This window comes from Colius striatus, chromosome W (assembly GCF_028858725.1).
Source record: "Colius striatus isolate bColStr4 chromosome W, bColStr4.1.hap1, whole genome shotgun sequence".
NCBI lineage: Eukaryota > Metazoa > Chordata > Aves > Coliiformes > Coliidae > Colius > Colius striatus.
In genome coordinates, this window is record NC_084789.1 from 36,499,259 (window position 1) to 36,571,347 (window position 72,089).

At 47.0% G+C, this 72,089-nt stretch overlaps 1 pseudogene; it reads left to right on the plus strand.

Annotated features, from left to right (window-relative positions):
- Nucleotides 1-5,822: 5,822 nt before the first annotated feature.
- LOC133628426 (tektin-3-like) lies at nt 5,823-38,370 on the plus strand (annotated as a pseudogene).
- Nucleotides 38,371-72,089: the final 33,719 nt, after the last annotated feature.

Consider the following 72,089-nt stretch of genomic DNA (forward strand, 5'->3'; position numbering starts at 1 on the left):
CCCCTGTTAAGCTCACTTCAGCCTCTAATACAGATAATTCTTCACATCCCCCTGTCACTCCAGAGATCCAGACAGAATCTGTGCCTCTATACCTTGATGGCATCAATGTACACTGTGCCCCTGTGTCTACTAAGGCTTTATACCTTTGTAGGTTTGATGTGCCAGGCCATCGAACCCACACAGTCCAGTAGATTCGGTCATGCCTTTTCTCCTCCTGGCTGGAGGCAGGGACCCTCTATTTCTGTTCTTCATCAGAGTATTCGCTATCTGATCCTTGCAATTTTAGACCTGAAGTCTCCTCATTGGCTTCGAAGGAAGTAGTTGCAGTTCTTCTATGTCTTGGAGATTGTTGATTGTCCTCTTTTGTTTTGGCAGTTACTATGCTGACAGCCCTCTTGGGTGGTCCTTTTCTAACAGCTGTCTTCCCCTTAGTTCACGTACACGCGCTTCCAGCTTAAAAGTGGGTTCACCATCCCACTTCCTCATATCCTCTCCTTGGCCACGCAAAAAGAGACAGAGTTCATTTCGAGGTGTACTCCTGCGTCTGGGGCTTCCTTTTCCCCTGGTCGGGACAGTGGATGACCGAATTCTTGAGGCAGTTCTGACAGTCAGACCATCATCCCACACTGATGAGGAGGTGCAGAGGCTCTCTTCATAGTTCTGTAACCAAGAAGATACCCTCTCCACTGTTGGTATATCCATGTCTGGATGATACACCATTGCCAAGATATTAGAATATGTAGCTGGGGCACTCTGAATCACTTTTCTCAACATGACCCGTGTACACTGGACATCGTCTGGATCTGTGGAGGCCTCGGCATTATCTAGATCACCATAGATGACTTCCAACACAGCTAATTCCCTTAGATATTGGATCCCTTCATTAGCTCTAGTCCACTTTCCTCGGGCATTTACAAGGTCTTCCTTGAATGGGTATCTTGCCCTTACACTTGAGAGGAGCCGTTTCCAGAGACTAAAAACTGAGGTCTTCTTTCCAATGCCTCTATCAATTCCCTGGTCCCTAGCAAGAGATCCTAGCTGTTGGGCTTCTCTGCCTTCCAATTGCTGACTGTCAGCCCCGTTATCCCAACATCGGAGCAGCCAGGCACCAATCCGCTCACCTGGCTGGCGACTGTAATCTTTTCGCATCTCTCTAAGTTCTGTTGAGGTGAGGGACCGAGTAGTTTCCATTTCCTTTTCGATTTCTTTCACTCCTTCTCCCGATCTCCTTACCGAAGGACCAGTTTCTTCTTCTAGCCTTTCCTCTTCCTCCTCTTCTGCCCTTACTAATCGATGATATGGACTTGACCTCCTTATCCACTGCTTCTTTTTCACTACTGGGGCAACCACTGTGGTGGTTGTTTGATTCCCTGACTCAACCATGGTAGTCTCAGGTATAGTTTGAATTTCCACGTCGACCATAGTTCTCTGAGAGGACTGGACTGCGACTGACAACCATGGTGGTCTCAGGTACCGTTTGAGTTTCCACTTCAATCATAGTTCTCTGAGAGGACTGGAATGCAACTCGGTAGGCAGAGGCTAGGCCCCAGTATAGTGCCTGAACCTGATGGGCCTCATTAGGGTAGGTAAGACACCCTTCTATCAGGTGGCGTGCCAGTAAAGCAGGGTTTTTTATCTGTTCAGGTGTAAAATCCCAGGTTACAGGAGGTGATAACCGTCCTAGGAATTTGCCCAAATTCATCCACACACCCTGCCACCCAGGGACTGGCCGCTTCAGGGGACATTTTAACATGTTTCCATCCCAAATTTGTCCTCTCTGATACCCAGATGAGTCCAGATTCCACAAAATATGTCATATACCAACCATGTTAATTAGTAATATTAAAACTCTCATATAAGGGTGACTAAGGACCTGGGAAGTCTGTATAACAAAATTGTCTAGATCGTCCGAGCTGAGGGGAAAGAGGTGCTTTGCCCCATGGCCTCCACAAGATAGCTCCCACAGCACAGTAAATCCATCAGTAACAGAATGAGACTTGCTATTATTATTTGGGCCATCATGTTCCCAGGCCCTTTCATCCTTTTCACAAAATCATATAGCCAGCTTAGCAAAGCTATTAAGGTTAAAGCACAGCACAGAGTCAATGTTAGTAGCATTGTGTTCCCAAACATTAGAAAGTGTAAGATAAGCTGCATAACAGTAAGGCTCTGTGACCAGCACAGGAACTTTGCACTCATTGGCTTACTGTAATTGCAATGCAGTTAATGTAAAACTGCTATTATCTCGCCCCACGTTGGGCGCCAAAAGGGCTATGGTAGTTTGAGCCTGGCTGGATGCCAGGTGCCCACCACACCACTTTATCCCCCACCTCCTCAGCAAGCCAGGGAAGGGGAGGAAATAAGATGGGAGTCTCGTGGGTTGAGATAAAAGCAGTTTAATAAAGAAGCAGTAAAGCCGCGAGCGCGGGAAGCAAAGCAAAAGCAGATAAAACTCTTACTCTCTGCTTCCCATCAGCAGTGATGTCCGGCCACCTACCGAGAAGCAGGGCTTCAGTACGCGTAGCGGTTGCTTTTGGAAGGCCAGAAATGAATATCGCCTCCCCTTCCTGCACCTCTCCCCCAGTTTATATTACTGAGGTGACGTCATATGGTATGGAATATCTCCTTGGTCAACCTGGGTCAGCTGTTCTGGCCATAGTCCCTCCCAAGATCATGGCCACCCACAGCTATTGGTGAAGGTGGGGGAAGGAATGCTGGAGGGACAGTCGTGATGCCGTGCGAGCGGTAGTCATAATATTGATATCAACGGTAAGCACAGCACTGCAGGAGCTGCTGTGGAAAATCACTACCATCCCAGACCCACTACAGGGAGCTATCCCCAATAATACTCACTTGTACTGCTCAGGTCCCCTTGAAAAAATACAGACTCGGTAGAGATTATACCACTGCGAATGGGAGCTAAAAAAAGCAGGAAGGGAGACCCCACCTACACTAGTAAGTAGGTCCTCATGTAGTCTATCAGCCAGCACTGTGTCACATTTGCACCTACTTTCTTGTGGGAACTACCTCTAATCCAACTCACTTTGGCTGCTCGTCTCCCATTTTAAAAATACATGCTGGTGGTAGAAGTTATATCACTGACGATGGGAGCTACTAGAAAGCAGGAAGGCAGACCCCACCTAAAGTAGTAAGTAGGTCTCCATGTAGTATATCAGCTAGCACTGTGTCACTTTTGCAGCTTCTTTCCTGTGGGAGCTATCTCCAATCCCACTCACTTGGACTGCTCAACTAACATTTAAAAAATATATGCTGTACGTTAAGTAATATCGCTGCATATGGGAGCTACAAGAAAGCAGGAAGGCAGACCTCACCTACAGTAGTCAGTAGGTCCCCATGTAATCTATCAGCCAGCACTCTGTGTCATTTGCATCTGCTTTCCTGTGGGCGGTATCTCCAAAAACACTCACTTGGACTACTCATAGCCCATTGAGAAAAGATATTGGCTGTTGGTTAAGTTCTACAACTGCGTATGGGAGCTACAAGAAAGGAGGAAGGCAGACCCCACATACAGTAGTAAGTAGATCCCCATGTAGTCTATCAGCCAACACTGTGTCACATTTGCAGCTGCTTTCCTGTGAGAGCTATCTCCGATCCCACTCACTTGGACTGCTCAACTCCCATTGAAAAAATACAGACTGTCGGTAGAAGTTATACCACTGCGTATGGGAGCTAGAAGAAAGCAGGAAGGCAGACCCCACCTACAGTAGTAAGTAGGTCCCCATGTAGTCGATCAGCCAGCACTGTGTCACAGTTGCAGCTGCTTTCCTGTGGGAGCTATTTCCAATAACACTCACTTGGTGTGCTCAGCTCCAATTGAAAAAATACATGATTTCCGTTAAGTTATACCACTGCGTATGGGAGGTACAAAAAAGCTGGAAGGCAGACCCCACCTACAGTAGTAAGTAGGTCCACATGTAGTCTGTCAGCCAGCACTGTGACACCTTTGAAGCTGCTTTCCTGTCAGAGCTATCTCTAATGCCACGCTCGTGGCGTCGGCAGCTCTCTTTAAAAATTCATTCTGTCTGCAGAAGTTATACTACTACGTATGGGAGGTACAAGAATACAGGAAGGCAGACTCCACCTACAGTAGTAAGCAGTTCCCCATGTACTCTATCATTCAGCACTGTGTCACATTTTCAGCTTCTTTTCTGTGGGAGTTTCCTGGTTTGAGTCAGGATAGAGTTAATTCCCGTGAGGAACCAGGAAAAGGGCACAGTCTTCACAGCTGACCCAGGCTGGCCAGCAGGTATTCGATACCATCCTAACCGTCATGCCCAGGGTATAGGTGGGGGCTGGCCGGAATAAGCTTTTCCCTGGAATAAGCTCTTCCGGGGGGGTGCGGACCCTCGGTCGCCGGTCCGGAGCGGTCGCTCACGTCGGGTCCCGGGTGGTGAGCAACTGTATCACTGACCAGTTTTCTTTGTAATATCCCCTTGTCTTTATTATAGTTGTTACTCTTCAATTTTCCCCAGTAAACTGTTCTTATTTCAACTTACGCGGGCTCTTTTACTTTTGTTTTTCTCACTCTCCCATCCCCTCCGAATTCCGTCGAGAGGGGGAGGGGGAGGAGTCGGGGTTTCCTTACCCTTTGCTCCGGCTGGGCAAAACCACGACAGGGAGCTCTTTCCACTCACACTCACTTGGACTGCTCAACTCCCATTGAAAAAATACAGACTGTCAGTAGAAGTTATAACAGTGCGTATGGGAGCTATAAGAAAGCAGGAAGGCAGATCGCAACTACAGTGTTAAGTAGGTCCCCATGTAGTCTATCAGGCAGCAGTGTCACATTTGGAGCTGCTTTCCTGTGGGAGCTATATTTAATCCCACTTACTTGGACTGCTCAACTTCCATTGAAAAAATATATACTTTCGATAGAAGTTATACCACTGCGCATGCGAGCTGCAAGAAAGCAGGAAGGCAGACCCCACCTACACTAGTAAGTAGGTTCTCATGTAGTATATCAGCCAGCACTGTGTCACATTTGCACCTGCTTTCCTGTGGGAGCTATCTCCAATCCCAGTCACTTGGACTGCTCACCTCCCATTAAAAAAATATATGCTGTCGGTTAAGTTATACCACTGCGTATGGGAGCTACAAGAAAGCAGGAAGGCAGACCCCACCTACAGTAGTAAGTGGGCCCTCATGTAGTCTATCAGCCAGCACTATGTCACATTTGCACCTGCTTTCCTACGGGAGCTATCTCCAATCCCAGTCACTTGGATTGCTCAACTCCCATTAAAAAAATATATGCTGTCGATTAAGTTATACCACTGCGTATGGGAGCTACAAGAAAGCAGGAAGGCAGACCCCACCTACAGTAGTAAGTAGCTTCCCATTTAGTCTATCAGCCAGCACTGTTTGACATTTTCAGCTGCTTTCCTGTGAGCGCTATCTCCAATCCTACTCACTTGGACTGCTCAGTTATCATTGAAAAAATACATGCTTTCGGATAAGTAATTGTACTGCGTATGGGAGCTACAAGAAAGCAGGAAGGCAGATCCCAACTACATTGTTAAGTAGGTCCCCTTGTAGTCTATCAGCTAGCACTGTGTCACATTTGCACCTGCTTTCCTGTGGGAGCTATCTCTAATAACACTCACTTTTAGTGCTCAGATCGCATTGAAAAAATATATGCTGTCGCTTAAGTTATAACACTGCGTATGGGATCTTCGAAAAAAGCTTGAAGGCAGACCCTATCTACAGTAGTAAATAGGTCCCCATGTAGTCTATCAGCCAGCATTGTGTCACATTTGCATCTGCTTTCTTTTTGGAGCCTGCAGAGGTTGCTTCATGCCAAGGCCATGCTGGAGCACGACCTCTCTGTCAAGGCCAACTCGCTCTTCCTGGACCAGGAGAAGTGCCTGGGGCTGCGCAAGGCCTTCCCCAGCACCGTGCGGCTGCTCGGCTACGTTTAGGCTGGGCCCAGCGGCCCTCACTGCATCTCCTGTTGGAGCTGTTCCCAGTTTGGCCCGAGCGCACTCCCACTTTTGCTTTGATCCTTTTTGTGGCATAGTTAGGTTCTGCTTCCTTCTGAATAGCCTGAGTGGGAATTAAATGATCGTTTGGTGTGTTACATGGTCTGCCCGGGTTTTCTTTTGCCTTTGGTTTTTTTCTTTCTGCCGCTGCTTTTTCACGGTGGGACAGAGAGCAGCCGAAAGGAGGTTGTAGCCAGGTGGGGGTCGATCTCTTCTCTCCAGTAAGGAATGACAGGGCAAGTTGCATCAAGTTGCAGCAGGGGAGGTTTAGATCGGAGATGAGGAAGAATTGTCAGGGACATGGGGACACAGTAAGAATTCACTGAAGTGGGTTTCACCCAGTATCTATTAGGAAGAAGCCCAGTGGTTTTGGGAGAGCCACTCTGGACACTTTGCATCACCACGGGCTTGCAGGAGGGCCTGTACGCTCATAGAATCGTAGAACTGTAGGGGTTGGAAGGGACCTCTCGAGACCATCTAGGCCAACCCCCCTGCCAAAACGCGTCCACCTAGATCAGGTCACAGGAACGCGTCCAGGCGGGTTTGGAAGTCCTCCCAGGGAAAGAGCCTCCACACCCTCCCTGGGCAGCCTGTGCCAGTGCTCCCTCACTTCAACTGTAACACAAGGTTTTTCTTGTGTTTAAATGGGATCTTTTGTGTTCCAGCTTCATCCCATTGCCCCTTGTCCTGTCACCAGGTACAACAGAAAAAAACTATGGACTATAGCACTTGGTTTTATTCCACCACTGCCCATAGAATTTGTCACCCTGGAGTCATAATTTTTGAAAGGTTCCTGTCTTGATGACTGAGCTGGGCTGTCTCCCAGAACACGTAAGTTAATTTGGAAATGGCCACCGCTGTTGGTACTTTGCAGAATTAATTGTTCCTTAGACTTTCAGGGAAATCGGAAACAGCATTGTTGGGAGCCTATGGGCAGAAGTCCCACCTGGCCATGAATTCAGCTTCTCACCTGTTGTTTCAGTGCATCCTGAATTCTGCAGAGGCTGTTCACGCTGTCTGCGGACACCCAGGTACTGATCACCTGGGCAGCCAGAGTTAAACTAGCAGTTCTAAGAAAGATCTTGAAATTTTGAAAGAAAGATGTTCAAAAGAAAGCCAAGTTGGCATGGAATTACCCGATTCCAGCAATTATTTACTGAAGCACAACTTCTCTGAGAGATCTAGGTACAGGGCACGTAACTCCCATTCTAGGACCAGCAACTTTCATAAATCGCCAACTCACAAAAATTTCTCTGCCCCTGATGCGCTTGCGGACTTTGATTTGTGAGATTTTTGAGATATCCTGAATTAGTTGCTGGGACTTATCTTTATTCATTATACAAAACCACTGGACTGGAACCTACTCAGAATTCTCCACCTGTCTGTAGGCAGTGTAAAAATCTATTTTGATGGCCTTGTTCATCGTGGTGAGAAATTCCAGTGCCCAATGCAGTCTAATTGCTCCCTCACAGAGAGAGCAACTCCATCTCCTTGAGAAGGGGAGGGTGAGGAGAGGCCGGGAGCAGGTTGCCCATTCCTGCATCCAATCGTCCTCTCAGCTGCCGGGACTGACCCACGCAGAATGAGGTCACAGAGCCCCCTGCGCCCCTGGCAACGCTCCCTGGGCCTGTGTCCCCGTGTCCCTGACAGGGCCACATTGGCCGTGGGGCCACTGAGCCAACAGCACACGGTGAGCAGCAGCTCCCGGGCACCGCCAGTCCCCCGGGCTGAGCCAGGCTGGGAGCAGCAGGGACGGGACGGGTTCAGGGAAGGACACGTCCCTGCAACACGGCAGCTGCCTGCAACTGCCGCAGGGACTTTCTGTGCCAGGGGTTGACACCTGTACCCACACAAGAGCTTCATGCCCAGCTCAGTAGACCCTCCTGACCATTTGCCCTCAGCTGGGGTGTGTTGGGTACATTTGGTTGCCCTCTGCTCAGAAGGGGCTGAGAACCTCTACCTGGAAAGAGAAAGAGCCCCCAGAGTGCCATAGGCAGCTCTCAGGAGCTCAATCTTCCTGTGTGGTCTTTCCTCCCAGAGTTACTGCAAGGCTGCTGTTTACAAGACGCTCTGACAAGGCTGTGGGATCTCTCCCTTCCAAGCATGTTCCCTTGGCGTCAGGTGAGCCACAGACCGGTTTTCTTCCTTTCAGATCAAGAGATGGCTGTTCTGGGGGAGGAGGGTGTGGGTTGGTCACCTGTGGGCCCCGTCCTGCAAAGCTCAGCTCCCCTGCAGAGTCCTCAGCCCAGCATTTCATGCTGTGAAGACAGAGAGGATGAGGATGGAGTCCCTGGCCCACAGCTGGTGCTGAACTGGGAGCGGCTGTGTCTTCACAGCCCTCGGGGCTGGCAATGGAGCTTTTCAAGTGAAAATGATCCCTGGAGGCCTCTGAGGTCAGCAGATACGCCAGCCAAAAGAAAGAGATGGGCAGTGGAGGAAGGGCAAGTGCACTTGCCCTGGACTGACAGATTGAAGGAAGATGAAGGCCCGGTGTCAGCCCTTCTCCTCAGCAGCCGTGGTTTGCTCCTCTGACCTGGTGCTGGATCCCAGCCCCACAGTCCAACCCTGACTTAGGCAAACGCTTGGGGAGGGATTTGTTTTCAAGGGCTTTAGCACAGGCCACGTGTGGGTGCCGTGTGTGTCGCCGTTTGTGCTCTCAGCTGTTGCTGTCAGGCAAGTGCAGGAGCTGACTGAGGGAAGTTGTCTTCTCCCGTCTCCTCTGTGCAGGACACGTCCCGGAAGAGAATGGACCTGCTTGGCTCTCCCTTAACTGCCACATCCGCTCACCCCAAGTCAACTCCTGCCCGCTTTCTGCCTGCCATCAGCCCCATGGCTTCCAGCTACAAGAACCGTGCTCCTCGCTACGCCGTGCTGCAGAGCTACGGCCTCCCCTGGATGCTCAGAGCCTACTATAAGGCCGCTGCCACCCATCCCACTCTGGCTCCCTTGTCTGGCACCTGCCAGAGCAACTACCACGAGGCGGAGACATCCCGGCGCAAGGCGGAGCTGCTGACGGCTGATACCTCCCGCCTGGTGCAGGACAAATACCAACAGACCAGCAAGAGCCAGGCAGATGACACAAAGAAGCTGGGGCAGCAAGTCAGCGACATTGAGTTTTGGAAGGCGGAGCTCTGCCATGAGCTGGCAGAGATCATCAAGGAGAGCGATGCCCTGAGAGAGATGAAGGCACGGCTGGAGAGAGCTCTGGCCGAGACAGAGGCCCCTCTCCAGGTGAGCACCCTGTGCGTGGGCCGCAAGCTGTAGCCCACTGCTGCCGCTGCACCAGGGACACGTGTGCTCTCTCCCGGGGCTTTCATGCTGCCGCTGCATGAAACGAGCTCTGCCGCCCATTAGTCGTGGCCTAAACCGGCTGCCCAGGGCGCTGCTTGCCCTTGTCCTCGTCTCTGTGTCCACCTCCCCTTTCTTGTCTGCCCTGTCCTGAGCCGGGCAGCATCCCTGCGGGAAGTCCTGCAGCCGGCACCAACGGCCTCTCCCCAACAGGTTGCTCGGGAGTGCCTCCTGCAGCGGGAGAAGAGGATGGGCATCGACCTTGTCCATGACGAGGTGGAGAAAGAGCTTTTAACAGTAAGTCTGGACGCAGATCCCACCTTCCAGTTGAGGTCAGCAGAGCTGTCAGTCGTGACGCTGTTGCGTGGCCTCTGATGGCTTGTGCTTTGCCTCTCTCTGCCCAGGAAGTGGATGGCATCAGGGCCTGCCAGGAGAGGATACGGCTATTCCTGGAGAAGGCAAAAGCCCAGCTCATGTAAGGAAGAGCCCCGAATCTCCCTGGGGAGCGGGCAGTGATGTTGGTGGGAGCACAGAGCTGCCCGGGAGAGATGGAGGGGGGGGGATCGGAGGAAGGGAGAAAGGGAGCTGCGCGGCCATGGGAAGGGGAGGAGACCGTCCCACCCACACGTGGCCACCGCGGCTGTTCCTGTGCGTTTAAGGACCAACGAGTTGGAGAAGGACCTGGCCAACAAACAGGCAGCCCGCCGCATCAACGGCAAGTGCCACCAGCTGAGGAACTGCTCCGATGGCATCAGCTACTGCCACGGGGTGCAGCGGGTGGATGCCACGTGAGTGCGCGCCTGGCAGCGCTGGCACCCGGCCGTCCCGGGATGCTCGGTGCTGCTCCCTTTCCCCGACAGGAAAGGCCACCAGGGAAGGCTGTGTCTGTGCAGGGCCTGGCCCTCCCAGCACGGGCTGACCGCGGGCCTCTCCTTTCCTCCCACCAGCATCTCCGTGCCCGAGTCGTGGGCCAAGTTCAGCGACAACAACATCCTCCAGTCGCAGAGAGAGCGGGTGGCCTCCGCCCAGCTGCGGGACTCCATTTAGAACCTGATGGAGGTGACAGCCACTGAGATGCGGTGCAAGTTCAACAGGGTGAACGTGCCCCTCACCAACCGCATCGCTGAGATGCCAAGAACAAGCTTCGGGCCCACCTGGCCAAGGCAGCCCAACCCCTCCCTGTGTGTGTGACGCCCTCACCTCCTTGGGACACCGAACACCCTCCACGCAGACCTGGCCTGGGAAGAGGCCAATCCCACTCACTTGGACCACTCATGTCCCATTGAAAATATATACGCTGTCGCTTAAGTTATACCACTGCGTATGGGAGCAACAAAAAACCAGGAAGGCAGACCCCATCCAAAAGTAGTAAGTAGGACCAATGTAGTCTATCAGCCAGCACTGTGTTACATTTGCAGCTGCTTTCATGTGGGACCTATCTGCAATTCCAGTCACTTGAAATTCTCAACGACCATTGAAAAAATACAGACTGTCAGTAGAAGTTATAACAGTGCGTATGGGAGCTCCAAGAAATCAGGAAGGAAGACCCCACCTACAGTAGTATGTAGGTCCCCATGTAGTCTATCAGCCAGCACTGTGTCACATTTGCAGCTGCTTTCCTCTGGGAGTGTGGTAGTTTGAGCCTGGCTGGATGCCAGGTGCCCACCACACCGCTTTATCCCCCACCACCTCAGCAAGCCAGGGAAGGGGAGGAAATAAGATGGGAGTCTCGTGGGTTGAGATAAAAGCAGTTTAATAAAGAAGCAGCAAAGCCGCGCGCGCGGGAAGCAAAGCAAAAGCAGATAAAGCTGTTACTCTCTACTTCCCATCAGCAGCGAGGTCCGGCCACCTCCCGAGCAGAAGGGCTTCAGGACGCATAGCGGTTGCTTTTGGAAGGCCAGAAATGAATATCGCCTCCCCTTCTTGCACCTCTCCCCCAGTTTATATTACTGAGCTGATGTCATATGGTATGGAATATCTCCTTAGTCAGCTTGGGTCATCTGTCCTGGCCATAGTCCCTCCCAAGATCATGCCCACCCACAGCTATTGGTGAAGGTGGGGGAAGGAATGCTGGAGGGACAGTCGTGATGCTGTGCGAGCGGTAGTCATAATATTGATATCAACGGTAGGCACAGCACTGCAGGAGGTGCTGTGGAAAATCACTACCATCCCAGACCCACTACAGGGAGCTATCTCCAATCCCACTCACTTGGACTGCTCAGGTCCCATTGAAAATATATATGCTGTCGCTTAAGTTATACCACTGCATATGGGAGCTACAAAAAAGCTGCAAGGCAACCCCACCTACAGTAGTAAGTTGGCCCCCATGTAGTCTATCAGACAGCACTGTGTCATATTTAAAGCAGCTTTCCTGTGGGCGCTGTCTCCAATTCCAGTCACTTGGACTGCTCAACTCTCATTGAAAAAATATATGCTGTCGGTAGAAATTATACGACTGCATATGGGAGGTATAAGAGAACAGGAAGACAGACCCCACCTACAATAGTAAGTAGCTGCCCATGTAGTCTATCAGCCAGCACTGTGTCACATTTGCACCTACTTTCCTGTGGTAGCTATCTCCAATCTTACTAACTTGGATTGATCATCTCCCATTGAAAAAATACATGCTGGGGGTAGAAGTTATACCACTGCCTATGGGAGCTAAAAGAAAGCATGAAGGCAGACCCCACCTACAGTATAAGTAGGTCCCAATGTAGTCTATCAGCCAGCACTCTATCACATTTCCAGCTGCTTTCCTATGGGCGCTATCTCCAATCCCACTCACTTGGACTGCTAAACTCACATTGAAAAAAATACTAACTGTCGGTTAAGTTATACCACTGCGTACGGGAGCTACAAGAAAGCAGGAAGGCAGACCACACATACAGTGTTAAGTAGGTCCCCATGTACTCTCTCAGCCAGCACTGTGTCACATTTGCAGCTGCTTTCCTTTTAGAGCTATCTCCAGTCCCATTCTCTTGGACTGCTTTGATCCCATTGAAAAAATACAGAATGTCGGTAGAAGTTATACCACTGCGTATGAGAGCTACAAAAAACCAAGAAGGTAGACCCCAACTAGTGCATGACCTAGGTCCCCATGTAGTCTATCAGTCAGCACTGTGTAACGTTTTCAGCTGATTTCCTGTCAAAGCTATCTCAAATCCTACTCACTTGGACGGCTCAACTCCCACTGAAAAAATAAAGGCTGTCGGTTAAGTTATACCACTGCGTATGGGAGCTACAAAAAAGCAGCAAGGCAGATCCCACCTACAGTAGTAAGTAGATCCCCATGTAGTCTCTCAGACAGCACTGTGTCACATTTGCAATTGCTTCCCTATGGGAGCTATCTCCAATCCCACTCACGTGGACTGCTCAGGTCCCACTGAAAAAATATCTACTGTCGGTAGAAATTATACCACTACGAATGGGAGCTAGAAGAAAAGAGAAAGGCAGACTCCACCTACAGTAGTAAGTAGCTCCCCATGTAGTCTATCAGTCAGCACTGTGCAACGTTTTCATCTGCTTTCTTGTGGGAGCCAGCTCCAATCTTCCTCAATTGGACTGCTCAGCTCCCATTGAAAAAATATATGCTGTCTCTTAAGTTATACCACTGCGTATGGGAACTACAAAAAGGCTTGAAGGGAGACCCCACCTGCAGTAGTAAGTAGGCCCCATGTAGTCTATCAGCCTGCACTGTGTCACATTTGCAGCTGCACTCCTTTGAAAGCTGTCTCCAATCCCTCTCACTTGCACTGCTCAGCTCCCATTGAAAAAATACATGTTTTCCGTTAAGTTATAGTACTGCATATAGGATGTACAAGAAGGCTGGAAGGAAGAACCCACTGACAGTAGAAAGTAGGTCCCAATGTAGTCTCTCAGTAAGCACTATGTCACAGTTTCAGCTGCTTTCCTGTAGAAGGTATCTCCAATCCCAAGCTCTTGGCATTGTCAGCTCCCTTTAAAAATACAGACTGACCTACTTACTACAGCACTTGAGCTATCTCCAATCCAATTCACTTGGAGTGCTCAACTGCCATTTAAAAAATATAGTGTCGGTAGAAGTTATTCCACTGCGTATGGGAGCTACAAAAAGCAGCAAGGCAGACCCCATCTACAGTACTAAGTTGGTCCCCATGTAGTCTTTCAGACAGCATTGTGTCACATTTGGAGCTGCTTTCCTGTGGGAGCTATCTCCAATCCCATGCACTTGGACTTCTCAACTCCCATTGAAAAAATTTATGCTGTCGGTTCAGTTATACCAGTGCGTATGGGAGCTAAAAAAGGTGGAAGGCAGATCCCACCTAAAGTAGTAATTAGGCCCCAGTGTAGTCTGTCAGCCAGCACTGTGTCACATGTGCAGCTGCATTCCTATAGTAGCTTTTTCCAATCCACTCACTTGGAATGCTCAACTCCCATTGAAAAAATACATTCTGTCGATGGAAGTTATACCACTGCGTAATGGAACTACAAGAAAGCAGGGAGGCAGACCCCACCTAAATTAGTATGTAGGTCCCCATGTAGTTTATCAGCCAGCACTGTGTCACATGTTTAGGTTCTTTCCTCTGGGAGCTATATCCAATCCCACTCACTTAGACTGCTCATCTCCCATTGAAAAAATATAGGTTGTCAGTAGAAGTTATACCACTGCGTATGGGAGCTACAAGAAAGCAGGAAGGCAGACACCACCTACAGAAGTATGTAGGTCCTCATGTAGTCTAAAAGCCAGAACTGTTTCTCATTTGCAACTGTTTTCCTGTGGGCGCTATCTCCAATCCCAATCACTTGGACTGCTAAAGTTTCATTGAAAAAATATGTGCTGTCCGTTAAGTTGTACCACTGGGTATGAGAATTACAAAAAAACAGGTACGGAGACTCCACCTACTGTATTAAGTAGGTCCCCATGTAGTCTATCAGCCAGACTCTGTCAAATTTTCAGCTTCTTTCCTGTTGGAGCTATCTCCAATAACTCTCACTTGTACTGCTCAGGTCCCATTAAAAAAAAAATGCTGTCTCTTAAGTTATACCACTGCATATAGGAGCTACAAAAAAGCAGGAAGGCAGACCCAACCTACAGTAGTAATTTGGTCCCCATATTCTATCAGCCAACACTGTGTCACATTTGCAGGTGCTTTCCTGTGGCAGCTTTCTCCAATCCCACACTCTTGTCCTCGTCAGCACCCTTTAAAAATACATTCTTTCGGTAGAAGTTATACCACTGTGTATGGTAGCTATAAGAAAGCAGGAAGGCAGATCTCACCAACAGTAATAAGTAGGTCCCCATGTAGTCTATCAGCCGGCACTGTGTCACATTTGCAGCTGCTTTCCTGTGGGAGCTATCTCCAATAACACTCACTTGTACTGCTCAGATCCCATTGAAAAAATATAGACTATCGGTAGAGGTTATACCACTGAGTATGGGAGCTACAAGAAAGCAGGAAAGAAGACCCCACCTACAGTAGTAAGTAGGTCCAAATGTAATCTATTAGCCAGCACTGTGTCACATTTGGACCTGCTTTCCAGTGGGAGCTAACTCCAATCCCACTCACTTGGATTGCTCAGCTCCAATTGAAAAAATATATGCTGTCGGTTAAGTTATACCACTGCGTATTCGAGCTACAAAAAAGCTAGAAGGTATACCCAATCCAAAAGTAGTAAGTAGGTCCTCATGTAGTGTATTAGCCAGCACTGTGTCATATTTCCAGCTACTTTTCTGTGGGAGTTATCTCTAACACTCACTTGGCGTGCTCAGCTCACTTTGAAAAAATGAATACTGCCGTTAGAACTTACGTCACATGCATCTGGACAGTACAAGAAAGCAGTTATGCAGACCACACCTACAGTGGTATGTTGGTCACGTTGAAGTCTATCAACTTGAACTGTGTCACATTAGCATCTGCTTTCCGGTGGGAGATGTCTCCAATCCCACTGACTTGGACTGATCAACTCTCATTGAAAAAATACAGGCTGTCAGTAGAAGTTATACCACTGAGTATGTGTGGAGAGTTTTGTGGAGACTTGGCTAGAGGAAAGAGGACATGATAGAATACAGCTGATTAGGCAGTGAGCATTAAGCGATAAGATATTGGACTCCTGCTCAAGGACGTGGTGTCCTTGAGCAAGAGAGTTGTATGATAACAGGATGTGAAAACAGGAGCTTATTTTAGGTTAAGCAGTCACAAGTATCTGGAGTATGTTGAAACAAGGGTGAGGTTTGCACCTAACTGGGAACCAATGATGAGCTTAGCTTTTGTAATATGTATGAGCCTGATTATTGTATCTATAAAACAGTTGTATCTTTGTAAATAAAGTTGAGACTTGTTGCACTACAGGGTGGGCTTGTCTCCCGTCGTCTTCAGCAAATGGTGACCCCGATGTGATAGTGGCTTGGCGCGACGGCAGAGCGACGAAGGGGTTCGGGTCCTACGCAACAAGGATGGCAATAAGCGTGAAAATTGGGAACATGCCGTGCCCTGGGTGACCGTATAGACTAGCCCGGCCGATATGTGCCGCCAGACCTTGAAGGGCTGCAACAGCGCGCTGACGATAATAGGTATGGAAAGGCAAGTGGCATATGATTTATTTACTGCATTCTTGCAGAAGTGGCAGATAAAGCGTATATATCTGCAAAAGGACCTACCAGGGTTGTTAGCTTATGGGTATGATAAAGGAATTCACATACAGTGCATGAAGTGAGCGAATGGCGTAAATTTGGGGATTTGCTGTGGGAAGCTACCCTGGAGGACGATAAGACAGCTAAAAAGTTAGGGAAGCTTTGGAGGATAGTGCACAATGTGTTGCTGCAACATTAGGCAGAAAAGAAGGCTGCTTGGCACGCATCAGCAGCATAGAGTAAGAATAAAAACTATGAGCGTGACTGGTTCCAATCCATCCCACTGGCTCCTACCGTCTCAAAAGTAATGCTCCCCCCCCCGCGTGTAGAAAATGGCCCTGGAGGCACGGACGGGGTACGAGAACCATGTGAGCCATCAGACCCTCCTGAGGAAAAGGAGTGCCGGCCTAAAGAGCCCCCGCCTCCCCCCCCCCACTTGGTGAGCCTGTCCCTGGGGCAGAGAGTGAATTGACGGAGGCCATCACAGTGGAGCGGAGGGAGGCTTGGGCTGCACTCGCAAAAGATTGTCTGGGAAAACGGGATGGCGATGCACTGGAAGCAGCCAGAACTTTGACGTTGCCAATGGTATTCCAACCCATTGTGGGGGGAGGTATGCAAGCAACAATTTCTACTCTGGACTTGAAGTTGTGCGATTGAAGGCAATGTGATTAGTAAGGGAGGCTATGGAAAAGGTAAAGGACCCAGGTGGAGTGCCAATATATATGGGAATCAAACAAGGTCGGGATGAAACGTTCAGGACCTTTATTGATAAAGTTGTCTCCGCCATAGAGAGGACTGGAGTTCTGGAATACATGCGTGGCGCCTTGCACCCTACAGTGCACCCTACAGAACTGTAATCCAGCTACCAGGACAGTATTGAGTACGTTAGGAGCCAATTGGACAACTGAAGATGCTTTAGAGCGTATGGCCTAGGTCCCGACAGGTCAACAAGCTTTTCTCGTGGAAGCTATTAAGGAATTGGGATTAGGATTAAAGGAATAGGCGAAAGCAACTCAGAATCAGGTGTTAGCCGCCCTTGCACCCCTTCGAGCATCCGCTGTGACCACTCAAAGGGGCTCTTCAAGTGGATGGATAAAGTGTTAACGGTGTGGCGGAATGGGACATTTCCGTCGTGAATGCAATGCTAAAGGAATCTGGTGTCAAAAATGCCAAACAGACAGTCACAACACCGGGGCGTGTCATACAAGGGCAGGTCCGACGTCACGATGTTGACTTACCTATTGACTTAGCCATCTGGTATAGCACAAAGTATTTGCTTGGGGCCTTGACACAATCTCAAAAGAAAACGGGGGAGGTATGGGTTCTAGAATGGATTTCCCCAGCCTTACAACAAACAAAAACCCTTTTTCAAAAAATTGAGATGTTGGCAGGACTAATAAAAAAGGGTCGTGAAAGAGCATTACAAGTAACTGGTGCTGAGCCGCATACGATAAGGATACCAATGAAAAAGGACTCTTTACAACGGTATTTAGACAATACAGAAGATCTTCAGGAGACGCTCTTAGGTGGCGGCAGTATAGTAGCAACAGACAAAATAATAAAAGCACAATTACAATGGCTAGGAAAATGGAATTGGCTAGTACGACCCAAACGGGAGCCGGCCCCCATCGCGGATGCGTTGACAGCATACACGGATGCTGGAAGAAAGTCTAGAATGGCGGCAATAACCTGACAAGAGGAAGGGCAGTGGAAGCACCAACTAATAAAAGCAGAAGAGAAAGACACATTACAAACCTTGGAATTGTTGGCAGTAGTATGGGCCATGATGAACCTGAAAGGGCCCCTGAATGTGGTTACAGACTCGTTCTATGTCACGGGTATGGTAGAGAGAATCGAGGACGCCTCCATTAAGGAAGTGCAGAATCCCAGACTATTTGAATTATTAATACAGCTGCAGAAGGCAATAAAGCTTAGGGAGCATGTTTATGTTATTATACATATCAGGAGCCATAAATGGGACATTGGGCTGGGAGAAGGTAATGCTAAGGCAAATAAGCTGGTCACAGTGACGCATAAAACGCCTCTGTCCAAACAGATACTAGCCAGAGAAGCGCACTCCCTGTTTCATCAGAATGCACGGGGCTTACACCGAGAGTTTCAATTATCGCTAAAGGATGCAAAGACTATTGTTAGAGCTTGTCACATTTGTAGCCATCACAATGGAGGTGTTGGCTTAGGCTTAGGGGTGAACCCTAGAGGATTATCTGCAAATGAAGTTTGTCAAATGGATGTCACTCATGTGGCAGACTTTGGAAGACTAAAATATGTGCATGTAACCATAGACACATGGAGTAAATTCGTTTGGGCAACAGCACAGACAGCAGAGAGGGCCATACATGTGGAGCGTCATTTATAGAGTAGTTTTGCAACAATGGGAATTCCTCAGAAAATAAAGACAGACAATGGGCCGGCCTATGTAAGTAGAAGCATAGAACAGTTCACGAGTCAATGGGGAGTTGAATATGTAGCAGGGATTCCCCATTCCCCCACAGGACAGGCCATAATAGAAAGAGCTAATGGGACTCTAAAAAGATATCTTGGTAAATATGGGGATGTTAAAGACCCACATATGAAATTGTTAAAGGCTTTATTTGTTATGAACCACCTTTGTGTATTTGGGGAACCGGAGCTACCACCTGTAATAATGCATCATAATCCAAAGGCACAAAAAGAGGGGAATAAAGAAATATGGGTTAAATATCGTGACCCTAAAACAGGGATATGGCAGCCTCCGGCCAAAGTATTATACTGGGGACGTGGGTATTTGGATCCCACAGGATCCATTTGGGTGACAGCAAGGTGGACAAGAGCTGTCCTTGAAGCTGCGGAGATCAAACCATCTGACGAAAAAGGACAGGAAGAGATTGGAGAATAAATACACCCTCGTCTTGCGGTCATTGGAGGACTGGCTAACAATGAAAAGACTGAAGGTTATATAACAAAAAGACAGTGAATTTAATGAATAATAATGAGGTGTTTTGTTATAACCATAGCTTTTAATGTAACTATAAAAGGTAACAGCTTGACGCATTTTAATCAACCTAGAGATAATTTTTGGATAACCTTTTTCTATTCAAACTGGTCAATCATATCTTTGTCTTAGTTTGGGAGGGGTTACTAATCCTTTTAAAACGTGTTTGATAGGATTGACCGTATGGAATTCGGAGGAATTTTGTGGACTAGTACACAATAACACATTGTGTAACAGGACGGGGCTGAACACAATTAGCAGTGATCACGATCATTCAGACGGGAAACGTCAATGTGAGATAATTAAGTCTATCAGCCAGCACTGTGTCACATTTGCAGCTGCTTTCCTGTGGGTGCCATCTCCAATCCCCCTCACTTGGTCTGCTAAGTTCCCATTTAAAAACTGTATGCTGTTGGTTAAGTTATACCACTGCGTGTTGAATCTACAAGAAAGCAGGAAGGCAGACCCCACCTACAGTGTTAAGTACAACTCCATGTAGTCTATCAGCCAGCACTGTGTCACATTTGCACCTTCTTTCCTGTGAGCAGTATCTCCAATCCCACTCGCTTGGACCACTCAAATCCCATTGAAAAAATACATGCTTTCTTTTAAGTAATAGCACTGTGTATGGGAGAAAAAAGTAAGCAGGAACGCAGACCCCATCTACAATAGTAAGTAGGTCCCCATGTATTCTATCAGCCAGCACAGTGTCACATTTGCAGCTCCTTTCATGTGGGAGGTATCTTCAATAACACTGTCTCTTAAGTTATACTACTGTAAATGGGAGCTGCAATAAAGCAGGAAGACAGACCCCACCTACAGTAGTAAGTAGGTCCCCATGTAGTCTATCAGCCAGCACTGTGTCACATTTGCAGCTGCTTTCCTGTGAGAGCTATCGCCAATCCCACGCTCTTAGACTCGTCATCTCCATTTAAAAATACATTCTATCAGACGAAGTTATACCACTGCGTATAGGAGGTACAAAAAGCAGGAAGGCAAACCCGACCTACAGTACTAAGTAGGTCCTCATGTAGTCTCTCAGCCAGCACGGTGTCACCTTTCAAGCTGCTTTCCTGTGGGATCTATCTCCAATCCCAGTCACTTGGAATGCTCAGCTCCCACTGAAGAAATTTATGCTGTCGATAGAAGTTATACGAATGCGTATGGGAGCTATAAGAAAGCAGGAATGCAGACCCCACCTACAGGAGTAAGTAGATCACCAAGTAGTCTATCAGCCAGCACTGTGTCACATCTGCACCTGCTTTCCTGTGGGAGCTATCTCCAATCCCAGACACTTGGACTGCTCAACTTCCATTGAAAAATTATATTCTGTCGGTTAATGTACACCACTGTGTGTGGGAGCTACAAGAAAGCAGGAAGACACACCCCACCTACAGTAATAAGTAGGTCCATAGGTAGTCTATCAGGCAGAACTTTGTGACATTTCCATCTGCTTTCCTGTGGGAGCTATCTCAAATCCCACTCCCTTAGACTGCTCAGTTCCCGTTGAAAAAATACATACTTTCTGTTAAGTTATAGTACTGCGTATGGGATCTACAAGAAAGCAAGAAGGTAGACCTCCCCTACGATAGTAAGTAGGTCCCCATGTAGTCTATCAGCCAGAACTGTGTCACATTTTCAGCTGCTTTCCTCTAGGAGCTGTCTTCAATAACACTGACTTGTACTGTTTAGGTCCCAATTGAAAAAATATATGCTGTTAAGTTATACCACTCTGTATGGGAGCTACAAAAAAGCTGGAAAATAGACCCAGCGTATAGTAGGAAATAGGTTCCCATGTAGTCTATCAGTGAGCCCTGTGTCACATTTGCACCTGCTTTCCTGTGGAGCTATCTCCAATCCCAGTCACTTGGACTGCTACACTCCTATTGAAAAAATATATGCTGTCGGTTAAGTTATACCACTGCGTAAGGGAGCAACAAAAAAGCAGGAAGGCAGAGCCCACCTACAGTAGTAAGTAGGCCCCTATGTAGTCTATCAGTCAGCACTGTTGTGTGGAGGAATGGTTAAGGGAGCACAGGCCTTACGGCAGTTAGAAAAATTAGTGTGTTGGTCGGAGCAGTAAGCTAATGTTACTACTGATGTTATTGAAAAAATTGTTGGCAGACCAGAAAAGCCTTAGATATGCCTTTTTGCAAGATTGTGCAGCTATTGATTTTTTGCTATTGACGGAAGGGCAGGGATGCCAAGACTTTGAAGGCATGTGTTGTTTGAATCTTTCTGATCATAGTGAATCTATTCACTAAGATTTGGCATATTTAATGGCTCATCTAAGAATATTACGGTGGGTTATAATCCTTTTGATAATTGGCGTCAATCAGCTTTTAGGGGGTTGTCACCTTGGTTGACTATGTTAATCAAAGAAGGATTAAGATGGATTTTTGTTATTTTGCTTTTGCTTGTAATATTTAGAATAATATATAGTTGTATTATGAAGGCAGTGCAACGACTGACTCACTCAGTCTTGATTGTGCACAAACAAAACGGGGGAATTGTGGAGGAATGGTTAAGGGAGAATGGACATGGATCCCAGGGTATAATGTTAGGCCTAATGGGACAAGGCAATCTGAGCTCTACTTGTATGAATTTAATGCACAATCAAGACCAGAGTCAGAGCCATGGTTAAAGGAGTTGCTGTCACGTAGTCAGCGCAGACAGCAGGCCGCTTTCTGCTCCTTCAAGGTCGGGCTGTTTTCAGCTAACGAGCTAACAGCTCAAGGTCGGGCTGTTTTCAGCTAACGAGCTAACAGCTCAAGGTGGAAAACAACTTCGGAGAAAAACAAGATGAAAAATGTGAGGGAGCTTGCTTATCGCAGAAACCGCAAGCAGGATGAACATAAGAATTTAATCTATTAGCTGCTGTTGCTGAGCTAGCTTTGAAGCTGTTGGATATATGAGTTAGAGCCTGCTTTTAATAAAATGAAGATTTCTGCTGTCACTCACATTGAGTAGGACTGATTTCTTCCCACCCAGCTGAGAATCTGACCCTGGGTTGATCGCCGCATGAAGTAGACTTGGAGCTGGTTTTTCAGGCTTCGAGCCTGGTTTCAGACTTCGAGTCTGGTTTTCAGACTTCGAGTCTGGTTCATTTTTCAGGCTTAGAGCCTGGTTTCAGGCTTTGAGCCTGGTTTGCAGACTTCGAGTCTGTTTCATTTTTCAGGTCAAGAGCCGAAAACTTCGAGGCGTATGGCGTCCGAACAGGGACCATCACTGGGTGTTACCGGGTAAAGAGCCTGCCTGTGGGGAGCTGAGACTTGAAAATCCGGAGGCAGAGGCAGTCGTCGGAGGAGGAAGTCTGCCGGATCCCAAGCGCAGGTTGCTGTACCCGGGGCAATGACTACAGGTTGCAGTGAGACGAGGATCAACATGCATAAGGAGGTAGCACTCTCACTTTTACATCGCTTTTTAGAAAAGTGGGGGGTGGACTTAAAACTGACCGATTTATCTGGTCTACTTGTATATGGTAATACTAAAGTCTTTTTTAAGGACTCTGAGAAATATTTTGATGAGGAGGAGTAGAGAGCATATGGGACTTGTCTTTGGGACTTGGTTATAGACGAAGATAAGACTGCTCGGAAACTGATGAAACAGTGGAGAGAAGTAATTAACTGTTTGAAAAAATATAAGTTGGAAAAGGATTTGGCTGCTGCTGTGTCTCAGCGGCTTGATATGCCTGAGACTGCAGTCGATCCAACAGCTGGACTGCTCGGTATCGGTATGTCTCTCCTCCCTTTTCTGGTGAATCTGTTGCAGTTCGTGGGACAGCAATTGCGGCTGCGGTTTCGGCAGCCTCGACTTCTGAGTCAGTCCCTGATTCATGTTGTACTCCAAGCACCCCCCCCGATCTGCCCTCTAGTTCGGCCGCTCCCTTAACAGCTGTAGAAAACGGTGCAAGGGAAAAGACAGAATCTGCTGAGAAAAAGGAATTGCCTGAATCTTCAGCTCCATGTGTTCCTTCAAAGGAGCAGAGTGGGGTCAAAAAGATTATTCAAGTGCGTTATTGTGGTGTTGACTGGCGACGTGTGGCTGAGCAGGCTAGTGGAGAGGGGGATTATGAAGCCGCCGTCACTTTGACTTGTCCAGCATTGTATATGAGAGATGCGGTGGGGAATGTGAATGGTGATTATCACCCCTTAAATTGGAAATTGCTCACCCAATTGCGAGCTACAGTTAACAAAGGAGGTATTCATAGTGAACCTGCCAAACAAATGCTAAACTATATTTGGAGCACCGGGATATTACTCCCGGAGGATATAAAAACTATCATGAGATTAATACGTACTCAGTCTCAACAATTATTATGGCAGGCTTATTGACAACAGCAATGTGATGCCAGCCAGGCTATTCCCAGACAACAAAATGATCCTCTTTTTGGGGTCATCTCAGCACAATTAATGGGAACAGGACCTTTTGCCACTGTAGAAATGCAACTATATATGGGACCCGAGGTCAATCGAGAAAGTATGCGAACTGCCCGTCTTGCTTTAGATCATGTACGTGAATCCGCTCCTGTACCTTCTTATATGAGTATACGACAAGGGAGGAGCGAGGCTTTTGGGCCGTTTGTAGACAGAGTGGCTGAGGCTCTAAACAAAGCTGGGGTCCCCGATTACCTTAAAGGACCGCTGTTAAAACAATGCCTCCTTGAAAATAGCAATATACAAAGTGGGATTGCACTGTTAGCATTGCCAATGAATCGACGCCCGATGACTATGGTAACTTTTAGCTATCAGACTGATTCAATTGTCTTGTGAGCTTTGTTGGACACTGGCGCAGACATTACTATTGTGTCACGAGACAGATGGCCTCGATCCTGGCCGTTACAGCCATCTGTTAGGGGGGTAGAGGGTGTCGGCGGCCCCTCTCCGATTATGCGTAATATTGACAGAATTTTGATTACCCTCGACCACCAAACAGCAGGACTATTTGTCACAGTAATGCCATTACCAGAAGGAGTGGATGCTCTGATCGGTCGAGATTATCTCACCCAAATTCGAGCAGTCCTAACAAAAGAACATACACCTTTTTAGCCTTGGGCACTGCTGGACTGTGGTCTTTCCCAATCCGACTGACGTGGCATTCTAACACACCCGTCTGGATTGAGCAGTGGCCCTTGAAAGGAGAAAGACTACACCAGGCCAATCTCCCGGTACAGGAACAACTTCAATTGGGTCATATTAAGCCATCTACGAGCCCTTGGAATACTCCTAATTTTGTTATACCTAAGAAATCAGGGAAATTTCGCTTGTTGCATGATTTGCGAGCCATCAATGATCAGATGCAGGACATGGGGGCCCTACAACCTGGCATGCCGAAACCGGCAATGTTGCCTGAAAATTGGGCTATCTTAATAATAGATTTGAAGGACCGTTTTTTCTCGATTGCATTACATCCAGATGATCATCAGCGGTTTGCATTTAGGATACCAGCAGTGAATAGAGAGAGTCCAGCACAGAGATATGAGTGGACTGTGCTGCCACACGGGATGAAAAATAGTTCGACAATTTGTCAGCTGTATGTAGATAATGCCCTGCGACCCATTCGGCATAAGTGGCCCCATGCACTTGTGTATCATTATATGGATGATATCCTCATTCTCAGGAGGAGGCATTTACTGCAGATCAAGAGAGAGATCTAGAAACCATATTACAAGCACAGGGACTGACTCTTGCTCCTGAAAAGGTACAAAGACGTCCAGCATGGCAGTATTTGGGCTGGAGTATTACAGAGGCTCATATTAGGCCGCAAAAGCTCCATATTCATACCAAGATAAAAACTGTAAATGATGCACAAAAATTAATGGGGGATTTGCAATGGTTGCGCCCTATTGTTGGAATCACTAATGACATGCTAGAACGGCTGCGCCCCTTATTGAAGGGAACAGACCCATCGGCAAAAGTACAGCCGACAGCAGAACAACTGCAAACCATTGCTGAAATTTCTGACCTCATTACCACTCGGCAGGACGATCGTCGTGATCCAGATTGCCCCATTGATTTGACCATTTTGCAGGGCAAAGAACAGTTTCTTGGTGCATTAACACAGTGCAAAAAACAAAAAGAGAGGCTAATCGTCCTGGAATGGCTATTCACCACGTTCCAGCCTAAATGGACAATTGAACAAAAAACTGTGGGCTTATCAATGCTTATTAGAAAGGGACGCACTCGAATCTTACAGGTGAGCGGCCAAGAGCCAGGAACGACATATGTGCCTATAGCGAAAAGAGATCTGGAATGGATCATAGCAACATCGGAGCCTCTACAGCTTAGTTTATTGTCATCTGCCCAAAAAATAAACATACAGTCCCTAAAATCTAAGGTGTTGGCGTGTATGACACAACAACAGTGGATTATTCGTCCTAAGCTAAGTGAGCAACCTTTGTCAAATGCCGTTACAGCATATACAGACGCAGGAAAGAAATCTCAACGGGCTGTAATAGTCTGGGAAGAGGCAGGACAATGGAAACACCAGCTATTACATGCCACGGAAATGGACTCTTTACAGACTTTAGCACTTTTTGCGGTTGTTCGGGCCCTTGAAATGTGGTGGTGTAAACCGTTGAATATTGTAACTGACTCTTTTTATGTTGCAGGAATTTCTCAGCAAATAGAAGATGCTCGCATTAAAGATGTGCGCAATCGACGCCTTTTTGACCTACTTAGAGCCATGCAGGCCGCTATCCGGCAGCGCACATCTCCATATTGTGTAATACATATCAGAAGTCATAAGTATGTGTAGTGGGTCTGGGACGGTAGTGATTTTCCACAGCAGCTCCTGCAGTGCTGTGCTTACTGTTGATATCAATATTATGACTACCGCTTGCACAACATCGGGGCTGTCCCTCCAGCATTCCTTCCCCCACCTTCACCAATAGCTGTGAGTGGGCATGATCTTGGGAGGGACTATGGCCAGGACAGCTGACCCAGGCTGACCAAGGAGATATTCCATACCATATGACGTCAGCTCAGGAATATAAACTGGGGGAAAGGAGCAGGAAGGGGAGGCGAGATTCATTTCTGGCCTTCCCAAAGCAACCGCTACGCGTACTGAAGCCCTGCTTCTCGGGAGGTGGCCGGACATCGCTGCTGATGGGAAGTAGAGAGTAACAGCTTATCTGCTTCTGCTTTGCTTCCCGCGCGCGCGGCTTTGCTGCTTATTTATTAAACTGCTTTTATCTCAACCCACGAGATTCCCATCTTATTTTCTCCCCTTCCCTGGCTTGCTGAGGAGGTGGGGGGTAAAGCGGTGTGGTGGGCACCTGGCATCCAGCCAGGCTCAAACTACCACAGCCCTTTTGGCGCCCAACGTGGGGCACGATAATAGCAGATTTACATTAACTGCATTGCAATTACAGTAAACCAATGAGAGCAAAGTTCCTGTGCTGGTCACGGAGCCTTGCTGTTATGCAGCTTATCTTACACTTTCTAATGTTTGGGAACATGATGCTCCTAACATTGACTCTCGGCTGTGCTTTAACCTTAATAGCTTTGCTAAGCTGGCTATATAATTTTGTGAAGAGGATGAAAGGGCCTGGGAACATGATGGCCCAAATAATAATAGCAAGTCTCATTCTGTTACTGATGAATTTAGTGTGCTGTGGGAGCTATCTTGTGGAGGCCATGGGGCAAAGCACCTCTTTCTCCTCAGCTCGGACTGATCTAGACAATTCTGTTACACAGACTTCCCAGGTCCTTAGTCACCCTTATACGAGAGTTTTAATATTACTAATTAACATGGTTGGTATATTATATATCTTGTGGAATCTGGAGTCATCTGGGTATCAGAGAGTACAAATTTGCGATGGAAACATGTTAAAATGCCCCCTGAAGCGGCCAGTCCCTGGGTGGCAGGGTATGTGGATGAATTTAGGCAAATTCCTAGGACGGTTATCACCTCCTGTAATCTGGGATTTTACATCTGAACAGATAAAAAACCCTGCTTTACTGACACGCTACCTGATAGAAGGGTGTCTTACCTACCCTAATGAGGCCCATCAGGTTCAGGCACTATACTGGGGCCTAGCCTCTGCCTACCGAGCTGCATTCCAGTCCTCTCAGAGAACTGTAATTGAAATGGAAACTCAAACGGTACCTGAGACCAACATAGTTGAGTCAGTCGCAGTCCAGCCCTCTCAGAGAACTATGGCCGAGGTGGAAATTCAAACTATACCTGAGACCAACATAGTTGAGTCAGTCGCAGTCCAGCCCTCTCAGAGAACTATGGCCGAGGTGGAAATTCAAACTATACCTGAGACTACCATGGTTGAGTCAGGGAACCAAACAACAACCACAGTGGTTGCCCCAGTAGTGAAAAAGAAGCAGTGGATAAGGAGGTCAAGTCCATATCATCGATTAGTAAGGGCAGACGAGGAGGAAGAGGAAAGGCTAGAAGAAGAAACTGGTCCTTCGGTAAGGAGATCAGGAGAAGTGAGAGAAATCGAAAAGGAAATGGAAACTACTCGGTCCCTCACCTCAACAGAACTTAGAGATATGCGAAAAGATTACAGTCGCCAGCCAGGTGAGCGGATTGGTGCCTGGCTGCTCCGATGCTGGGATAACGGGGCTGATAGTCAACAATTGGAAGGCAGAGAAGCCCAACAGCTAGGATCTCTTGCTAGGGACCGGGGAATTGATAAAGGCATTGGAAAGAAAACCTCAGTTTGTAGTCTCTGGAAACGACTCCTCTCAAGTGTACGGGCAAGATACCCATTCAAGGAAGACCTTGTAAATGCCCGAGGAAAGTGGACTAGAGCTGATGAAGGGATCCAATATCTAAGGGAATTAGCTGTGTTGGAAGTCATCTATGGTGATCTGGATGATGTCGAGGCCTCCACAGATCCAGACGATGTCCAGTGTACACGGGCCATGTTGAGAAAAGTGATCCAGAGTGCCCCAGCTACATATTCTAATATCCTGGCAATGGTGTATCATCCAGACATGGACATACCAACAGTGGAGAGGGTATCTTCTTGGTTACAGAACTATGAAGAGAGCCTCTGCACCTCCTCATCAGTGTGGGATGATGGCCTGATTGTTAGATCTGCCTCAAGAATTCAGTCATCCACTGTCCCGACCAGGGGAAAGGGAAGTCCCAGACGCAGGAGTACACCGCGAAATGAACTCTGGCTCTTTTTGCGTGGCCAAGGAGAGGATATGAGGAAGTGGGATGGTGAACCCACTTTTAAGCTAGAAGCGCGTGTACGTGAACTAAGGGGGAAGGCAGCTGTTAGAAAAGGACCGCCCAGGAGAGCTGTCAGCAGAGTGGCTGCCAAAACAAAAGAGGACAATCAACAATCTCCAAGACATAGAAGAACTGCAACTACTTCCTTCGAAGCCAATGAGGAGACTTCAGGTCTGCAATTGCAAGGATCAGATAGCGAATACTCTGATGAAGAACAGAAATAGAGGGTCCCTGCCTCCAGCCAGGAGGAGGAAAGGGATGACCGAATCTACTGGACTGTGTGGGTTCGATGGCCTGGCACATCAAACCCACAAAGGTATAAAGCCTTAGTAGACACAGGGGCACAGTGTACATTGATGCCATCAAGGTATAGAGGCACAGATTCTGTCTGGATCTCTGGAGTGACAGGGGGATGTGAAGAATTATCTGTATTAGAGGCTGAAGTGAGCTTAACAGGGGACAAATGGAAAAAACACCCCATTGTGACTGGTCCAGAGGCCCCTTGTATTCTTGGCATAGATTACCTCAGGAGAGGGTACTTCAAAGACCCCAAGGGGTATCGATGGGCTTTTGGTATAGCCACTGTAGATACAGAGAAAATCAAACAACTCTCTAATTTACCTGGCCTCTCAGAAGACCCTTTTGTTGTGGGATTGCTGCAAGATGCAAGAGGGAATACAAGAATGATGTTTGTCTGTTGAAGAGTGGGGGTACTGGTTAATGAGAGTATATAAGAATGTATATGGATTGTTAAGATGGTTTGTCTGAGCATGACATAAATGGTATGGAATAAGGGGTGGAGACTGTAGTGGGTCTGGGACGGTAGTGATTTTCCACAGCAGCTCCTGCAGTGCTGTGCTTACTGTTGATATCAATATTATGACTACCGCTTGCACAACATCGGGGCTGTCCCTCCAGCATTCCTTCCCCCACCTTCACCAATAGCTGTGAGTGGGCATGATCTTGGGAGGGACTATGGCCAGGACAGCTGACCCAGGCTGACCAAGGAGATATTCCATACCATATGACGTCAGCTCAGGAATATAAACTGGGGGAAAGGAGCAGGAAGGGGAGGCGAGATTCATTTCTGGCCTTCCCAAAGCAACCGCTACGCGTACTGAAGCCCTGCTTCTCGGGAGGTGGCCGGACATCGCTGCTGATGGGAAGTAGAGAGTAACAGCTTATCTGCTTCTGCTTTGCTTCCCGCGCGCGCGGCTTTGCTGCTTATTTATTAAACTGCTTTTATCTCAACCCACGAGATTCCCATCTTATTTTCTCCCCTTCCCTGGCTTGCTGAGGAGGTGGGGGGTAAAGCGGTGTGGTGGGCACCTGGCATCCAGCCAGGCTCAAACTACCACAGTATGACATTGGTTTAGGAGCAGGAAATGCTAGAGCGGACAAGCTGGTAGCTTTGGGGGTGCCTGTAAATAAATTCAAACAAGCAAGAGAAGCCCATACCATCTTTCATCAAAATGCCAGAGGTCTAAAGAGAAGTTTTGACCTTTCAATAGAGGGCTTGCCCGCAGTGTAGCCACTACGGCCCAGGGTTAGGTCTGGGAGTCAACCCCAGGGGTCTGGGACCATTAGAATTGTGGCAGATGGATGTCACTCACATTTCTGAATTTGGAAGGCTTAAATATGTTCATGTAACTGTGGATACATTCAGTAAGTATATATGGGCAATAGCTCAAGCAGGAGAAAGAGTAACACATGTAATCCAACATGTCACTGCATGTTTTGCTCTTATGGGGGTGCCAGGCACCATTAAGACTGATAACAGCCCTGCATATGTTAGTCATCGGGTGAAACAGTTTTTCCAAACCTGGGGAGTGAAACACATTACAGGGGTATCACACTCACTGACAGGATGAGCTATAGTGGAACAAACTCATCAAGTGTTAAAATCATATTTAAGTAAAATGTCTGACATACAGCACCCACAGGAACGGTTGTCTAAGGTCTTGTTTACTATAAATCATTTATGTATCTTTGGGGAGGAGAAAGAACCTCCAGCTCGACTACATCAAGGAATGGTGGAAACATCCAAAAGACCGCCGGCAATGTGGGTAACTTACAGAGATCCACAAACAGGTATATGGCAGGGCCCAGCTAAAGTGCAGTATTTAGGCAGGGGTTATATATCTGTGCTTACATCTACATGTCCAATATGGGTTCCTGCGAAATGGACTAGAGTGGCTGTTACTCCTAATAATCCTGATGGTGACAGTTCACACATCGCCATTGGATCAAGTGAATCCATGTCAGAACATGTGGGTCACCTGGGCGAATCAGACAGGCCAAGTTGACTTTTGTCTGAGTCTTCAATCGGTGAGTGATACATTCCGCACCTGCCTGGTTGGGATACCAGATTTTGATCCTAGTGATTTCCAGAAATATGTCAGCGGGAGCGCCTCCTGTTCCAGCAAAGTGACATTGGACTGTGCCGCAGACTTGTTAAGTAGGCTCAAAGTCCCTCTTCCCTGGGACCCACAAGAGTTGGAGTTGCTGGGAAGTCAAGCAATCGGAAACATAACGAATGGGAGTAGGACTCGTACTTGTTTTAGCTTTGGGACTAAGGACTAAGAGGAATGGAACAATATAAAAATATGGTTAAGCAGTGGACTGATGTTTCCCCCGAAGGTGCATATAGTCGATTTGTAGATCCAAAAGGAAGATATTGTGGATTGGTCATAGGACAATTTGGTGGAACTTGGATGGCCAATTTATCTGGGTTGATATATGGGGGGAGTAACACTGGTTGGGAACGCGGAAACCCTCAGGGGCCTACTCTGTGGAGCAATGGGTCTGCTAAAGCTCTACCCAATAACATCTTCTTAATATGTGGGGATCGAGCGTGGCAGGGAATCCCAGCTAACCCAATTAGGGGGCCATGTTATTTAGGGAAACTATCTTTGTTTGCTCCTCGACAGCAGGACTGGTTAAAAATTTCCAACTTACGGAAAAAAAGAGATACCCACAACTTAAAAGGAGATTGTGATGGTAAAGTACAATTGTGGTCCATTACGGCGAATGTATTTGCTTCAGCATTTGTACCTGGGTCGACTGCAGCCCAGGCCTTACGGCAGTTAGAAAAATTAGTGTGTTGGTCGGAGCAGCAAGCTAATGTTACTACTGATGTTATTGAAAAAATTGTTGGCAGACCAGAAAAGCCTTAGACATGCCTTATTGTAAGATCGTGCAGCTATTGATTTTTTGCTATTGGCGGAAGGGCACGGATGCCAAGACTTTGAAGGCATGTGTTGTTTTAATCTTTCTGATCATAGTGAATCTATTCACAAAGATTTGGCATATTTAAAGGCTCACGCTAAGAATATTACGGTGGGTTATAACCCTTTTGATAATTGGCTTCAATCAGGTTTTAGGGGGTTTTCACCTTGGTTGGTTATGTTAATCAAAGAAGGGTTAAGATGGATATTGATTATTTTGCTTTTGCTTATAATGTTTAAGATAGTATATAGTTGTATTACGCAGGCAGTGCATAGACTGTCTGACTCAGTCTTGCTTGTGCAAAAACAAAACGGGGGAATTGTGGAGAAAAAATGAGGGAGCATGGACATGGATCCCGGGGTATAATGTTAGGCCTGTAGGGGCAAGGCAGCCTGAGCTCTAGTTATATGAATTTAATGCACAATCAAGACCAGAGTCAGAGCCATGGTTAAAGCAGTTGCTGTCATGTAGACAGCAGGCCGCTTTCTATTCCCTCGAGGTCGGACTGTTTTCGGCTAAAAGTGGTAAACAACTTTGGGGAAAAAAAAGATGGGAAAATGTGAGGGAGCTTGCTTATCGCAGAAACCGCAAGTAGGATGAACAAGAAAGTGAAATTTATTAGCTGCTGTTGCTGAGCTAGCTTTGAAGCTGCTGTGTATATAAGTTAGAGCTTGCTCTCAATAAAGAAGATTTCTGCTATCACTCACATTGAGTAGGACTGATTTCTTCCCACCCAGCTGAGAATTGGACCCTGGGTTGATCGCCGCATGAAGTCGGCTTAGAGCTGGATTTTCAGGCTTCGAGCCTGGGTTTTTCAGACTTCAAGTCTGGTTCATTTTTCAGGCTTCGAGCCTGGTTTCAGGCTTCGAGATTAGTTTTAACGCCAAGAGCCGAAAATTTCACGTCATATGGGAACTATCCCCAATCCCACTCACTTGGACTGCTCAGTTACCATTGAAAAAATACAGACTGCCGGTTAAGTTATACGGGAGGTACAAAAAAGCTGGAAGGCAGACCCCACCTACAATAGTAAGTAGGTCCCGAAGTACTCTATCAGCCAGCACTGTGTCACATTTGCAGCTGTTTTCCTGTGGGAGCTACCTCCAATCCCACTCATTTGGACTGCTCAACGCCCATTGAAAATATATAGACTATTAAGTTATACCACTGCGAATGGGAGCTACAAAAAACCAGAAACGCAGACCCCACCTACAGCAGTAAGTAGGTCCCGAAGTAGTCTATCAGCCAGCACTGTGTCACATTTGCAGCTGCTTTCCTATGAGCGCTATCTCCCGTCTATATTGGAATAGGTCATGTTCGTTAATCAAATCATGAACAAATAGTTGTGCAAGGAACCATTTAAAGTCTTTTTAAAAGTCTTGTAAAACTTTAACCGTAAAGTCTCTACAATGTGTACAGGTGCAGTTGGCCAAGGTGCTTGTAGCCGGTACCATAGCTTGCGCATGAGCTGATAAGAGCCAAGAGATTTGTTTATGAGCGGGCCACTAGAGGAAGACTACTGACTTCATCCCAGTCACCACCCTACCACCACCAGGAGGCAGAAGAAGACCCCCTAGTAACAAGACAGGCACATGCGCAGAGTACACCAGGGAGCGATGCACTCGACCTGTAAGGACTGCATAAAAGGACTCTGATACAAGGGGACGGGGGGGGGGACGGGGGGGGTCGCACACCGTTGGTGGAGCAGGGTCTCCCGGTCGCCCAGCGCTGCTTTGCTTATTTGCCGCTTGCTTAATAAATTTGATCTGTGAGTCATTTAAATTGGCCTGTGAACTTTTTCACAGCAACTTATAACAATTTGGTGCCGTGAGTCGGATACAGGTAAATTTGGTATTGGATTCCCAGACTAGGGGGGCGCCCAATCTGCAGATGGCCCTGGTGTGGGAAATTCTTTTGCCAAACTCTGTATTCCGAACCCCTTCTAAATTTGGCAAATAAGCAAATAAACCTGCAGTACCCCATAATTTTTGTGCACGAAGATCCGAACGAAGACTCTGGATTGAGTAAGTATTTGCGTGGTTCCGTTCGGTCGGGGTGGTTATCCTAGAGTGCGAGTGACTGAGAGGTCTCAAGGAGACCAAGTGAGTGCGGACCCTCCAGTAGTGCAGTTCCCATTGCCCGCGAGGGCGTGGGTCACGACCGAGGGGAACGATTGTGAAAACGAGTCAAGGGCACTCTTGAAGTTGGGACAGAGGAAGAGCAAGCCCTCTGATCCCATGGGTGGCATAAGGATAGGCTGCCAGATATTCCCCCAGAAAGTCCTCTGGGGATGATGATAATATTTTGGAATGATTCCCTCCTGTAGAAGACAAAAGAGTAAGGAAAAGATGGTACATTACTGTATGGAAGTTTGGGGTGGGGAGGAAGAGTCATTAGGAAATCCCCATATTCTTTGGCCCATATTTGGATCTTTTGCGGACTGGTTATGAGCAGACCTCAATTTGTGGGTAAATGATAAGAAGACCGTTACCCAAGAGGAAATTGAATATGAGAGTCTCTGGATACCCCAACTTTCTGATAAGGTATCCTTGTTCGCTCTTAAGGAAAAGAAAGCTAAGAGCCCACCCAAAGTGGAGATTTGGTAGAGGATCCTCTGGGTGTGTCTGAGAGATTAGATCAGTTCTTAGGGCTGAATCTCTATACCTGGGATGAACTATATTATTCACAATGGAGGAAAGGGAAATGATTCGAAGATCAGGAATGAGAATCTGGGATCAACAGCACCAGGCAGGACCAGACGCAGATGTGAAATGGCCCTTGCAAAGGCCCAATTGTAATAATCAGTTGGCGGAGCACAGAGCCCATATGGCAGACCTCCGAGCCATCATTGTCCAGGGAATCAGAGAGTCTGTTCCCCGAGGACAGAATATTAACAAAGCATTCAATGAGAGACAGAGAAAAGACAAAACCCCGACTGATTGGCTTGAGAGATTATGTAAAAGCCTTCAACTGTACTCTGGAGTAGATCCAGCAGATCCAGACGGACAGGCATTATTAAAGACCCAGTTTGTGGCAATATCATGGGTAGATATCTGAAAGAAACTAGAAAAATTAGAAGATTGGCAAGAAAAAGGGCTAGAAAGGGAAACAAAAGCCTGGGAGACAGGTGCATTCAACAGGAAAAAAAAAAAAAAAAAGGAATCAAAGGACGATGGAATGTTTTTAAGGAAGAATAGGGGGAGTCAGGGGCTCTATTTGCTGAGGACCACAAGAGTAATCGAGCCCTTGATAAAACTGAAGTTAGGTCCTCAGCGTCAGGAAGTAGAATTTTTAGTGGACTCGGGCTGAAAGATCTACGATCAGCCAGTGCTGTGTCACATTTGCAGCTGGTTTCCTGTGGGAGCTATCTCCAATCCCACTCACTTGGACTGCTCAGCTCCAATTGAAAAACCACATGCTGGCAGTAGAAGTTATACCACTCCGTATGGGAGCTACAAGAAAGCAGGAAGGGAGACCCTGCTGAAGACGACGGGAGACAAGCCCACCCTGTATTGCAACAAGTCTCAACTTTATTTGCAAAGATACAACTCTTTTATAGATACAATAATCAGGCTCATACATATTGCAAAAGCTAAGCTTATCATTGGTTCCCAGTTAGATGCAAACGTCGACCTTGTTTCAACATACTCCAGATACTTGTGGCTCCTTAACCCAAACTAAGCTCTTGTTTTCTCATCCTGTTATCATACAACTCTCTTGCTCTCATGTCCTTGAGCAGGAGTCCAATATCTTATCGCTTAATGCTCACTGCCTAACCAGCTGTATTCTATCATGTCCTCTTTCCTCTAGCCAAGTCTCCACAAAACTCACCACATTTCCCCCGTTTTCCCTTTGGAAAATGATATTAGCCTGCCACATCCTCTCAAATGTTCTTTCTATTGTCTGTTGAATACAATTTTTAAAACAGGGAAACACTAACAATATAAATAAAACAATACCCATAAAGCCAATTCCATACATTATAACATTTCACAACCAAGGGCCTATTCCCCACCCCTTAAGCCATCCTTCAAGTCCTAATCCCTCTTCTTCTTTCAACTGATGGAATCCCTGTTGAAGTTCTTTCAGATTGGCATGTATCGAGGTGGAATGGTCCGACAGGTTCATACAACACATGCCCTCAAATTCTTCAAATCCATGTCCGTGGGCTAATAATAAAAAGTCTATGGCAGCTCTATTTTGTAACACCGCATGATTTACACTTTGAACGTCAGTTGTTAACATATCAATCATTTCTGAAGTTTTATTTAACTCATCTTTAGTCCAACATCCTAACTGTTTAGCCAAGTTCATGGCCTTATTGGCTGCTCCTCCTGGCAAAAGGGTGGCAACTATGACTTGCTTCAGTTCACTCCAAAATCGTGGGGGACCAATATCAGTACAATCAAACTCATAAGAACTACGTTTTTTGCGGGAGCTATTATTATGGTCAGCAAGCTGCATTAGCGTGGTTAAGTTAGGGTGGAATAAAGAAGTTTCCCCAAACAACAGGGTCCACCCGGGGGATGTACTGGTATTCCGTTCTAGGCCCTTTCTCCACAGTTTAAAAATATACCCGTGGGCAATTTCTTTGGTGATGTAATACTAGAGACATTACAGCTGGAATACAATTGCTTAAATACCGTTTCTGACTTCAAAGAAGAGTCTAAGGTGGCCCAATATTTTCAATTTCTATTAAAGTCATGGATATCCCGTGACATAAACCTTATCCAATTTCCCCCAGTTCCATTAGTACCGAAGCTTGCATTGGCACTTCCAAACATGTCTATTTCCTCAGGGGGTGAGGCTAATGTGGTATTAAGGGACTTAATTATCTCACATTGACGTTTCCCGTCCGAATGATCGTGATCATCGCTACTTGTGTTCAGCCCCGTCCTATCTCACAAGGTGTTATTGTCTACTAGTCCACAAAATTCCTCCGGATTCCACACGGGCAATCCTATCAAACACGTTTTAAAAGGATTAGTAACCCCTCCCAAACTAAGACAAAGACATGATTGACCAGTTTCATTAGCAAAGGTTATACAAATATTATCTCTAGGCTGATTAAAATGCGTCAAACTGTTGGCAATTATAGTTATACTAAAAGCTATGGTTATAACAAAACACCTCATTATTATTCATTAAATTCACTGTCTTTTTGTTATATAACCTTCAGTCTTTTGATTGTTAGCCAGTCCTCCAATGACCGCAAGACGAGGGTGTATTTATTCTCCAATCTCTTCCTGTCCTTTTTCGTCAGATGGTTTGATCTCCGCAGCTTCAAGGACAGCTCTTATCCACCTGGCTGGCACCCAAATGGATCCTGTGGGAGAATCAACACACAAATACCAATGTCTCCAGTATAATACTTTGGCCGGAGGCTGCCATATCCCTGTTTTAGGGTCATGATATTTAACCCATATTTCTTTCTTTCTCTCCTTTTTGCCTTTGGATTATGATGTATTATTACAGGTGGTAGCTTCTGTTCCCCAAACACACACAGGTGGTTCATAACAAATAAGGCCTTTAACAATTTCATATGTGGGTCTTTAACATCCCCATAGTTATCAAGATAACTTTTTAGAGTCCCATTAGCTCTTTCTATTATGGCCTGTCCTGTGGGGGAATGGGGAATCCCTGCTACATGTTTAACTCCCCATTGCCTCATAAACTGTTCTATGCTTCTACTTATATAGGCCGGCCCATTGTCTGTCTTTATTTTCTGAGGAATTCCCATTGTTGCAAAACTACTATGTAAATGACGCTCCACATGTATGGCCCTCTCCCCTGTCTGTGCTGTTGCCCAAACAAATTTGCTCCATGTGTCTATGGTTACATGCACATATTTTAGTCTTCCAAAGTCTGCCACATGAGTGACATCCATCTGACAAACTTCAACCCCTTGTTTACACCATGTGCTCACATCTGCCACCACCAGCATCTCCTCTCACTCCACCCCGTGCCCCCCTCTTCTGTACCTTACACCTCACACGTTACAACCTGAGATCTTCCAGACGCCTACCACATCTCCCGCTCTGTATGCTCGATGATTCCAGTGTCCTGTGGCACGGGCTGATACATAACGTGTCTGCCCAGCACATATGCTAGCTGAGCCAATTGCGGGAAGATATGATCAGGTGCTGGTCGTGTTCCACTTCAGTATTCAATCCTGCCAATAGTTGAGTGACTCCATCTTGATCTGCATCAGGGCGAGCACTCCGAGAAACACGTCAATCTGCAAGAGAGACTCAGTAGACCGTTATATCTTCTACGCCCCATGCTCTCCCCCTCCCTTAGACGGTTTAGCTGTGAGCGCATTTAAGGACCGCCTGTCCCTGGCTAGTGCGAGGGATAACGTGGCTCAATGCATGGAGATAGCTGATATGTCCATGACCCCTCCAGGCAGCCTGCTCCAGTGTTTTTAATAACTCAAATTTTACTAACAAGCATCAGACCCTTACAATCAGCAGCAAAGCTAGGGTGTTCATATTACTTCTAATTGGTCCTTTCTCTAAAAGCCAGATGTAGTTTTCTGTGACAAGCCTTGCAGTTTCACACGCTGCCCCAGCCGCCTCCCTGCCCGAAGCTACTATCTCGTATACATTTTTGCTTCTTGGTTTCTCACAGTCGAGAGCAGCAAAAGCTAAGCTCATCATTGGTTCCCAGTTAGATGCAAATCTCGCATCTAACATGCGAGGACATGATAGAATACAGCTGGTTAGGCAGTAAGCATTAAGCGATAAGATATTGGACCCTTGCTCAAGGACGTGGTGTCCTTGAGCAAGAGAGTTGTATGATAACAGGATGAGAAAACAGGAACTTAGTTTGGGTTGAGCAGCCACAAGCGTCCGAATTATGTTGAAACAGGGGCAGGATTGACATTTAACTGGGAACCAATGATGAGCTTAGCTTTTGCAATATGTGTGAGCCTGATTATTGTATCTATAAAACAGTTGTATCTTTGCAAATAAAGTTGAGACTTGCTCAGCACTACAGGGTGTGACTGTCTCCCGTCGTCTTCAGGAAATGGTGAACCCGACGTGATAGCGGCTTGACGCCACGGCAGAGCGACGAAGGGGTTCGGGTCCTACGCCACAAGGACGACAATAAGCGTGAAAATTGGGAACATGCTGTGCCCTGGGTGACCGTTGTAGTGGGTCTGGGACGGTAGTGATTTTCCACAGCAGCTCCTGCAGTGCTGTGCTTACTGTTGATATCAATATTATGACTACCGCTTGCACAACATCGGGGCTGTCCCTCCAGCATTCCTTCCCCCACCTTCACCAATAGCTGTGAGTGGGCATGATCTTGGGAGGGACTATGGCCAGGACAGCTGACCCAGGCTGACCAAGGAGATATTCCATACCATATGACGTCAGCTCAGTAATATAAACTGGGGGAAAGGAGCAGGAAGGGGAGGCGAGATTCATTTCTGGCCTTCCCAAAGCAACCGCTACGCGTACTGAAGCCCTGCTTCTCGGGAGGTGGCCGGACATCGCTGCTGATGGGAAGTAGAGAGAAACAGCTTATCTGCTTCTGCTTTGCTTCCCGCGCGCGCGGCTTTGCTGCTTATTTATTAAACTGCTTTTATCTCAACCCACGAGATTCCCATCTTATTTTCTCCCCTTCCCTGGCTTGCTGAGGAGATGGGGGATAAAGCGGTGTGGTGGGCACCTGGCATCCAGCCAGGCTCAAACTACCACAGCCCTTTTGGCGCCCAACGTGGAGCGAGATAATAGCAGAATTACATTAACTGCATTGCAATTACAGTAAACCAATGAGAGCAAAGTTCCTGTGCTGGTCACGGAGCCTTGCTGCTATGCAGCTTAGCTTACACTTTCTAATGTTTGGGAACACGATGCTCCTAACATTGACTCTGTGCTGTGCTTTAACCTTAATAGCTTTGCTAAGCTGGCTATATAATTTTGTGAAGAGGATGAAAGGGCCTGGGAACATGATGGCCCAAATAATAATAGCAAGTCTCATTCTGTTACTGATGAATTTAGTGTGCTGTGGGAGCTATCTTGTGGAGGCCATGGGGCAAAGCACCTCTTTCTCCTCAGCTCGGACTGATCTAGACAATTCTGTTACACAGACTTCCCAGGTCCTTAGTCACCCTTATACGAGAGTTTTAATATTACTAATTAACATGGTTGGTATATTATATATATTTTGTGGAATCTGGAGTCATCTGGGTATCAGAGAGTACAAATTTGTGATGGAAACATGTTAAAATGCCCCCTGAAGCGGCCAGTCCCTGGGTGGCAGGGTATGTGGATGAATTTAGGCAAATTCCTAGGACGGTTATCACCTCCTGTAACCTGGGATTTTACATCTGAACAGATAAAAAACCCTGCTTTACTGACACGCTACCTGATAGAAGGGTGTCTTACCTACCCTAATGAGGCCCATCAGGTTCAGGCACTATACTGGGGCCTAGCCTCTGCCTACCGAGCTGCATTCCAGTCCTCTCAGAGAACTGTGATTGAAATGGAAACTCAAACGGTACCTGAGACCAACATAGTTGAGTCAGTCGCAGTCCAGCCCTCTCAGAGGACTATGGCCGAGGTGGAAATTCAAACTATACCTGAGACTACCATGGTTGAGTCAGGGAACCAAACAACAACCACAGTGGTTGCCCCAGTAGTGAAAAAGAAGCAGTGGATAAGGAGGTCAAGTCCATATCATCGATTAGTAAGGGCAGACGAGGAGGAAGAGGGAATACAAGAATGATGTTTGTCTGTTGAAGAGTGGGGGTACTGGTTAATGAGAGTATATAAGAATGTATATGGATTGTTAAGATGGTTTGTCTGAGCATGACATAAATGGTATGGAATAAGGGGTGGAGACTGTAGTGGGTCTGGGACGGTAGTGATTTTCCACAGCAGCTCCTGCAGTGCTGTGCTTACCGTTGATATCAATATTATGACTACCGCTTGCACAACATCGGGGCTGTCCCTCCAGCATTCCTTCCCCCACCTTCACCAATAGCTGTGAGTGGGCATGATCTTGGGAGGGACTATGGCCAGGACAGCTGACCCAGGCTGACCAAGGAGATATTCCATACCATATGACGTCACCTCAGTAATATAAACTGGGGGAAAGGAGCAGGAAGGGGAGGCGAGATTCATTTCTGGCCTTCCCAAAGCAACCGCTACCCGTACTGAAGCCCTGCTTCTCGGGAGGTGGCCGGACATCGCTGCTGATGGGAAGTAGAGAGTAACAGCTTATCTGCTTCTGCTTTGCTTCCCGCGCGCGCGGCTTTGCTGCTTATTTATTAAACTGCTTTTATCTCAACCCACGAGATTCCCATCTTATTTTCTCCCCTTCCCTGGCTTGCTTCTCGGGAGGTGGGGGGTAAAGCGGTGTGGTGGGCACCTGGCATCCAGCCAGGCTCAAACTACCACAACCGTATAGACGAGCCCGACCGATATGTGCCGCCAGACCTTGAAGGGCTGCAACAGCGCGCTGACGATAATAGGTATGGAAAGGCAAGCGACATATGATTTATTTACTGCATTCTTGCAGAAGCGGCAGATAAAGGGTATAGATCTGCAAAAGGACCTACCAGGGTTGTTAGCTTATGGGTATGCTAAGGGAGTGTTTCAGAATCCACATACAGTGCATGAATTGAGCGAATGGTGTAAATTTGGGGATTTTCTGTGGGAAGCTACCCTGGAGGACGATAAGACAGCTAAAAAGTTAGGGAAGCTTTGGAGGATAGTGCACAATGAGTTGCTGCAACATTAGGCAGAAAGAAGGCTGCTGAGCACGCATCAGCAGCATAGAGTAAGAATAAAAACTATGAGCATGACTGGTTCCAATCCATCCCGCTGGCTCCTACCGTCTCAAAAGTAATGCTCCCACGCCCGAGTGTAGAAAATGGCCCTAGAGGCACGGACGGGGTACGAGAACCATGTGAGCCATCAGCCCCTCCTGAGGAACAAGAGTGCCGACCTAAAGACCCCCCGCCTCCGCCCCCTCCACTTGGTGAGCCTGTCCCTGGGGCAGAGAGTGAACTGGCGGAGGCCATTGCAAGGGAGCGGAGCGAGACTTGGGCTGCCCTCGCAAAGGATTGTCTGGGAAAAGGGGATGGCGATGCACTGGAAGCAGCCAGAACTTCGGCGTTGTCACTGGTATTCCAACCTGTCCTGGTTTGAGTCAGGATACAGTTAATTCCCGTGAGGAACCAGGAAAGGGCACAGCCTGAACAGCTGACCCAGGCTGGCCAGCAGGTATTCGATACCATCCTAACCGTCATGCCCAGGGTACAGGTGGGGGCTGGCCGGAATAAGCTCTTCCCTGGAATAAGCTCTTCCAGGGGGGCGCGGACTCTCGGTCGCCGGTCTGGAGCCGTCGCTCACGTCAGGTCCCGGGTGGTGAGCAACTGTATCACTCACCAGTTTTCTTTGTAATATCCCCTTGTCTTTGTTATAGTTGTTACTCTTCAATTTCCCCAGTAAACTCTTCTTATTTCAACTTACGCGGGCTCTTTTACTTTTTTTTCTCCCTCTCCGATCCCCTCCGCATTCCGTCGAGAGGGTGAGGGGGAGGAGTCGTGGCTTTCTTCCCCTTTGCTCCTGCTGGGCAAAACCACGACATTTATTGGCGCCCAACGTGGGGCCCGCGAGGTTGAAATAAAACAGAGTGGGTTTAAACAAAATCCTTGTGTACACTCCTGACACTAACTGATTGCTGATCACAATGTTGGTTGATATGCTTGTATGGTGGTATTACATGTCCTCTTATCTGCATCATGTATGTCTTGTGATAGTGTTTCTCGTCGGTGGAAAATGTATAAAAATTCTCATGCTACTGCACTGGATGGGATTGGCTTATGATATGATTTTGTCATGGGTTATTAAGTTGGGTTGGAATGTGTACATGGCTTTTCTGTCTCTTCCACACTTTCTCCTAGAACTTAATAATGGCACTCAATTTATGGGAAAAGCTGACGTGTAATTCCTCTCACTATGTCACCCTCATTTCTTCAAGATGCTTCTAATGGATTCTAACAATAATACTTGGAATGTTCTAATTACCATGTCTGTATTATTTTCTCATGTTTCTACCTCGGCTTGGATTGTAAAATTTTTTTTGAGAGCTGTGAGGAAAGGCATACAGAATATGGGAAGGTGTCCAGGGAGCTTTTTACCTGTAAAGATTTGGAGAACACAGGAACGCATTCCTAACTCAGTTGTGCCAGAACCAGTTGCTGTTCCAACTTCAGCAGTGGATGTTGCAGTTGCAGCTTTGAACACTCATACCCAGACTGCTGACACCGTTGCTGTTACCACTGTGGACACTCATACCCATACTGTGAATATCGTTGTTATGTCCACTCAGACTGCTGCTACAACTGTGGATGCTCAAACCCAGACTGTTGCTGTTACAACTGCAGCCACTCAAACTGAGACAACTGATACAATTGCTGTTGAATCAGAGTGTCAATTTGTGCCAGTATCAGTTGCCCCTGTACAGAAAAAGAAATACACAAAAAAACCAATTTGCAGCACTAAGGATGAAGATGAACAAGGGATATCACAGAGGGAAGAAGAGTTCGAGCCAGAGATAATCAGCCGGTCCTTGTCCCTGAGTGAACTGCGAGATGTGCGGAAAGATTACAGCCGTCACCCAGGTGAGCACATTATCACCTGGATGCTCCGATGCTGGGAAAATGGAGCCCACAGTTTGGACTTAGAGGGCAAAGAAGCCAGGCAATTGGACTCCTTGTCCCGGGACGGGGGCATTGATAAGGCTATGGGAAGACCATCACAGACCCTCAGCCTCTGGAGGCGACTTTTGTTAGACGTGAAGGAAAGATACCCCTTCAAGGAAGATATTACGAGCCCCCCAAGTAAGTGGACCACCATGGAGAAAGGCATTCAATATTTGAGGGAGTTAGCTGTGCTGGAGATTATTTATAATGGCTATGCACCCACAGACCCAGATGAAATTCAATGCACACGAGTTATGTGGCGAAAGTTCCTACGAAGTGCACCACCAAACTATGCCAGTTCGTTGGCAGTTGTCTCCTGGAAAGAAGATGAGAGGCAAACGGTGGAACAACTAGCCGCTCAACTTCGGCAATATGAAGAAAATGTGTCTTCTCCCCTACAGGCTGTTGTTTCAGCTGTAGAGAAAATGTCACGGAAGTTTGACCAATTCATGTCTCGCTCTCCACCTGCCAGTACTCCAGCTTTTAAGAATAAGCGTCCCCGTGCTCAAGAGCAGGAACATAAGGAGTATACACCCCAGGATGTTTCATGGTCCCATCCACAGGACCAAGGAGAGAGTATGAGCAAGTGGGATAGGCCACCTACCCCATCTACTCCAAGAGCACAGGCACAGGAGTTGCGTAAAGGAAGGGTTAAAAGAAGTAACTCTCCTTGGAGGAATGTCGCTCCAGTTTCCATTGAGCAACCCTCTAGACAACCCTCTAGGGTTGATTTCAATTCTGATTCCCTCGAGGGACCCTCTTGTGTTTCCTGGGAAACAGTAAATGATGACTGCGATGACCAGTATTAGGGGGGCCCTGCCTCCAGCCAGGTGGAGGAAAGGGATAATCGGGTTTATTGGACTGTGTGGATTCGTTGGCCTGGAACATCAAATCCACAAGAATACAAGGCTTTAGTGGACACCGGTGCACAATGTACTCTGATGCCATCAAATTTTAAAGGGACAGAATCCATTTGTATTTCTGGAGTGACAGGGGGATCTCAGCAGCTATCTGTATTAAAAGCTGAAGTGACTCTGACTGGCACAAATTGGCACAAGCATCCTATTGCAACAGGCCCCAAAGCTCCATGCATCTTAGGCATAGATTATCTTAAGAGAGGGTATTTTAAGGACCCAAAAGGATACAGGTGGGCCTTTGGTGTGGCTGCAGTGGAGGCAGAAGAGATTGAACAATTATCCAGCATGCCTGGCCTTTCAGAGGACCCTTCTGTTGTGGGGTTGCTGAAGGTTGAGGAGCAACAGGTACCAATTGCAACCACAACAGTGCACCGTCGGCAATACCGCACCAACAGAGACTCTGTGATTCCCATTCATAAGTTGATTTGCCAATTGGAGAGCCAAGGGGTGATCAGCAAAACTCACTCACCCTTTAACAGCCCTATATGGCCGGTACAAAAGTCTACTGGAGAGTGGAGACTGACAGTAGACTATCGTGGCCTGAATGAAGTCACGCCACCGCTGAGCGCGGCTGTGCCAGACATGTTGGAACTCCAATACGAATTGGAGTCCAAGGCAGCCAAATGGTATGCCACCATTGATATTGCCAATGCATTCTTCTCAATCCCTTTAGCAAAAGAGTGCAGGCCTCAGTTTGCTTTCACTTGGAGAGGGGTGCAGTATACTTGGAATCGACTGCCCCAGGGATGGAAACACAGCCCCACGATTTGCCATGGACTGATCCAGGCCATGCTGGAGGAGGGTGAGGCCCCAGAACATCTGCAATACATTGATGATATTGTGGTGTGGGGTGACTCAGCCGTGGAAGTCCTTGATAAAGGAAAGAAAATAATTCAAATTCTTCTAAAGGCTGGCTTTGCCATTAAATGCAGTAAAGTCAAAGGACCTGCACAGGAGATCCAGTTTTTAGGAGTAAAATGGCAGGATGGACGTCGTCATATTCCAATAGAGGTGATAAACAAGATTGCAGCCATGTCTCCACCAACTAACAAAAAGGAAACACAAGCTTTCCTAGGTGTTGTGGGTTTTTGGAGAATGCATATTCCAAATTACAGTATGATTGTTAGCCCCCTCTACCGTGTGACACAGAAGAAGAATGATTTTGAATGGGGTCCTGAGCAGCAACAAAGTTTTGAACAAATTAAACAGGAGATTGTTCATGCGATGGCACTCGGGCCAGTCCAGACAGGACCAGATGTTAAAAATGTGCTCTACACCGCAGCTGGGGAGAATGGCCCTACTTGGAGTCTTTGTCAGAGAGCACCTGGGGAGGGTCGAGGCCGACCCCTCGGGTTCTGGAGTCGGGGACACAGAGGATCCGAGGCCCGATACACTCCAACCGAGAAGGAGATACTGGCAGCATATGAAGGAGTTCAAGCTGCATCAGAAGTGATTGGCACAGAAACACAACTTTTCCTAGCACCTCGACTGCCAGTGCTGGGCTGGATGTTCAAGGGGAAGGCATTCCCTATGCATCATGCAACTAATGCTACATGGAGTAAGTGGATCGCACTGATCACACAACGAGCTCGCATAGGGAAGCCTAGTCGCCCTGGGATCCTGGAGGTGATCATAAACTGGCCAGAGTGTGAAGATGGTGAAATATCACCAGAGAAGGTGACACGTGTTGACGAGGCCCCATCGTATGATAAACTGTCAGAAGATGAGAAGCGGTATGCCCTGTTTACTGATGGCTCTTGTTGCCTTGTGGGAAGGCATCGGAGATGGAAGGCAGCTGTATGGAGTCCCCTACGCAAAATTTCAGAAGCTGTAGAAGGAGAGGGTGAATCCAGCCAGTTTGCAGAGGTAAAAGCCATCCAGTTGGCTTTAGACATTGCTGAACGGGAAAAATGGCCAAGGATCTACCTCTACACTGATTCGTGGATGGTGGCAAACGCTCTATGGGGATGGCTACAGCAATGGAGACGGAACAACTGGCAACGACGGGGCAAACCCGTCTGGGCTGCTCCACTATGGCAGGACATTGCTGCTCGAATGGAGAAACTAGTTGTGAAGGTGCGCCATGTAGATGCTCACGTACCCAAAAAGCAGGCCACAGAAGAACATCTGCATAACCAGCAAGTTGACAAGGCTGCTAAGATTTCTCAGATAGATCTGGATTGGCAACATAAGGAGGAGTTATTTTTAGCTCGATGGGCCCATGATACCTCAGGTCATCAAGGCAGAGATGCTACCTGTAAATGGGCTCGCGATCGAGGGGTGGACTTAACCTTGGACACTATTGCACAGGTTATCCATGAGTGTGAGACGTGCTACAATTAAACAAGTAAAAGGATTGAAGCCCATATGGTATGGAGGACAATGGCAGAAATATAAATATGGAGAGGCCTGGCAGATTGATTACTGCCACAGACTCGCCAAGGCAAACACCATGTGCTCACAATGGTGGAGGCGACCACCGGCTGGTTGGAAACGTATCCTGTGTCTCATGCCACTGCCCGGAGCACCATCCAGGGCCTTGAAAGGAAAGTCCTCTGGTGACATGGCACCCCAGAAAGAATTGAGTCAGACAATGGGACACACTTCAGGAACAACCTCATAGATGCCTGGGCCAAAGAGCATGGCATTGAATGGGTTTATCATATTCCCTATCATGCATCAGCCTCAGGAAAAGTTGAGAGATACAATGGGTTATTGAAAACCACACTGAAAGCAATGGGAGGTGGAACTTTCAAGCATTGGGATACACACTTGGAAAAGGCCACCTAGTTAGTCAACTCTTGAGGATCTGTCAATCGAGTTGGCCCTGCCCAATCAGAACCCTTACATATTGTAGAAGGGGACAAAGTCCCTGTGGTACATGTTAGGGAAGGCAGTCTGGGTGTGTCCTGCCTCAGGTAAAGGCAAACCCATCCGTGGGATTATTTTTGCTCAGGGACCTGGGTGTACTTGGTGGGTGATGTGTAAGGATGGGAAGACCCAATGTGTGCCTCAAGGGAATTTAGTTTTGGGTGAGACTAACCTGTGAATTAAATTGTATAATGATAGCTGTTAAATGTCACGATTCCTATAGTTGCTCTACGTTATGTATGTGTAGGTGATTATGATGTGAAAACCTAGACATGACGTGTAGATGGTATAGAATAAGGGATGGAATGTCCTGGTTTGAGCCAGGATACAGTTAATTCCCGTGAGGAACAAGGAAAGGGCACAGTCTGAACAGCCGAACCAGGCTGGCCAGCAGGTATTCGATACCATCCTAACCGTCATGCCCAGGGTACAGGTGGGGGCTGGCCGGAATAAGCTCTTCCCCGGAATAAGCTCTTCCGGGGGGGCGCGGACTCTCCGTCACCGGTCCGGAGCGGTCGCTCACTTCGGGTCCCGGGTGGTGAGCAACTGTATCACTCACCAGTTTTCTTTGTAATATCCCCTTGTCTTTGTTATAGTTGTTACTCTTCAATTTCCCCAGTAAACTCTTCTTATTTCAACTTACCCGGGCTCTTTTACTTTTTTTTCTCCCTCTCCGATCCCCTCCGCATTCCGTGGAGAGGGTGAGGGGGAGGAGTCGGGGTTTTCTTCCCCTTTGCTCCGACTGGGCAAAACCACGTGTAGTGGGTCTGGGATGGTAGTGATTTTCCCCAGCAGCTCCTGCAGTGCTGTGCTTACTGTTGATATCAATATTCTACCACTTGCACAACATCAGGGCTGTCCCTCCAGCATTCCTTTCCCCACCTTCACCAATAGCTGTGGGTGGGCATGATCTTGGGAGGGACTATGGCCAGGACAACTGACCCAGGCTGACCAAGGAGATATTCCATACCATATGACGTCAGCTCAGTAATATAAACTGGGGGAGAGGAGCAGGAAGGGGAGGCAAGATTCATTTCTGGCCTTCCCAAAGCAACCGCTATGTGTACTGAAGCCCTGCTTCTCGGGAGGTGGCCGGACATCGCTGCTGATGGGAAGTAGAGAGTAACAGCTTATCTGCTTTTACTTTGCTTCCCGCGCGCGTGGCTTTGCTGTTTCTTTATTAAACTGCTTTTATCTCAACCCACGAGACTCCCATCTTATTTTCTCCCCTTCCCTGGCTTGCTGAGGAGGTGGGGGATAAAGCGGTGTGGTGGGCACCTGTCATCCAGCCAGGCTCAAACTACCACACCACGACACAACCCATTGTGGGGGGAGGTATGCAAGCAACAATTTGGACTGCTCAGCTCCCATTGAAAAAATAAACGGTGTCGGTAGAAGTTACGCCACTGCGTCTGGGCACTACAAGAATGCATGAAGGCAAACCCCAACTACAGTGGTACGTAGGTCCCCGTGAAACCTATCAGCCAGCACTGTGCCACCTTTGCAGCTGCTTTCCTGTGGCACCTTCCTCCTATCCCGGGAGCTTGACTTGCTCAGCTGCCATTGAAAATACAGTTTGGTGTTTAAAGTTACGCCTCTGCCTCTGGGACCTTTAATAAAAGAGGTACGCAGAACCCATCTACAGGGATACGTAGATCCCTGTGTAGTCTATCAGCCAGCACTGTGTCATATTTGCAGCTACCCTTCTGTGGGAGTTATCTCCAATAACACTCACTTGGCGTGCTCAGCTCTTTTTGAATACTGCCGTTAGAACTTACGCCACTGCATCTGGACAGTACAAGAAAGCAGGTACGCAGACCCAATCTACAGTGGTACGTAGATCACGTTGGAGTCTATCAGCATGCGCTGTGTCACATTAGCAGCTGCTTTCCTGTGGGAGTTATCTCCAATCCCATGCACTTGGCCTGCTCAGTTGTCTTTGAAAAAATACAGGCTGTCAGTAGAAGTTATACCACTGAGTATGTGTGGAGAGTTTTGTGGAGACTTGGCTAGATGAAAGAGGACATGATAGAATACAGCTGGTTAGGAAGTAAGCATTAAGCGATAAGATATTGGACCCTTGCTCAAGGACGTGGTGTCCTTGAGCAAGAGAGTTGTATGATAACAGGATGAGAAAACAGGAACTCGGTTTGGGTTGAGCAGCCACAAGCGTCCGAATTATGTTGAAACAGGGGCAGGATTGACATTTAACTGGGAACCAATGATGAGCTTAGCTTTTGCAATATGTGTGAGCCTGATTATTGTATCTATAAAAGAGTTTTATCTTTGCAAATAAAGTTGAGACTTGCTCAGCACTACTACTTGTCTCCCGTCGTCTTCAGCAAATGGTGACCCCGACATGATAGCGGCTTGGCGCCACGGGGGAGCGACGAAGGGGTTCGGGTCCTACGCAACAAGGATGGCAATAAGCGTGAAAATTGGGAACATGCCGTGCCCTGGGTGACCGTATAGACGAGCCCGGCCGATATGTGCCACCAGACCCTGAAGGGCTGCAACAGCGCGCTGACGATAATAGGTATGGAAAGGCAAGCGACATATGATTTATTTACTGCATTCTTGCAGAAGCGGCAGATAAAGGGTATAGATCTGCAAAAGGACCTACCAGGGCTGTTAGCTTATGGGTATGCTAAGGGAGTGTTTCAGAATCCACATACAGTGCATGAATTGAGCGAATGGCGTAAATTTGAGGATTTTCTGTGGGAAGCTACCCTGGAGGACGATAAGACAGCTAAAAAGTTAGGGAAACTTTGGAGGATAGTGCACAATGAGTTGCTGCAACATTAGGAAGAAAAGAAGGCTGCTGAGCACGCATCAGCAGCATAGAGTAAGAATAAAAACTATGAGCGTGACTGGTTCCAATCCATCCCGCTGACTCCTACCGTCTCAAAAGTAATGCTCCCACGCCCGAGTGTAGAAAATGGCCCTAGAGGCACGGACGGGGTACGAGAACCATGTGAGCCATCAGCCCCTCCTGAGGAACAGGAGTGCCGGCCTAAAGTGTAGAGAGGCAATGCGATTAGTAAGGGAGGCTGTGGAAAAGGTAAAGGACCCAGGTGGAGTGTCAATCAAACAAGGTTGGGATGAAACGTTCGGGACCTTTATTGATAAAGTTGCCTCCGCCATAGAGAGGGCTGGAGTTCAGGAATATATGCGTGGCGCCTTGCTAAAACAGTGCACAGAATTGTAATCCAGCTACCAGGACAGTATTGAGTACGTTAGGAGCCAATTGGTCAATTGAAGACGCTTTAGAGCGTATTGCCCAGGTCCCGACAGGTCAACAAGCTTTTCTCGTGGAAGCTATTAAGGAACTGGGATTAGGATTAAAGGAACAGGCGAAAGCAACTCAGAATCAGGTGTTAGCCGCCCTTGCACCCCTTCAAGCATCCACTGTGACCACTCAAAGGGACTCTTCAAGTGGACGAATAAAGTGTTACCGGTGTGGCGGAATGGGACATTTCCGTTGTGAATACAATGCTACAGGAATCTGGTGTCAAAAAAGCCAAACGGACAATCACAACACCGGGGCGTGTCGTCTCAGGTTGGGAAACTCCAATTCGAGCGCATCAAGCCGCATTGGCCGCGCTCAGACACAAGTCGTCGCTGCAGCTCAACAGATGTCAGCAGCTGCCTCCAGCCAGCCACAAGTGGGAGCCTCGGAATGGACCTGGCAGCAGCAGTAAATGTTACCATTATGACAACAAGCCCACAGAAGATACCCACCCGAGTGAAAGGTCCAATCACTATAGGGGGACGAACAGTGGGCACATTGTTGTTAGGACGCTTGTCAACTACCATGCTTGGACTCTTTGTTCTCCCCATAGTTATTGATGCAGATTATTTGGGAGAAATTATGATCATGGCCCACACCCCCTTTCCACCAATACAAATTATGAAAAATCAGAGAACTGCGCAATTAATACCATTGGAACAAATGTCAAAAGGAATAAGACCAATAAAAGAGGACTTAAGAGGAGAAGGGGGATTTGGCTCCACGGGAGGACTTACACTGTTGACTACGGATCTCAGTGAAAGGCCTAGACGCAAAATAGACCTTGAATTTCAAGGAAAAAAAAGGTCCTTGATGGAATTATTGGACACGGGGGCAGATTCCAGCATTATCAGCCCAAGATGTTGGCCACAACACTGGGCCCTGCAACCAGCAGCAACTACTGTGACTGGGGTAGGAGGACTTACTCTGGCTAGTCGCTCTCCACCCATCTTGGTTGATGTGGATGAGAAACCAATAACTGCTACTTTTTCTGTTGTGCAGCTACCTCCAACCGGGCAATGTCTTATTGGTCGAGACATACTAGCCCAGATAGGAATGGTCCTAACAAATGAGCACCCTTTGACATAATGGCCGTTGCATGGACTTTCCCACTTCCTATTACCTGGAAAATAGCCGAGCCAGTATGGGTTAAGCAATGGCCTTTAAAAAGGGAAAGTCTTGAGCATGCTCATGAGTTAGTGCAAGAGCAACTTGCCCAAGGACATTTAAAGTTATCTACAAGCCCGTGGAACACTCCTATATTTGTTATTAAAAAGAGATCTGGCAAGTATCGTTTGTTACATGACCTACGTGCAGAAAATGAACAAATGGAACCTATGGGAGCATTGCAGCCAGGACTACCCAGTCCGGCTATGATTCCGCAGGGTTGGCCACTGTTAATCGTAGATTTAAAGGACTGCTTTTTTACCATTGCCTTACATCAGCGGGATACACAACGGTTTGCTTTTACCTTGCCTGCAATAAATAGAGAAGGTCCCGACCATCGTTTTGAATGGACAGTTTTGCCCCAAGGCATGCGTAACAGCCCAACTATCTGTCAGCTGTATGTTGACGCAGCTTGACAACCCCTTCGATGACGATGGCCTAACGTTCCACCTCGATACATGCCAAACTGAAAGAACTTCAACAGGGAATCCATCAGTTGAAAGAAGAAGAGGGATTAGGACTTGAAGGATGGCTTAAGGGGTGGGGAATAGGCCCTTGGTTGTGAAATGTTAAAATGTATGGAATTGGCTTTATGGGTATTGTTTTATTTATATTGTTAGTGTTTCCCGGTTTTATAAATTGTATTCAACAGACAATAGAAAGAACATTTGAGAGGATGTGGCAGGCTAATATCATTTTCCAAAGGGAAAACGGGGGAAATGTGGTGAGTTTTGTGGAGACTTGGCTAGAGGAAAGAGGACATGATAGAATACAGCTGGTTAGGCAGTGAGCATTAAGCGATAAGATATTGGACTCCTGCTCAAGGACATGAGAGCAAGAGAGTTGTATGATAACAGGATGAGAAAACAAGAGCTTAGTTTGGGTTAAGGAGCCACAAGTATCTGGTGTATGTTGAAACAAGGGCGAGGTTTGCATCTAACTGGGAACCAATGATGAGCTTAGCTTTTGCAATATGTATGAGCCTGATTATTGTATCTATAAAAGAGCTGTATCTTTGCAAATAAAGTTGACACTTGTTGCACTACAGGGTGGGCTTGTCTCCCGTCGTCTTCAGCAGGGTCTCCCTTCCTGCTTTCTTGTAGCTCCCATACGGAGTGGTATAACTTCTACTGCCAGCATGTGGTTTTTCAATTGGAGCTGAGCAGTCCAAGTGAGTGGGATTGGAGATAGCTGCCACAGGAAAGCAGCTGCAGATGTGACACTGCTGGCTGATAGACTACATGGGGGCCTACTTACTACTGTAGGTGGGGTCTGCCTTCCAGCTTTTCTGTAGCTCCCATACACAGTGGTATAACTTAAGTGACAGCATATATTTTTTCAATGGGAGTTGAGCAGTCCAAGTGAGTGGACTGTGAGCTCCCACAGAAAAACAAGTGCAAATGTGACACAGTGCTGGTTGATAGACTACATGGGGACCAACTAAATATTGTAGATGGGATCTGCCTTCCTGCTCTCTTGTAGCTCACATACGCATGGGTATAACTTCTACAGACAGTCTGTATTTTTTTCAATGGAAGTTCAACAGTCCTGCGTTTCTGGTTTTTTGTAGCTCCCATTCGCAGTGGTATAACTTAATAGTCTATATATTTTCAACGGGCGTTGAGCAGTCCAAGTGAGTGGGATTGGAGATAGCTCCCACAGGAAACCAGCTGCAAATGTGACACAGCACTGGCTGATCGTAGATCTTTCAGCCCGAGTCCACTAAAAATTCTACTTCCTGACGCTGAGGACCTAACTTCAGTTTTATCAAGGGCTCGATTACTCTTGTGGTCCTCAGCAAATAGAGCCCCTGACTCCCCCTATTCTTCCTTAAAAACATTCCATCGTCCTTTGATTCCTTTTTTTTTTTTTTTTTCCTGTTGAATGCACCTGTCTCCCAGGCTTTTGTTTCCCTTTCTAGCCCTTTTTCTTGCCAATCTTCTAATTTTTCTAGTTTCTTTCAGATATCTACCCATGATATTGCCACAAACTGGGTCTTTAATAATGCCTGTCCGTCTGGATCTGCTGGATCTACTCCAGAGTACAGTTGAAGGCTTTTACATAATCTCTCAAGCCAATCAGTCGGGGTTTTGTCTTTTCTCTGTCTCTCATTGAATGCTTTGTTAATATTCTGTCCTCGGGGAACAGACTCTCTGATTCCCTGGACAATGATGGCTCGGAGGTCTGCCATATGGGCTCTGTGCTCCGCCAACTGATTATTACAATTGGGCCTTTGCAAGGGCCATTTCACATCTGCGTCTGGTCCTGCCTGGTGCTGTTGATCCCAGATTCTCATTCCTGATCTTCGAATCATTTCCCTTTCCTCCATTGTGAATAATATAGTTCATCCCAGGTATAGAGATTCAGCCCTAAGAACTGATCTAATCTCTCAGACACACCCAGAGGATCCTCTACCAAATCTCCACTTTGGGTGGGCTCTTAGCTTTCTTTTCCTTAAGAGCGAACAAGGATACCTTATCAGAAAGTTGGGGTATCCAGAGACTCTCATATTCAATTTCCTCTTGGGTAACGGTCTTCTTATCATTTACCCACAAATTGAGGTCTGCTCATAACCAGTCCGCAAAAGACCCAAATATGGGCCAAATAATATGGGGATTTCCTAATGACTCTTCCCCCTCCCAAACTTCCATACAGTAATGTACCATCTTTTCCTTACTCTTTTGTCTTCTACAGGAGGGAATCATTCCAAAATATTATCATCATCCCCAGAGGACTTTCTGGGGGAATATCTGGCAGCCTATCCTTATGCCACCCATGGGATCAGAGGGCTTGCTCTTCCTCTGTCCCAACTTCAAGAGTGCCCTTGACTCGTTTTCACAATCGTTCCCCTCGGTCGTGACCCACGCCCTCGCGGGCAATGGGAACTGCACTACTGGAGGGTCCGCACTCACTTGGTCTCCTTGAGACCTCTCAGTCACTCGCACTCTAGGATAACCACCCCGACCGAACGGAACCACGCAAATACTTACTCAATCCAGAGTCTTCGTTCGGATCTTCGTGCACAAAAATTATGGGGTACTGCAGGTTTATTTGCTTATTTGCCAAATTTAGAAGGGGTTCGGAATACAGAGTTTGGCAAAAGAATTTCCCACACCAGGGCCATCTGCAGATTGGGCGCCCCCCTAGTCTGGGAATCCAATACCAAATTTACCTGTATCCGACTCACGGCACCAAATTGTTATAAGTTGCTGTGAAAAAGTTCACAGGCCAATTTAAATGACTCACAGATCAAATTTATTAAGCAAGCGGCAAATAAGCAAAGCAGCGCTGGGCGACCGGGAGACCCTGCTCCACCAACGGTGTGCGACCCCCCCCGTCCCCCCCCCGTCCCCTTGTATCAGAGTCCTTTTATGCAGTCCTTACAGGTCGAGTGCATCGCTCCCTGGTGTACTCTGCGCATGTGCCTGTCTTGTTACTAGGGGGTCTTCTTCTGCCTCCTGGTGGTGGTAGGGTGGTGACTGGGATGAAGTCAGTAGTCTTCCTCTAGTGGCCCGCTCATAAACAAATCTCTTGGCTCTTATCAGCTCATGCGCAAGCTATGGTACCGGCTACAAGCACCTTGGCCAACTGCACCTGTACACATTGTAGAGACTTTACGGTTAAAGTTTTACAAGACTTTTAAAAAGACTTTAAATGGTTCCTTGCACAACTATTTGTTCATGATTTGATTAACGAACATGACCTATTCCAATATAGACGGGAGATAGCGCTCATAGGAAAGCAGCTGCAAATGTGACACAGTGCTGGCTGATAGACTACTTCGGGACCTACTTACTGCTGTAGGTGGGGTCTGCGTTTCTGGTTTTTTGTAGCTCCCATTCGCAGTGGTATAACTTAATAGTCTATATATTTTCAATGGGCGTTGAGCAGTCCAAATGAGTGGGATTGGAGGTAGCTCCCACAGGAAAACAGCTGCAAATGTGACACAGTGCTGGCTGATAGAGTACTTCGGGACCTACTTACTATTGTAGGTGGGGTCTGCCTTCCAGCTTTTTTGTACCTCCCGTATAACTTAACCGGCAGTCTGTATTTTTTCAATGGTAACTGAGCAGTCCAAGTGAGTGGGATTGGGGATAGTTCCCATATGACGTGAAATTTTCGGCTCTTGGCGTTAAAACTAATCTCGAAGCCTGAAACCAGGCTCGAAGCCTGAAAAATGAACCAGACTTGAAGTCTGAAAAACCCAGGCTCGAAGCCTGAAAATCCAGCTCTAAGCCGACTTCATGCGGCGATCAACCCAGGGTCCAATTCTCAGCTGGGTGGGAAGAAATCAGTCCTACTCAATGTGAGTGATAGCAGAAATCTTCTTTATTGAGAGCAAGCTCTAACTTATATACACAGCAGCTTCAAAGCTAGCTCAGCAACAGCAGCTAATAAATTTCACTTTCTTGTTCATCCTACTTGCGGTTTCTGCGATAAGCAAGCTCCCTCACATTTTCCCATCTTTTTTTTCCCCAAAGTTGTTTACCACTTTTAGCCGAAAACAGTCCGACCTCGAGGGAATAGAAAGCGGCCTGCTGTCTACATGACAGCAACTGCTTTAACCATGGCTCTGACTCTGGTCTTGATTGTGCATTAAATTCATATAACTAGAGCTCAGGCTGCCTTGCCCCTACAGGCCTAACATTATACCCCGGGATCCATGTCCATGCTCCCTCATTTTTTCTCCACAATTCCCCCGTTTTATTTTTGCACAAGCAAGACTGAGTCAGACAGTCTATGCACTGCCTGCGTAATACAACTATATACTATCTTAAACATTATAAGCAAAAGCAAAATAATCAATATCCATCTTAACCCTTCTTTGATTAACATAACCAACCAAGGTGAAAACCCCCTAAAACCTGATTGAAGCCAATTATCAAAAGGGTTATAACCCACCGTAATATTCTTAGCGTGAGCCTTTAAATATGCCAAATCTTTGTGAATAGATTCACTATGATCAGAAAGATTAAAACAACACATGCCTTCAAAGTCTTGGCATCCGTGCCCTTCCGCCAATAGCAAAAAATCAATAGCTGCACGATCTTACAATAAGGCATGTCTAAGGCTTTTCTGGTCTGCCAACAATTTTTTCAATAACATCAGTAGTAACATTAGCTTGCTGCTCCGACCAACACACTAATTTTTCTAACTGCCGTAAGGCCTGGGCTGCAGTCGACCCAGGTACAAATGCTGAAGCAAATACATTCGCCGTAATGGACCACAATTGTACTTTACCATCACAATCTCCTTTTAAGTTGTGGGTATCTCTTTTTTTCCGTAAGTTGGAAATTTTTAACCAGTCCTGCTGTCGAGGAGCAAACAAAGATAGTTTCCCTAAATAACATGGCCCCCTAATTGGGTTAGCTGGGATTCCCTGCCACGCTCGATCCCCACATATTAAGAAGATGTTATTGGGTAGAGCTTTAGCAGACCCATTGCTCCACAGAGTAGGCCCCTGAGGGTTTCCGCGTTCCCAACCAGTGTTACTCCCCCCATATATCAACCCAGATAAATTGGCCATCCAAGTTCCACCAAATTGTCCTATGACCAATCCACAATATCTTCCTTTTGGATCTACAAATCGACTATATGCACCTTCGGGGGAAACATCAGTCCACTGCTTAACCATATTTTTATATTGTTCCATTCCTCTTAGTCCTTAGTCCCAAAGCTAAAACAAGTACGAGTCCTACTCCCATTCGTTATGTTTCCGATTGCTTGACTTCCCAGCAACTCCAACTCTTGTGGGTCCCAGGGAAGAGGGACTTTGAGCCTACTTAACAAGTCTGCGGCACAGTCCAATGTCACTTTGCTGGAACAGGAGGCGCTCCCGCTGACATATTTCTGGAAATCACTAGGATCAAAATCTGGTATCCCAACCAGGCAGGTGCGGAATGTATCACTCACCGATTGAAGACTCAGACAAAAGTCAACTTGGCCTGTCTGATTCGCCCAGGTGACCCACATGTTCTGACATGGATTCACTTGATCCAATGGCGATGTGTGAACTGTCACCATCAGGATTATTAGGAGTAACAGCCACTCTAGTCCATTTCGCAGGAACCCATATTGGACATGTAGATGTAAGCACAGATATATAACCCCTGCCTAAATACTGCACTTTAGCTGGGCCCTGCCATATACCTGTTTGTGGATCTCTGTAAGTTACCCACATTGCCGGCGGTCTTTTGGATGTTTCCACCATTCCTTGATGTAGTCGAGCTGGAGGTTCTTTCTCCTCCCCAAAGATACATAAATGATTTATAGTAAACAAGACCTTAGACAACCGTTCCTGTGGGTGCTGTATGTCAGACATTTTACTTAAATATGATTTTAACACTTGATGAGTTTGTTCCACTATAGCCCATCCTGTCAGTGAGTGTGATACCCCTGTAATGTGTTTCACTCCCCAGGTTTGGAAAAACTGTTTCACCCGATGACTAACATATGCAGGGCTGTTATCAGTCTTAATGGTGCCTGGCACCCCCATAAGAGCAAAACATGCAGTGACATGTCGGATTACATGTGTTACTCTTTCTCCTGCTTGAGCTATTGCCCATATATACTTACTGAATGTATCCACAGTTACATGAACATATTTAAGCCTTCCAAATTCAGAAATGTGAGTGACATCCATCTGCCACAATTCTAATGGTCCCAGACCCCTGGGGTTGACTCCCAGACCTAACCCTGGGCCGTAGTGGCTACACTGCGGGCAAGCCCTCTATTGAAAGGTCAAAACTTCTCTTTAGACCTCTGGCATTTTGATGAAAGATGGTATGGGCTTCTCTTGCTTGTTTGAATTTATTTACAGGCACCCCCAAAGCTACCAGCTTGTCCGCTCTAGCATTTCCTGCTCCTAAACCAATGTCATACTTATGACTTCTGATATGTATTACACAATATGGAGATGTGCGCTGCCGGATAGCGGCCTGCATGGCTCTAAGTAGGTCAAAAAGGCGTCGATTGCGCACATCTTTAATGCGAGCATCTTCTATTTGCTGAGAAATTCCTGCAACATAAAAAGAGTCAGTTACAATATTCAACGGTTTACACCACCACATTTCAAGGGCCCGAACAACCGCAAAAAGTGCTAAAGTCTGTAAAGAGTCCATTTCCGTGGCATGTAATAGCTGGTGTTTCCATTGTCCTGCCTCTTCCCAGACTATTACAGCCCGTTGAGATTTCTTTCCTGCGTCTGTATATGCTGTAACGGCATTTGACAAAGGTTGCTCACTTAGCTTAGGACGAATAATCCACTGTTGTTGTGTCATACACGCCAACACCTTAGATTTTAGGGACTGTATGTTTATTTTTTGGGCAGATGACAATAAACTAAGCTGTAGAGGCTCCGATGTTGCTATGATCCATTCCAGATCTCTTTTCGCTATAGGCACATATGTCGTTCCTGGCTCTTGGCCGCTCACCTGTAAGATTCGAGTGCGTCCCTTTCTAATAAGCATTGATAAGCCCACAGTTTTTTGTTCAATTGTCCATTTAGGCTGGAACGTGGTGAATAGCCATTCCAGGACGATTAGCCTCTCTTTTTGTTTTTTGCACTGTGTTAATGCACCAAGAAACTGTTCTTTGCCCTGCAAAATGGTCAAATCAATGGGGCAATCTGGATCACGACGATCGTCCTGCCGAGTGGTAATGAGGTCAGAAATTTCAGCAATGGTTTGCAGTTGTTCTGCTGTCGGCTGTACTTTTGCCGATGGGTCTGTTCCCTTCAATAAGGGGCGCAGCCGTTCTAGCATGTCATTAGTGATTCCAACAATAGGGCGCAACCATTGCAAATCCCCCATTAATTTTTGTGCATCATTTACAGTTTTTATCTTGGTATGAATATGGAGCTTTTGCGGCCTAATATGAGCCTCTGTAATACTCCAGCCCAAATACTGCCATGCTGGACGTCTTTGTACCTTTTCAGGAGCAAGAGTCAGTCCCTGTGCTTGTAATATGGTTTCTAGATCTCTCTCTTGATCTGCAGTAAATGCCTCCTCCTGAGAATGAGGATATCATCCATATAATGATACACAAGTGCATGGGGCCACTTATGCCGAATGGGTCGCAGGGCATTATCTACATACAGCTGACAAATTGTCGAACTATTTTTCATCCCGTGTGGCAGCACAGTCCACTCATATCTCTGTGCTGGACTCTCTCTATTCACTGCTGGTATCCTAAATGCAAACCGCTGATGATCATCTGGATGTAATGCAATCGAGAAAAAACGGTCCTTCAAATCTATTATTAAGATAGCCCAATTTTCAGGCAACATTGCCGGTTTCGGCATGCCAGGTTGTAGGGCCCCCATGTCCTGCATCTGATCATTGATGGCTCGCAAATCATGCAACAAGCGAAATTTCCCTGATTTCTTAGGTATAACAAAATTAGGAGTATTCCAAGGGCTCGTAGATGGCTTAATATGACCCAATTGAAGTTGTTCCTGTACCGGGAGATTGGCCTGGTGTAGTCTTTCTCCTTTCAAGGGCCACTGCTCAATCCAGACGGGTGTGTTAGAATGCCACGTCAGTCGGATTGGGAAAGACCACAGTCCAGCAGTGCCCAAGGCTAAAAAGGTGTATGTTCTTTTGTTAGGACTGCTCGAATTTGGGTGAGATAATCTCGACCGATCAGAGCATCCACTCCTTCTGGTAATGGCATTACTGTGACAAATAGTCCTGCTGTTTGGTGGTCGAGGGTAATCAAAATTCTGTCAATACTACGCATAATCGGAGAGGGGCCGCCGACACCCTCTACCCCCCTAACAGATGGCTGTAACGGCCAGGATCGAGGCCATCTGTCTCGTGACACAATAGTAATGTCTGCGCCAGTGTCCAACAAAGCTCACAAGACAATTGAATCAGTCTGATAGCTAAAAGTTACCATAGTCATCGGGCGTCGATTCATTGGCAATGCTAACAGTGCAATCCCACTTTGTATATTGCTATTTTCAAGGAGGCATTGTTTTAACAGCGGTCCTTTAAGGTAATCGGGGACCCCAGCTTTGTTTAGAGCCTCAGCCACTCTGTCTACAAACGGCCCAAAAGCCTCGCTCCTCCCTTGTCGTATACTCATATAAGAAGGTACAGGAGCGGATTCACGTACATGATCTAAAGCAAGACGGGCAGTTCGCATACTTTCTCGATTGACCTCGGGTCCCATATATAGTTGCATTTCTACAGTGGCAAAAGGTCCTGTTCCCATTAATTGTGCTGAGATGACCCCAAAAAGAGGATCATTTTGTTGTCTGGGAATAGCCTGGCTGGCATCACATTGCTGTTGCCAATAAGCCTGCCATAATAATTGTTGAGACTGAGTACGTATTAATCTCATGATAGTTTTTATATCCTCCAGGAGTAATATCCCGGTGCTCCCACTCTGCTCCTTTGAAGGAACACATGGAGCTGAAGATTCAGGCAATTCTGTCTTTTCCCTTGCACCGTTTCCCACAGCTGTTAAGGGAGCGGCCGAACTAGAGGGCAGATCGGGGGGGGTGCTTGGAGTACAACATGAATCAGGGACTGACTCAAAAGTCGAGGTTGCCGAAACCGCAGCCGCAGTTGCTGTCCCACGAACTGCAACAGGTTCACCAGAAAAGGGAGGAGAGACATACCGATACCGAGCAGTCCAGCTGTCGGCTCGACTGCAGTCTCAGGCATATCAAGCCGCTGAGACACAGCAGCAGCCAAATCCTTTTCCAACTTATATTTTTTCAAACAGTTAATTACTTCTCTCCACTGTTTCATCAGTTTCCGAGCAGTCTTATCTTCGTCTATAACCAAGTCCCAAAGACAAGTCCCATATGCTCTCTACTCCTCCTCATCAAAATATTTCTCAGAGTCCTTAAAAAAGACTTTAGTATTACCATATACAAGTAGACCAGATAAATCGGTCAGTTTTAAGTCCACCCCCCGCTTTTCTAAAAAGCGATGTAAAAGTGAGAGTGCTACCTCCTTATGCATGTTGATCCTCGTCTCACTGCAACCTGTAGTCATTGCCCCGGGTACAGCAACCTGCGCTTGGGATCCGGCAGACTTCCTCCTCCGACGACTGCCTCTGCCTCCGGATTTTCAAGTCTCAGCTCCCCGCAGGCAGGCTCTTTACCCGGTAACACCCAGTGATGGTCCCTGTTCGGACGCCATACGCCTCGAAGTTTTCGGCTCTTGGCCTGAAAAATGAACCAGACTCGAAGTCTGCAAACCAGACTCGAAGCCTGAAACCAGACTCTAAGCCTGAAAAATGAACCAGACTCAAGGTCTGCAAACCAGACTCGAAGTCTGCAAACCAGGCTCTAAGCCTGAAAAATGAACCAGACTCGAAGTCTGAAAACCAGACTCGAAGTCTGCATACCAGGCTCGAAGCCTGAAACCAGGCTCGAAGCCTGAAAAATGAACCAGACTCAAAGTCTGCAAACCAGGCTCAAAGCCTGAAACCAGGCTCTAAGCCTGAAAAATGAACCAGACTCGAAGTCTGAAAACCAGACTCGAAGTCTGAAACCAGGCTCGAAGCCTGAAAAACCAGCTCCAAGCCTACTTCATGCGGCGATCAACCCAGGGTCAGATTCTCAGCTGGGTGGGAAGAAATCAGTCCTACTCAATGTGAGTGACAGCAGAAATCTTCATTTTATTAAAAGCAGGCTCTAACTTATATATCCAACAGCTTCAAAGCTAGCTCAGCAACAGCAGCTAATAGATTAAATTCTTATGTTCATCCTGCTTGCGGTTTCTGCGATAAGCAAGCTCCCTCACATTTTCCCATCTTGTTTTTCTCCGAAGTTGTTTTCCACCTTGAGCTGTTAGCTCGTTAGCTGAAAACAGCCCGACCTTGAGCTGTTAGCTCGTTAGCTGAAAACAGCCCGACCTTGAAGGAGCAGAAAGCGGCCTGCTGTCTGCACTTACTACGTGACAGCAACTACTTTAACCATGGCTCTGACTCTGGTCTTGATTGTGCATTAAATTCATACAAGTAGAGCTCAGATTGCCTTGTCCCATTAGTCCTAACATTATACCCTGAGATCCATGTCCATTCTCCCTTAACCATTCCTCCAGAATTCCCCCGTTTTGTTTGTGCACAATCAAGACTGAGTCAGTCAGTCGTTGCACTGTCTTCATAATACAACTATATATTATTCTAAATATTACAAGCAAAAGCAAAATAAGAAAAATCCATCTTAACCCTTCTTTGATTAACATAGTCAACCAAGGTGACAACCCCCTAAAAGCTGATTGAAGCCAATTATCAAAAGGGTTATAACCCACCGTAATATTCTTAGCATGAGCCTTTAAATATGCCAAATCTTTGTGAATAGATTCACTATGATCAGAAATATTAAAACAACACATGCCTTCAAAGTCTTGGCATCCGTGTCCTTCCGCCAATAGCAAAAAATCAATAGCTGCACGATCTCGCAAAAAGGCATGTCTAAGGCTTTTCTGGTCTGCCAACAATTTTTTCAATAACATCAGTAGTAACATTAGCTTACTCCTCCGACCAACACAGTAATTTTTCTAACTGCCGTAAGGCCTGTGCTCCCTTAACCATTCCTCCACACAACAGTGCTGGCTGATAGACTACATGAGGGCCCACTTACTACTGTAGGTGGGGTCTGCCTTCCTGCTTTCTTGTAGCTCCCATACGCAGTGGTATAACTTAACCGACAGCATATATTTTTTTAATGGGAGTTGAGCAGTCCAAGTGACTGGGATTGGAGATAGCTCCACAGGAAAGCAGGTGCAAATGTGACACAGGGCTGGCTGATAGACTACATGGGGACCAATTTCCTACTATACGCTGGGTCTATTTTCCAGCTTTTTTGTAGCTCCCATACGCAGTGGTATAACTTAACAGCATATATTTTTTCAATTGGGACCTAAACAGTACAAGTCAGTGTTATTGAAGATAGCTCCTAGAGGAAAGCAGCTGAAAATGTGACACAGTTCTGGCTGATAGACTACATGGGGACCTACTTACTATCGTAGGGGAGGTCTACCTTCCTGCTTTCTTGTAGATCCCATACGCAGTACTATAACAGAAAGTATGTATTTTTTCAACGGGAACTGAGCAGTCTAAGGGAGTGCGATTTGAGATAGCTCCCACAGGAAAGCAGATGGAAATGTCACAAAGTTCTGCCTGATAGATTACCTATGGACCTACTTATTACTGTAGGTGTGGTGTGTCTTCCTGCTTTCTTGTAGCTCCCACACACAGTGGTGTACATTAACTGACAGAATATAATTTTTCAATGGGAGCTGAGCAGTCCAAGAGAGTGGGATTGGAGATAGCTCCCACAGGAAAGCAGCTGCAAATGTGACACAGTGCTGGCTGATAGACTACATGGGGACCTACTTACTACTGTATGTGGGGTCTGCCTTCCTGCTTTCTTATAGCTCCCATATGCAGTGTTATAACTTAACCGACAGCATATATTTTTTCAATGGGAGTTGAGCAGTCAAAGTGAGTGGGATTGGAGATAGCTCCCACAGGAAAGCAGCTTCCAAGGTGACACCGTGCTGACTGAGAGACTACATGGGAGTCTACTTACTACTCTAGGTGGGGTCTCCCTTCCTGCTTTCTTGTAGCTCCCATAAGCAATGGTATAACTTAACCGACAGCAAATATTTTTCTAATGGGCGTTGAGCAGTCCAAGTGACTGGGATTGGACATAGCGCCCACAGGAAAGCAGCTGCAAATGTGACACAGTGCTGTCAGATAGACTACATGGGGACCTACTTACTACTGTAAGTGGGGTCTGCCTTCTTACATTCTTTTAGCTCTCATAGACAGTGAGATAAATTAACCGACAGCATATATTTTATCAATGGGACCTGACCAGTCCAAGTGAGTGGGATTGGAGATACCTCCCACAGGAAATCAGGTGCATATGTGACACAGTGCTGACTGACAGAATATATGGGGACCTACTTACTACTGTACGTTGGATCTGCCTTCCTGCTTTATAGCAACTGCAATTTACAGTAGTATAACTTAAGTGACAGCATAAATTGTTTAAATGGGACCTGAGCAGTACAAGTGAGTGTTATTGAAGATAGCTCCCACAGGAAAAAAGCTGAGAATGTGACACAGTGCTGACAGATAGACTACATGAGGACCTACTTACTACTGTAGGTGGGGTCTGCCTTCCTGCTTTCTTTTTTGTCCCATACACAGTGCAATAACTTAACAGAAAACATGTATTTTTTCAATGGGAGTTGAGCGGTCCAGGTGAGTGGGATTGATGATAGTGTCCACAGGAAAGCAGCTGCAAATGTGACACAGTGTTGGCTGATAGAATACATGGGGACCTACTTAACACTGTAGTTGGGATCTGCCTTCCTGGTTTCTTGTATCTCTCATACGGCGTGGTATAACTTCTACTGACAGAATGTATTTTTAAAGGGAACTGACTAGGACAAGAGCGTGGGATTAGAGATAGCTCCCACAGGAATGCAGTTGTAAATGTGACACAGTGCTGGCTGATAGACTACATGGGGACCTACTTAGTACTGTAGGTGGGGTCTCCCTTCCTGCTTTCTTGTTTCTCCCATACGCAGTGGTTGAACTTCTACCGACAGTCGGTATTTTTTCAATGGTAGTTGAGTAGTCCAAGTGACTGGGATTGGAGACAGCACCCACAGAAAAGCATCTGCAAATGTGACACAGTGCTGGCTGATAGACTACATGGGGGTCTACTTACTAGTGTAGGTAGGGTGTGACTTCCTGCTTTCTTGTAACTTCCATACGCAGTGTTATAACTTAACCGACAAAATATATTTTCAATGGGAGTTGAGCAGTCCAAATGATTGGGATTGGAGATACCTGCCACAGGAAAGCAGATGCAAATGTGATACAGTGCTTGCTGACAGACTGCATTGGGACCTACTTACTGCTGTAGGTGGGGTCTGCGTTTCTGGTTTCTTGTACCTCCCACAGGCAGTGGTATAACTTCTACTGCCAGCATGTATTTTTTCAAAGGGGGTTGAGCAGTCCAAGTGAGTGGGATTGGAGATAACTCCCACAGGAAAGCAGCTGCAAATGTGACACAGTGCTGGCTGATAAACTACATGGGGTCCTACATACTACTTTAGGTGGGTTCTGCCTCCCTGCTTTCTTGTAGCTCCCATACGCAGTGGTATAACTTCTATCGACAGAATGTATTTTTTCAATGGGAGTTGAGCATTCCAAGTGAGTGGATTGGAAAAAGCTACTATAGGAATGCAGCTGCACATGTGACACAGTGCTGGCTGACAGACTACATTGGGGCCTACTTCCTACTTTAGGTGGGATCTGCCTTCCAACTTTTTTAGCTCCCATACGCACTGGTATAACTTAACCGACAAAATAAATTTTTTCAATGGGAGTTGAGAAGTCCAAGTGCATGGGATTGGAGATAGCTCCCACAGGAAAGCAGCTCCAAATGTGAGACAATGCTGGCTGAAAGACTACATGGGGACCAACCTAGTACTGTAGATGGGGTCTGCCTTGCTGCTTTTTGTAGCTCCCATACGCAGTGGTATAACTTCTACCGACACTATGTTTTTTAAATGGCAGTTGAGCACTCCAAGTGAGTTGGATTGGAGATAGCTCAAGTGCTGCAGTAAGTAGGTCAGTCTGTATTTCTAAAGGGAGCGGACAATGCCAAGAGCTTGGGATTGGAGATACCTCCCACAGGAAAGCAGCTGAAAATGTGACATAGTGCTTACTGAGAGACTACATTGGGACCTACTTACTACTCTCGGTGGGTTCTTCCTTCCAGCTTTCTTGTATATCCTATATGCAGTACTATAACTTAACGGAAAACATGTATTTTTTCAATGGGAACTGAGCAGTGCAAGTGAGTGGGATCGGAGTCAGCATTCAAAGGAATGCAGCTGCAAATGTGACACAGTGCTGGCTGATAGCCTACATGGGGACCTACTTACTACTGCAGGTGGGGTCTCCCTTCAAGCCTTTTTGTTAGTTCCCATACGCAGTGGTATAACTTAACAGACAGCATATATTTTTTCAATGGGAGCTGAGCAGTCCAATTGAGTAAGATTGGAGCTGGCTCCCACAAGAAAGCAGATGAAAACGTTGCACAGTGCTGACTGATAGACTACATGGGGAGCTACTTACTACTGTAGGTGGAGTCTGCCTTCCTCCTTTCTTCTAGCTCTCATTCGTAGTGGTATAATTTCTACCGAAAGTAGATATTTTTTCAATGGGAGTTGAGCAGTCCAAGTGACTGGAATTGGAGATAGCGCCCATAGGAAAGCAGCTGGAATTGTTAAACAGTGCTGTCTGATAGACTACATGCGGGCCTACTTAATACTTTAGGTGGGGTCTGCCTTCCAGCTTTCTTGTAGATCCCATACGAAGTGGTATCACTTAACCGACAGCATATATTTTTTCAATGGGACCTGAGCAGTCAAAGTGACTGGGATTGGAGATAGCGCCCACAGTAAAGCTGCTTTAAAGGTGACACAGTGCTGGCTGATAGACTACATGGGGGCCAACTTACTACTGTAGGTGGGGTTGCCTTCCCGCTTTTTTGTAGCTACCATATGCAGTGGTATAACTTAAGCGACAGCATATATATTTTCAATGGGACCTTAGCAGTCCAAGTGAGTGGGATTGGAGATAGCTCCCTGTAGTGGGTCTGGGATGGTAGTGATTTTCCACAGCAGCTCCTGCAGTGCTGTGCTTACCGTTGATATCAATATTATGACTACCGCTCGCACAGCATCAGGACTGTCCCTCCAGCATTCCTTCCCCCACCTTCACCAATAGCTGTGGGTGGGCATGATCTTGGGAGGGACTATGGCCAGGACAGATGACCCAGGCTGACTAAGGAGATATTCCATACCATATGACATCAGCTCAGTAATATAAACTGGGGGAGAGGTGCAGGAAGGGGAGGCGATACTCATTTCTGGCCTTCCAAAAGCAACCGCTACGCGTCCTGAAGCCCTGCTTCTCGGGAGGTGGCCGGACCTCGCTGTTGATGGGAAGTAGAGAGTAACAGTTTTATCTGCTTTTGCTTTGCTTCCCGCGTGCGCGACTTTGCTGCTTCTTTATTAAACTGCTTTTATCTCAACCCACGAGACTCCCATCTTATTTCCTCCCCTTCCCTGGCTTGCTGAGGTGGTGGGGGATAAAGCGGTGTGGTGGGCACCTGGCATCCAGCCAGGCTAAAACTACCACACTCCCAGAGGAAAGCAGCTGCAAATGTGACACAGTGCTGGCTGATAGACTACATGGGGACCTACTTACCACTGTAGGTGGGGTCTGCCTTCCTGGTTTCTTGTACCTCCCATATGCAGTGGTATATCTTCTACCCACAGTCTGCATTTTTTTCAGTGGGAGTTGAGCAGTCCAAGTGACTGGAATTGCAGATAGGTCCCACATGAAAGTAGCTGCAAATGTAACACAGTGCTGTCTGATAGACTACATTGGTCCTACTTACTACTTTTGGATGAGGTCTGCCTTCCTGGTTTTTTGTTGCTCCCATACGCAGTGGTATAACTTAAGCGACAGCGTATATATTTTCAATGGGACATGAGCGGTCCAAGTGAGTGGGATTGGCCTCTTCCCGGGCCAGGTCTGCGTGGAGGGTGTTCGGTGTCCCAGGGAGGTGAGGGCGTCACACACACAGGGAGGGGTTGGGCTACCTTGGCCAGGTGGGCCCGAAGCTTGTTCTTGGCATCTCGACGATGCGGTTGGTGAGGGGCACGTTCACCCTGTTGAACTTGCACCGCATCTCGGTGGCTGTCACCTCCATCAGGTTCTAAATGGAGTCCCGCAGCTGGGCGGAGGCCACCCGCTCTTTCTGCGACTGGAGGATGTTGTCGTCGCTGAACTTGGCCCACGACTCGGGCACGGAGATGCTGGTGGGAGGAAAGGAGAGGCCCGCGGTCAGCCCGTGCTGGGAGGGCCAGGCCCTGCACAGACACAGCCTTCCCTGGTGGCCTTTCCTGTCGGGGAAAGGGAGCCATCAGAGATGTAGTGGGTCTGGGACGGTAGTGATTTTCCACAGCAGCTCCTGCAGTGCTGTGCTTACTGTTGATATCAATATTATGACTACCGCTTGCACAACATCGGGGCTGTCCCTCCAGCATTCCTTCCCCCACCTTCACCAATAGCTGTGAGTGGGCATGATCTTGGGAGGGACTATGGCCAGGACAGCTGACCCAGGCTGACCAAGGAGATATTCCATACCATATGACGTCAGCTCAGGAATATAAACTGGGGGAAAGGAGCAGGAAGGGGAGGCGAGATTCATTTCTGGCCTTCCCAAAGCAACCGCTACGCGTACTGAAGCCCTGCTTCTCGGGAGGTGGCCGGACATCGCTGCTGATGGGAAGTAGAGAGTAACAGCTTATCTGCTTCTGCTTTGCTTCCCGCGCGCGCGGCTTTGCTGCTTATTTATTAAACTGCTTTTATCTCAACCCACGAGATTCCCATCTTATTTTCTCCCCTTCCCTGGCTTGCTGAGGAGGTGGGGGGTAAAGCGGTGTGGTGGGCACCTGGCATCCAGCCAGGCTCAAACTACCACAGCCCTTTTGGCGCCCAACGTGGGGCGAGATAATAGCAGATTTACATTAACTGCATTGCAATTACAGTAAACCAATGAGAGCAAAGTTCCTGTGCTGGTCACGGAGCCTTGCTGTTATGCAGCTTATCTTACACTTTCTAATGTTTGGGAACATGATGCTCCTAACATTGACTCTCGGCTGTGCTTTAACCTTAATAGCTTTGCTAAGCTGGCTATATAATTTTGTGAAGAGGATGAAAGGGCCTGGGAACATGATGGCCCAAATAATAATAGCAAGTCTCATTCTGTTACTGATGAATTTAGTGTGCTGTGGGAGCTATCTTGTGGAGGCCATGGGGCAAAGCACCTCTTTCTCCTCAGCTCGGACTGATCTAGACAATTCTGTTACACAGACTTCCCAGGTCCTTAGTCACCCTTATACGAGAGTTTTAATATTACTAATTAACATGGTTGGTATATTATATATCTTGTGGAATCTGGAGTCATCTGGGTATCAGAGAGTACAAATTTGCGATGGAAACATGTTAAAATGCCCCCTGAAGCGGCCAGTCCCTGGGTGGCAGGGTATGTGGATGAATTTAGGCAAATTCCTAGGACGGTTATCACCTCCTGTAATCTGGGATTTTACATCTGAACAGATAAAAAACCCTGCTTTACTGACACGCTACCTGATAGAAGGGTGTCTTACCTACCCTAATGAGGCCCATCAGGTTCAGGCACTGTACTGGGGCCTAGCCTCTGCCTACCGAGCTGCATTCCAGTCCTCTCAGAGAACTGTAATTGAAATGGAAACTCAAACGGTACCTGAGACCAACATAGTTGAGTCAGTCGCAGTCCAGCCCTCTCAGAGAACTGTGATTGAAATGGAAACTCAAACGGTACCTGAGACCAACATAGTTGAGTCAGTCGCAGTCCAGCCCTCTCAGAGAACTATGGCCGAGGTGGAAATTCAAACTATACCTGAGACTACCATGGTTGAGTCAGGGAACCAAACAACAACCACAGTGGTTGCCCCAGTAGTGAAAAAGAAGCAGTGGATAAGGAGGTCAAGTCCATATCATCGATTAGTAAGGGCAGACGAGGAGGAAGAGGAAAGGCTAGAAGAAGAAACTGGTCCTTCGGTAAGGAGATCAGGAGAAGTGAGAGAAATCGAAAAGGAAATGGAAACTACTCGGTCCCTCACCTCAACAGAACTTAGAGATATGCGAAAAGATTACAGTCGCCAGCCAGGTGAGCGGATTGGTGCCTGGCTGCTCCGATGCTGGGATAACGGGGCTGACAGTCAACAATTGGAAGGCAGAGAAGCCCAACAGCTAGGATCTCTTGCTAGGGACCGGGGAATTGATAAAGGCATTGGAAAGAAAACCTCAGTTTGTAGTCTCTGGAAACGACTCCTCTCAAGTGTACGGGCAAGATACCCATTCAAGGAAGACCTTGTAAATGCCCGAGGAAAGTGGACTAGAGCTGATGAAGGGATCCAATATCTAAGGGAATTAGCTGTGTTGGAAGTCATCTATGGTGATCTGGATAATGTCGAGGCCTCCACAGATCCAGACGATGTCCAGTGTACACGGGCCATGTTGAGAAAAGTGATCCAGAGTGCCCCAGCTACATATTCTAATATCCTGGCAATGGTGTATCATCCAGACATGGACATACCAACAGTGGAGAGGGTATCTTCTTGGTTACAGAACTATGAAGAGAGCCTCTGCACCTCCTCATCAGTGTGGGATGATGGTCTGATTGTTAGATCTGCCTCAAGAATTCAGTCATCCACTGTCCCGACCAGGGGAAAGGGAAGTCCCAGACGCAGGAGTACACCGCGAAATGAACTCTGGCTCTTTTTGCGTGGCCAAGGAGAGGATATGAGGAAGTGGGATGGTGAACCCACTTTTAAGCTAGAAGCGCGTGTACGTGAACTAAGGGGGAAGGCAGCTGTTAGAAAAGGACCGCCCAAGAGGGCTGTCAGCAGAGTGGCTGCCAAAACAAAAGAGGACAATCAACAGTCTCCAAGACATAGAAGAACTGCAACTACTTCCTTCGAAGCCAATGAGGAGACTTCAGGTCTGCAATTGCAAGGATCAGATAGCGAATACTCTGATGAAGAACAGAAATAGAGGGTCCCTGCCTCCAGCCAGGAGGAGGAAAGGGATGACCGAATCTACTGGACTGTGTGGGTTCGATGGCCTGGCACATCAAACCCACAAAAGTATAAAGCCTTAGTAGACACAGGGGCACAGTGTACATTGATGCCATCAAGGTATAGAGGCACAGATTCTGTCTGGATCTCTGGAGTGACAGGGGGATGTGAAGAATTATCTGTATTAGAGGCTGAAGTGAGCTTAACAGGGGACAAATGGAAAAAACACCCCATTGTGACTGGTCCAGAGGCCCCTTGTATTCTTGGCATAGATTACCTCAGGAGAGGGTACTTCAAAGACCCCAAGGGGTATCGATGGGCTTTTGGTATAGCCACTGTAGATACAGAGAAAATCAAACAACTCTCTAATTTACCTGGCCTCTCAGAAGACCCTTTTGTTGTGGGATTGCTGCAAGTTCAAGAGCAACAGGTACCAATTGCTACCAGGACAGTGCACCGGAGGCAATATCGCACGAACCGAGATTCCCTGGCTCCCATCCGTGAGTTGATTCATCAACTGGAGGCTCAAGGAGTAATTAGCAAAACTCATTCTCCATTTAATAGTCCCATATGGCCTGTGAAAAAATCTGATGGAGGGTGGAGGTTAACAGTAGACTATCGTGGCCTGAACGAAGTGACACCACCACTGAGTGCTGCTGTACCAGACATGTTAGAGCTCCAGTATGAACTGGAGTCAAAAGCAGCCAAGTGGTATGCTACGATTGACATCGCTAATGCATTCTTCTCAATTCCATTGGCAGCAGAGTGCAGGCCACAATTTGCCTTCACATGGAGAGGTGTCCAATATACCTGGAATCGATTGCCCCAGGGGTGGAAACATAGTCCTACTATTTGCCATGGTCTAATCCAAACTGTGCTGGAAACGGGTGATGCCCCTGAACATTTACAGTACATTGATGACATAATTGTATGGGGCAACAAGGCAGAAGAAGTGTTTGAGAAAGGGAAAAGAATAATACAGATTCTCCTGAAAGCTGGTTTTGCTATAAAAAGAAACAAAGTAAAGGGACCTGCACAAGAGATACAGTTTTTGGGCATAAAATGGCAAGATGGGTGTCGGCATGTGCCTATGGATGTTGTGAATAAAATAGCTACTATGTCTCAACCG